At 46.7% G+C, this 71071-nt stretch overlaps 3 protein-coding genes across 4 annotated transcripts in view; 1 reads left to right on the forward strand and 2 right to left on the reverse strand.

The window, feature by feature from the left end:
* Positions 1 to 8356, reverse strand: part of LHX6 (LIM homeobox 6) — a 41321-nt gene extending 32965 nt beyond the window's left edge. Inside the window, exons 1-4 of the mRNA XM_032767614.2 lie at positions 8279 to 8356; positions 7320 to 7391; positions 6576 to 6767; positions 6308 to 6429 (exon numbers count right to left, since the gene is read on the reverse strand). Coding sequence (XP_032623505.2) covers positions 6308 to 6429; positions 6576 to 6767; positions 7320 to 7391; positions 8279 to 8356 — 464 coding nt within the window. The remainder of the gene's footprint in view (positions 1 to 6307; positions 6430 to 6575; positions 6768 to 7319; positions 7392 to 8278) is intronic.
* Positions 8357 to 16615: 8259 nt separating this feature from the next.
* On the reverse strand, positions 16616 to 34714 carry RBM18 (RNA binding motif protein 18). Its single transcript, XM_032767467.2, has 6 exons — positions 34647 to 34714; positions 34028 to 34146; positions 25909 to 26035; positions 24246 to 24332; positions 20822 to 20907; positions 16616 to 18785 (listed from the first exon to the last, which is right to left on the reverse strand). Exons 1-6 carry the CDS (start codon positions 34647 to 34649, stop codon positions 18626 to 18628), a joined length of 582 nt encoding a protein of 193 aa, XP_032623358.1. The 5' UTR covers positions 34650 to 34714; the 3' UTR covers positions 16616 to 18625.
* MRRF (mitochondrial ribosome recycling factor) lies at positions 34605 to 54777 on the forward strand. Of its 2 annotated transcripts, none has more exons than XM_032767466.2 (7): positions 34605 to 34768; positions 37065 to 37273; positions 38063 to 38218; positions 39485 to 39603; positions 43358 to 43449; positions 50100 to 50259; positions 52817 to 54777. In XM_032767466.2, the coding sequence occupies exons 2-7, from the start codon at positions 37090 to 37092 to the stop codon at positions 52892 to 52894; spliced, it is 789 nt and encodes a 262-aa protein (XP_032623357.1). In that variant the 5' UTR covers positions 34605 to 34768; positions 37065 to 37089; the 3' UTR covers positions 52895 to 54777. The 2 variants fall into 2 exon arrangements, with proteins under 2 accessions (XP_032623357.1, XP_032623356.1); XM_032767465.2 differs by having other exon boundaries at positions 34765 to 34894.
* The last annotated feature ends 16294 nt before the right edge of the window (positions 54778 to 71071 follow it).

The raw sequence follows: 71071 nt of genomic DNA on the forward strand, positions 1-71071 counted from the left end.
CATCCAGTGCGCGGTCCCCTGTGCCGCTCCTGCCACCCGGATCAAGGGACCTTCCCCTCCTCAGACCATCTCCCCGCAGCGGGATACCTGAGCTCGCCCGGTACATTCCGCCTGGAGGACGGATAATACCCGGTAATTCTCTAGCGCCCATCTCCTGCCAGCCAAGGATCCCAAAGCGCGCCACGCCCAGGGCAGGCTCGGGCGTTTGACAGCACCGAACTACACGCCCTGGCCGTCGGGGCAGAGCGCTGCACGCCGCATCCCGCGGCTGGGGGAATCGAGGCACAGGGGTTGCAGTTATGCTAGCCTTGTGGCCAGAAAGCGGCAGGCAGAATTCCTACCCCGGGCTGACTGCGAGGTCAAGGCCTGGGCTTTGCGGCTCCCCTGGCGGATGTCACACGCTCGCCGCTGGCCGGGGCAGGGACCTCGGCTGAGGTGGGGGGGGGAGAAGCCCGCCTGGAACGGGGGTGCGGGAGGTGCTGAGTGGTCCCAAGCAAGGACCTGGTCTGCACCCAGCGCGGGCCAAGGGGCGGACAGGCGCGGGAAAGGGGCTGTTTTGAAAGCAGGTGCCAATTGCTTTGTATGGCCTCGGAACCGGCTTCAAACCCGGCGAGGGTCCGAGCAGCTCCGCAAAGGCGGGGAGCAGAGTCACGCTCAGGCGAGTGGGACAGACTCTGAAAACGGGGGCGGGGGGCAGGCTGAGAGCCCTGCAGTGACTCTGGTTTCGGGGGAGCCGCGGCGCAACCTCCCCCGGGGCGCAGCTCGGTCCTGACTCCGGTCCAGAGGGATCCCGCAGCACTTTACACTCTTGAGCGGATATAAACGAACCCTGGGCAGGAGTCACTTTCTTCCCGGCTGGACCGCAGCTACCTCCGAGAGGGACGCAGCAGCTGCTTCCCAGCTGCACGGAAGGACACCCCCGTCCCGGGCAGGAAAGGGAGAGGACGCCCCAGCCCCGTGACACAGGGGGGATTTGGAGAGGTGAAACGTGAGTCTCAGAGCTGGGGCTTGGCCAGGACGCCACGGTTCATGCTCCCTGTTACCCAGCTACTCCCGGAGGGAGAGCGCAGCTCGGATGCAGCCATGAGCGGCGGTAAAACAAATTTCAGGGCACAGCCCGATAAACTCCTCCCAGACAGGTAACCTCCGCCAGAGATTTGCCTCTGGGGAGACAGGAGCCGGGCAGGCTCTGCAGTTGGATTGCACCGTCAGGGTGGGATTTCCCCACGTGCTCGCTGGTGACCCAATACTGAAGCCCAGGGACGCTTTGCCAGTGCCTGTCATGGGAGCGGAGTCAGCTTCGACAATCCCACTCGCCCTCCAAATGCTCCGGCAGACGCGGCCCAGAGCACCCTGGCGCTGGAACGATGTTTAAAGTAGGGTGGGGGGCTGAGAGCCATTGAACCAAACTGCATACAGGGTCTACAAGGGAAACCGCTTCAAGCCAGGGAGCTCCAATGCAGAGCACTAGGGCCTTTTCCCCACGCCCCCCAGTACAAGTTCAGAGTAAAGTTACTACTGTTAAATGCCTTTAGTTCTCAGCACCTCTCTCCTCCGGCAGAGCTGCGCGCACACACACACCCCGGAACAGAGACCCAGCGAAGGGTTTTTACCATGAACTCTCTGGAATGGTGTGTGTTCAACAAAGCGCATCTGCACATTAGTTCTTCAGAAACAGCGGAGCGGACCTTCCTCACCCTGCCCGGAACCATTCACTTGGGGCTGGGAGGAATTTCAGCCCAATTCCCGACGGGCAGCAGCGTCCTGACTAGAAAGGCTTGGGAGGGAAGGGACCTTCAGGATCAGCCCAGGGTAAAGCCACGAACACGTGATGCCGGGCACACGTTTACAGCGTGTCCAAACCAGCCTGTACACACGTGTTAGCTTCCTCCACTGAACTGCCAAACCAAGGAGCTGAAGGGAAAAAACACTCTAGTTGCAGTCAAGCCCTGAGCCACAACTATTGCTGCAGCAGCGCTAGGAGGCCGAATGAAACCAGACTCATCACAGACATGCACAAAATTAAAGTTTTGAAGATTCATAGTTAAAGCTCTCGCACAGGGTCCCACTCCTGCAGCTCCGACTCCCAGGAGTCATGCTGCCCCGAGAAAGGGGTTCCGGATCAGAGCCAATATTCCCAAGGGGCATAAAAACCACACCCTGCTGTGCCAGGCACTGCCGCTGCTGTCTCTGTTACGTGTGAGTCACACAAAGGGAGCAGGCGGCCAGAGCTGCCCAGCCAGCAGCGCTACCAGAATCCGAGAAACAATTCGCTACAGGTGACTCCAGACACACGGCGATGCCAACACTCCTCTATGGGCCATACAATCACGGGAGAGCAGGAAATGAAAAACACAATTGCCAGAATAACTTGTTTTCTACACACCATCCCCCCCCAGCCGCCTTTCAGAGGCGACCTGACAAACTGTGCGGCGGGGGGGCGGCGCTTGATTTGGACATTAAATAGCCCAGGAGGGCGCTCAGCACAAGAGAACTGGGGTGGCTGCGTTTGAGAGGCGCTGCGCGCATGTTGGTCCGTGATCCCACTGATTTCAGAGGAACGACTCACGCGAGTAAAGTTCTTCACACCCAGCACAGTTTGCGGGATCGGGGCCACAGTTTAGGACATTCGTTGCGACCGTTGGAATAAAAGGCACCGTCGGCATGTAAACTATCACCACGTTTCATGGTTTCCCCAGAGCCAGCCCTGTTACAAGGCCCTGGCCGCCAGCGGTGTCCTAGCCCAGCCCCTAGCTGCCAGCCCCTCTCCCAACACGCGAGGAAGCGGGACTATTTTGCGTGCGACTCTTGCACACGGTCATTCCCATTTCCTGCCTTGGGTTTCCCCGTCCTCCTGGGGGCAGACAGCAGTGGGCCGACCAAGCTGAGCTGGGGGGGATGCAGAGCGAGGTGCTTGCACCAAGCCTCCAAACCCAGCTGTGGTTCAGGACATGCTCATTGATGGAGGCCCCCCGTCCCCACTCGTTGAGTTCTTCAATCGCTGGGGCACTTCGATTCAATTCTAGTGTTAAAATCCCTCGCTCGCTGCCCGGGGTGGGTCTCACGCCTGGTAAGCCGAGGCTAGAGTGTTTTCCTGAAACAGGTCGGGCTTGAAGCCCAGCTCCGCCGGCTGTGGGCTTGGGTTGGGGGTTTTTAACGTACCATCAAAGATGTTGCAGGATGTCTGAGGGCTGGAACACAGAACTTAGGGATGCCTTAAAAACGGAGTCTACTTAGCTGTGGCAGTTACTAAACTCTGCAACTGACCTTCTTTTGCAAAAGCGGGGATGATAAATCCGGTCCTGTCACATTTCACCCCCCCCCCCCCAAAGGAGAAAGGAGGCGGCACTAATCGAACGAATTCTTTTAAGCATTTTTTTTAAATCTCGCCCTATGCAACTCCCAGTTCATACAACGAAAGAAACAGAAGCCGGGGGAAATTAGCCTGCGCAAATATCTGGGGCTGGGGGTGGTCTCTCCCTAGCTGTTTGCGACGCGTACAGCTGAGGAACCAGGCCAGCGGGCCTCTGGGGCCAGGATTATGCGCGAGAATTTCTTCCTAATTTAGCAGTTTGGGTTTCTGGTGATTTGCTGCTAGCAGGGCCCTGGACGCTAAACAAGTAGGAGGGAGAGAGAGAGAGAGACCCCCCGAGTGTCCCCCGGGGTGGGGAAGCCCCTTCCAGGGCGCCAGAAAAGGCTACAAAGACCCTCCAACCCCCGGCGGAGGAAGTGGGATGGAGTGAGCGCGGCGCGCAGATTACCAGGGGAGGGAGGCCCAGAGACGGGGACAGGTCTAGCAGGGACCCGCGATCCATGAGCCCCACCCGTCCCCACCACCAGTCAGTTGTAGGTTCAGGACCGCAGCGCCCGCCCTCGCCAGGAGCGCAGCGCAGCGCGCTTCCACGGAGCCGGCTCCCACGCCGGCTCTCCCCCGGGAGCATGTCCTGCCCCGCGCCAGAGGCTAAGGGAGGCTTGAATTTACCCCTTGTCTGCCCTGTAGCTGGGGTCACGGGCAGGTTAGTGCCGGTGCGGTTCCTCGCCACGTTACTGCGACCTCTAGGTCTGCCGGGAAGAGGCGGCGGCATGAACCCGTCGCTACACCCAGCCCGCAGGGAACGATCCCGGGGCAAGTCACAGGAATGACTAGTCGGGAGCCTCTGGCGTGACAGGACTCTGCCCCCACCTGGCCCCCTAAGGCGCCAGGTCCGACCTGGCCCTGCTCTTACACCGACAGAAAGCGGCGGATTCGTTTAAGCGACGTCGGAGGGGCCCGAAAAACGGGTTTTGCAGGATTTCCCCGTTTGCACTTGAGTGGAAATGGGAGGCTATTTCCAGCCGCCGGGGCCAGGGCTTACGGCTGGGGGGGGGGGGAGCTTCTTCCCTCGTGATCCTTAAGGAATAAACCGCCCTTGGGCCTCCCTCCCCAGCCTAGGAGCACTGCCCAGGGTCACCGGGGCCTGGGTCCCGTCCATGTCCAGCCACCCGGCAGAGTCCCGCGGTGCGCCAGGGGCCAGCGCCCGATTCCCTCGGCTCAGGCTGCTGGCTTCTGCTTTGGGGAAACCCTGCCTCCTCCGCCCCCAAGCCCCTGCGCAGGGCCAGGCTGGGCGTGCGGAGTTTGGGCAGCTGTGTGCGCTCCGCGGACACGCCGCTGGCGGTGCCCGAAGCCGGGCTAGGTCCCTGCTGCCCAGGGACTCTCCCGCTGGCTGCAGGGCGCGGGGCGACGTCCCCCAGACGCAGGAAGGCACCAGGCTTTGGAGAGGCTGGTTCTAACCCAGGGACGGTGCTTCTCCCCCCAGCGGAGAAGGGTTCCCTGAAGGGGGCAGATCCCGGCTACCGGCTGTGGCTAAGCTGCCCGCCCCGGTTCTGTGGGGGAGTCACCTCCCCGGGACACCCTGCTAGTTGTGGCGGCTGGTGGGTAACGCGCCTGACCTCCAGCTCTTCCACGGCACAGCGAGGCAGCGTTTACACAGGTCGACTGGTGGTGGTGGACGACCTGTCTCTGTACACCCGCCTCATCCATCCATTCCTGTGACACTTGGGAACAAGCCCCTGCCAGGCAGCTGGGCGCTTCGCGCTGCTTAACCCGCCGAGCCGCCCCGCGGGGACTTCAGGGGCCAGCCTGGGTGTAATGAACCCCCCACACCCGGGAGCCATTAGCTAAAGGAGCCGATGCCCTGGTCTCTTCCTTAGAAGACACTTGTGCAGCTACCTGAGGGGTTTACGGTAATGAGCGCAGGCCCCTCCTTGCTCCAGGAGAAAAATCCCCTTCCGGCCAAGGTCCGGAGCCTCACGGGAGTTCAGGCGAGGGGGCCACGGGGACACTCACGACCCAGCCCATCGTCTTAGTGAGCTGCAGGCTACCTCGGGCCCACTGGCTGCTCCTGCAGTTACAGGAGAACATGTCCCAGCAACACGCCCATGGGCCGGTCTGCAGCTGAAGCACTGAGCAGAGCAGCACTCCGGGCTCGTTCACACCAGGGGGAATCCGGAGTCACTGGAGCGACTTTAGCAGAGTCACTCCGGATTTACTCCGGAGGCACTGAGACCAGAATCTGCTGCTCCTCCCTCTGAAAACGAACAGTCCTGCGCTAGTGACAGTGGGGCCACAACCCTATAACTCCGGACTGAAGTGGGGCTTGTCCCAAGCAAGTCTTCATCCCCCCTTCCCCCCAGACCGGTCCCAGGAGCCTCCACCAGCGGGTGGCAGCCCACCAGCTACAGCTCCCTTTAAAACATGCAGCCATGGCAGATCAGAAAAAGTCACCTTTTAACCTGTATGGCTACACTTGAAACTTCAAAGCTCTCCCAACACTGCACTGTACTCCAGATCCTCTAGGGGTGTAGCTTGCAGGGCTGGGTGTCCTGCTCCCAGCGCTGCGGCACTGTTTACACTGAGGCTTTACTGAGCTGTATCTTGCAGCGCTCCAGGGGGGTGTTTTTTTCACACCCCGTCAGCGGGAAAGTTGCAGCGCTGTAAAGTGCCAGTGTAGCCATGGCCTAGCGTACCCGGGGAGTGCGCCCAGCAGGGACCAGCCCTGCGCCCGAGGGAGGGAGCCGAGCGCTGACCAGCCCGCCTTCCAGGAAACACACACACATCCTGGACCGGGCCCTTTGCTACTCTGGATAAGGACAAACCAGCCCTACGCACAAGGCCCCGTTTACACACAGCGAGTCTGCAAACCGAATCTGCCCTGTAACTGGCGCAAACTGCCGAAGGGAGCCAGATCCCTGGATTCAGAGCTGGACTCGGCCTGCCGCACCGGAGATCCCGGGCCAGCCGGGCTCGGCAGCAGAGCAGGTCTCCTACCTGAAATAATCCATTTTACAGAAGATCTCCTTGTTCTTGATGTAGCAGCTGTTCTGCTGGCGCAGGGAGGTCCGGCACACCGAGCACTCCAGGCAGCGCACATGCCAGATCAGGTTGTTCACCTGGGATAGAGAAGGGGCTTCTGTGAGCTGGGCTTGGGGCCAGGCATGGGCCCCCCTGCTCCTCCCCAGCAAGTCCCCTCGGCCACCCACCGAACTGGTCCCCGCTCCCCAAGGTGGGGCCCTATTCCGCCCTGCCCGGTGCTCACCTTCAGGAGGTACCTGTCCAGGATCTCCAGGCCGCAGCTGGAGCAGACGTTCTTGCCGGCTGAGGGGATGGAGGACGAGGAGGAGGAGGAGGAAGGCGGGGAGCAGACGGACGGGGTGGAAGGGGTGCTGGGAGCCGAGCGGACATCTTCCTTATCCAGGGTGCTGGGCAGCGTCTCTCCGTCCGACTGGGACTGCGGAGAAAGCACCCCGAAGCGGTCAGCCATTCCTCCCCCGCGCGGGGCTCCTGCCGGGATCGAGCAGGACCGAGCAATAGCACCCCAGAGCCACCCCCTGCCCTGTGATTCATTCCCCTACAGCACGGCTCTGGAAGAGGGAGCCGCCCCATCTCCCTGCAGGGCCAGTCCCATGGGGCCCGGGCCAAAGGAGTCGGAACAGCGCGCACCAGAGCCCGCTCCTCTGAAAGTCAGAGGCAAAGCTTCTGCGGGAGCCGGATGAAGCCCTACGCGCCACCGGGGAGCTGGGGGAACGCGGTGGCCGCTGCGCCCTGGCTGGCCGCTGCGCTCAGCCCTTGGCCAGGTCCCGGGGCGCGCAGGCGGTTCTGCGGAGCCTGGCGCAGATAGCTCGCTCTTCTTTGGAGAGTTGCCGTCTGGTGTCGGTGAAGCCCCAGCGCCCTAGGGACAAACTCCCCAGCTGCCCCATGACAGGGGTGGGTGCCTGAGCGCCCCAGCTATCCTGGCTCCCAGGAGCTCGCTACCTCCCACCCAGCGGCCCTGCAGCCTTACCATGATCTGGGGGTGCTTGCTGTCCAGGCAGCGGGAGCTTCCCTTGGAGAGGGGGCCGTCCTGGGCCATCACCTTGAAGGAGAGAGCGGGAGAGATTGGCTGGGGCTCTACCCGCCTGGGCTCTACCGCCTGGGCTTCATGGCACCCTATATAAACCAGCTCAAAACAATAAATAAGAACTTTCTAGTGGCCATTTAAATCCTTTGCAACAAAAGCTGCGTCTCTTTAATGAAGCAATTTGAATGTGGATTGAATTCTCTCCCTGCCTGCACTTAACCCGGGCCTCTTGAAGTAATCGCTCCGTTCCCATGCGAGCCAAGGCGCTGAAAAAACACAAACTACCTGCAATTAGAAATTGCCGTAAATGCCCAAGATAAGAGGTATCCAGAGTGTCAATTCCAGCTGTCAATCAGGGAATCCATCAGGCCACCCAAAGAATTGCAAATTTGATTTTTTTAATGGTAGTAATTAAAAATCGAAATTCTTCCCCCTGCGCTCTGAAACGCAGAATGCAGCAGAAAGCGCCTGGATTGAAAATCCTCCCCATTCAAGTGAGGGGGGAAAAAAACAAACCCACTTTCTGCTTCCAGGTCTGGGCTTCAAAAACAGCCCGGCTGCAGCTGATATTTAAAGCGCACAGAGGGCAGCAATTTTTGGATTCCTCGCCTCTCGTCTCCCCCCCAAGCCCGGCCCATTTGCGGTTATTAAGCCCCTATTCAGGCAGACAATGCCCAGCGCTTCCTCCTGATTTGCCTCTGTCTTTGCTAAATCACTTTTTTCGAAATTCCTGAGCCATTTGCATAAACGTGCGGGGCTCGGCGGGTCGGTGCGGGCTCAGTCTCCTCGCCCGGCGCTCACCTTCCAGCCCCCGGGCACGGAGCCGTTCGCAGCTCCTCCGAAGCAAACGAATGGAAGCCAGGCTCCGCACCCCGGGCCCCAGGCTCCCCTGCCCCGCTCACCTTCCCCGCTGGGCCGCCGGCGGCCAGGGGCTGGGTGCCCTGGCGGAGCGGGACCACCGGCTCATTCTTCCAGTACATGAACAGGGCGGCGCGGGCGGAGAGACGCGTCCCGCTCGCAGCAGGGGCTCGGCGGGTCCAGCACTCGGCTCTTCCTCCTCCCGCTGCGCTCGCCCCGGGAACTCAGGGGGGCCCGGGGCCCTGCCCCGCCGGGGAAGGCCGGAGGCGGCGGCGCTGGCTGGGCTGGAGCTGCCGGGAGAAGTTTCTCCAAATTCTTCCTTCCACTGTCCCCGGCGGGCAGGACGCGCGGCCGAGCAGGGGCAGGGTCCGCCCCGCGCCTCCTCCAGGGCAGCCCGGCGGGTGGGGAGCCGGAGGCCGCGGGCAGCGTTAGGCAGCCGGGGAGCCTTGACCCCCAGGGCCCGTTAGGTTCCCGCGGGCAGGCAGCGCTGCGAGCGGCTGGAGCTCCCGGCGGTCCGAGCCGGGCACTAGCCCCACCTTCGCCGCCCTCTGCGCCCTGGGCGGGGCAGCCACCTGCAGGGGCAGCGGGCCGGGCACAGACACGTGGCGCCTGCTCAGGCGCGGGGATTGGCCCTGGCAGGGGCAGGGGGCTCCTCGCTGAGCCCTGGTCCCGTAGGAGCTGCCGGGCTCCGGCCCGGGGCCCGCTCGCCAGCAGCCAGCCGGCGGGCACCGCCGCCCTTGGGAGACCGGAGAGGACTGCGCGCTCCCGCGCGTCTCCCCAGCATTATAGGAGACGAGGGCTGGAGGTGACGGGGAGGGGCCCGGCGGGTTCTGCTCCTCTCTCCTCCTAGCTCGTCGGGAGCCAGCGCAGAGGCGGGGCAGTGACCTTACCTCTGTTCCCAGGGCCTGGGGTCTGCCGCCGCCCCGTCCTGGGGCCTTGCGCAAGGCCCTGCGCTCCCCGCAGGGAGCTGCACCAGAGCGGAGCTTGGCTCCCAGTCCTGACCCCCCTGCAAAGCGGCGAGAGGCCCGCTAAGGAGAGAGGTGCCGTGTGGATACCTCGCCCAGGGGGGGAACAGCCCTGCAGGGAGTTGGACAAAGAGAAATTAACCCCTGCCCCGTAAGCGGTTCTATTTCAATAGGTTCCCAAACTGCCCCCGGGCGCGGGTTTTGAAAAGGCTCCCTAAGGAGCAGTGGCTGGTCCTGTAGGGGAGACAACGCCCTGTGCAGCCAGGGTCCCGTTTAAAGGGGCCTCTTGAACATCAACGGGCTCGATCATGATTAATGCTACTGCGGAAGCAGTCAGTCTGTTCATTACATGATGCTAAATGAGTGAGCAACAGCCTCTCACGCTCCTAATTAGACTGTGGTGTTAATTTACTGAAGCAACCGTAGCCTTTTCTATACACAAACATTGCACCAGTCTAACTACAACACTGATCTGTCGTTTGATTCAGTTTAACTAGTCCACAGCCCGTGTGAACGCGCCTAAATCAATTTACCAGATGCAACTAAACTAGTTTGCGGCACCTTCCGACCGAAGGAAGAGCATCTAAGCAAGGTGGTTGCATCAATGTAACGATGAATCCCCAGGCGCTTCTAATGACACTGGTAGAATTCTCCTGTGTAGACAAGGCCCCACGAGTTACTCATTTAACCCAATCTTGGGGGCTGGAGGGCTACGGTCAGACACCTGCAGCTTGGTTAGAGCCTGAGCTCCATGCCAGTGAACTGAAATGGGTTTGAAACCAATTTGGTTAAACAGGTGCTAGTCCCGTGTACACACTCATTTGGGGTTAAGTGGTTTACTGCCGCTTAATTTAAACCAATTCCCTTGTACAGTGATGTGAAACTGCAGTAAGTTTGGGTTCAATCACAAGAAGCGCGGGCACGCAGGGGCTTGCAGCAGTGTAATGACATTGGTTTAAAATCACACCTTTAGTTAACCTCCTGCAACTTTCTTATATAGACAATGCCTACAGGTCCCAGATAAGGGGCCTGGTTTTCAAAGGCACTGGAGTTTTCACTGAACTTTAAGAGACTTTTCTAATAATAGGCTTATAGCATCATGTCTCCATATCTGTTTCAATGGCAGCTCCCCCCCAGAACACATATGGGGGCATAGGCCCCACTCCTTCAAAACACATACTCCCATATCTATAACATTCAGGATTAAAGCAGCACCATTGACCCACTTTACTGCTTCTTGGAGAGGGTTTATTTTGTTACTTTACTATCTGCTTAGTTACCTAACTTCAGGCACCCCCGTTTGAAGACTGTGGATTTTGTTGATTTCTGCTAGGAGAACATTCAGGTTGGAAAGGAGACAGCCCCAGCTTGGCAGCACACCAGTTAGCTTATCCATTGCAGTTGTATCTAGCAATCTTGGTTTTAAAAGATTTCATTAGTAACCTGATAATTCTAGAGCAGAGAACCAGCAGCAGTTCCACCATGAAGTAATTCTAGGAAAGTAACATGAGATGATGAAAGCTAGAGATGGATACTCCTGGTTATTAATTTTGACAGCTAAATTGGTAAGCAAAGGGGAAATCAGATGAAAGTCATTTTAGAGTAAATACAAGATATTACATTTAAACATTTGGGTTGTGACAAAAACTGAGGGGAACCAAGCAAATTCAAATGTAAGATTAATAGTCCACCCTTCCCTCATCCCTTTGGGCCTCTCCACAGTGACCTGCCAGAAGGATAAAGTGGCAACAGGAGCAGAGACAAGTGCAAAGGAACCAATGCTGGAAAGAACAACGTAGGCCACTTCTCCATACTTACGGGTTCTGAATTAGCTGGGAATTCTTCAGAAAAGGAATAAGAAAATGTGGGGAAAATAAAGAAACTGCTCAGGACACAGCAATGAGACTTTGGGTTGTATTAAGGAGATAAAGAATAATGCAGTATTAGAATGGCCATAGCATAAAAACAATGGCTAACTGGAGTTTTTCTGTATTCGCTGTTGCTGTCTATGGAAATCAGGAGTGGATTCAGCGCAGAGATTGGAGCTCTCCAATTTAAGCCTGGTTCATACTACACAGTCAGGTCGATGTAAATCACCATGCATCAACCTAGTTATGGAGGTGTCTACACTCAACTATGCCTCCCATTGCCGTAATTGTGATAGTAACACTACCTCCTGGAACAGTGTTGAATCATAGTTAATATGCTGTGGTCAATACAGTGCAAGAGCAGATACTGCATGACCTATGTCAACCCCAACAGTCCTCCTGCAGCTGTCTCACAATGCCTGACAGCAGCTGCTCTGTGACAGTGACAATCGTGAACTCCACTGCTCAGGGGTCATGGAAACCAGGCACCACTCTCCTCCCCAGAAACTTTCCCATGTATTTTTGGGCTGCCTTTTCCTGATCGTTCACCTTGGTGAGCACACCTAACAGCTCTCCCGAATAGCGGGCTCCTGCCTGGAGTGGACATGAGATATTGGATCTCCTGGACCTGTTGAAAGAAGAGGCTGTGCAAGCCCAGCTACAGACCAGCTGTCGAAACATGGACATCTCTGAGCAGATTGCACAGGGCATGCAGGAGAAGGGGTATCACAGGGATCAGCAGCAGGGCTGCAGAAAAGCAAAGGAACTGAGACAGGCACACCATGAGGCCAGGAAGATCAACAGTGAGCTGGTGCTGAGCTGCAGACCTATCGCTTTCACAATGAGCTGCATGCCAGGCTTGGTGGAAACCCCACCAGCACCTTGCAGACCACCATGGATACCTCTGAGGTGCCTGAGAGACAGACCCTGCCCTGAGCAGCGAGAAGCAGAGGAGGATGAGGGACCTGTGACAAAAGGCTCTAGCTACGCAGTGAGCCAGGGTCTTCTGGAGATTCCAAACTAGCCAATCCCACCAGCCAAGCCTGGATGAAGAGGAAAGAATCTCGGGTAAGTGTGCGTGTGCAAGCTCTCTCACAGTGTTTAAATGGAACGATGACGCCTGGCTCTTTCCCAAGTTAGCAGGACACAGGTATCTGCTTGTCATTGCTTTAATTGTAGGAGAAGAGGTGGAGGTAGAACAAAAGGTAGTTACCTGCTTTTCATTCCCCTGTAGGGTTAGGCAGGGCATGTGAAGCAGAGCGTTTACATACATAGAGATGTCCCTTGTATCCTCCTGAGAGGTCTTGATGAAACTTTCCTAGAGATACTCTGCAGTCCTCTCCCAAATGTTTCTAGGGATGGCTGCCGTATTTCTTTTTCCACAGTAAGATGCTTTCCCGTGCCACTCCGTGATTACTTTAGCAGGCACCACTGCAGGAAACAGTCTAGTGGAAAATGGTTAGAGGCTGCGCTGGGGCACCAGCACAGTTCTTTGTGCCTCTGGAGTGAGGTAGTAGCTAAAATCACCACTGTCATGGATCCACTGGATCAGTGTTATGGAACAGGCTCTCGGAGGAACACATTCAGTGTGCCAGCCCCATTAGGGGTCTCACTCTTCCTCCAGGATGAGCCACTGGACCTTTGGCCCTTCAGCACCCCAGCTTCACACCATGAGATCCATTCAACACATCCAATTGAAACAGACCAGAGGGAGATTTGTACAATCGAAGGGAGTAATGCGCCTCCTCCGTCACCTCTGCAGTGACACTCAGCCAGAGTGGTCAAATAGAAGAGTTTATGAGTCCACTGGAACACAGCACAGGAAGTCCTTGGTTAGCACAGAGTAAAGAAAGTTATAGCATAGTCCATCCTGGTTGGCACAGAGCCCAAAGCCCTGTCCCTCTGATCTCTCTTTTCCCAATACAGGTGTACCCCCAGAAGCCGTCAGCAGCCAACCCTTACCCACCATGTCCTCAGGCCTTTGTTCCCCAGCTGGACAAACACTGCTGGGCTTCCTGCTTAGAGGTGGGCCATCCATGGTCAGTGGTAGCTAAGTATCAGAGTCATGGTGATTGGATTTGTTACCGTCTTCTCAGATGCTCCATTGATACGAGATCTAAGTTCCAGACAGCTAGGAGCCGTTCACACCTGTGTCTCTGAGCCTCTGCACAGGGCAGATGAACCTTTCTATTTCTTAGCTAACCCTGGAACACATTGGGGAAATTGAGGCACAATGGATTCATTAAAAAAAATTGCAGAAAATCCCACTTCATCACAACCACTCCCTGTGGCAAATAGTGACAATGCTCAGAACCATTGCCCTGTTCTTGGACCCATGGAAATAGGGGCTGGATTTTATTGTTTTATACAACCAAACAATTATGGCCTAATTTCCCTGTTCCTCGCCCTCTTGGCAGGCCATACTGACCACAGCAGTGGCAGTAAAGTGATGCTGTGCAGAGGTGGTTCAAAGTTGAAATGGCAATAAGCACGTCTTATTTAAAACTCTAATGAGCCTAAGGGTAGGGAGTTCTGAAAATTATCTTTTGCCTTCCATTATGACTGTAAATCCAATGATAAATCTGTGTTATCCATAGGTGTTGCCATTGCAACCTTGCGGGGTGACCCCTCTACACCGATGGAATGCCTGACCCTGACGTGGAGGAGAAAGCAGCAAACTAGGGAGGACATGCTCTTAGAGACCCTGCAAGCCAGTGCTGCATCAGCCCAGAGGGTGTGGAAAGTAGATATACCAGACAGCCTGGAGAGGGGGAGAGTGGACAGGAGAAAGGCCCAGGTTCTCAGCAGAAAAAGAACAAGGAGATGCACCAGGAGAAAAAGGGGCTTCTCAGGAGCAAACAGAGAAGCTGCAGACTCTTGCTGACCTACAGGTCCAACAGTCACAGGCTGGCCTCTCTTTGCAGTCAATGGAGAACTCCACGTCAGCACCTGCCTATACCACTCCCACATATTTCACAGACAACGCGCTCCACCATCTGCAGCTCGTCTGTGCCAACCACCACCTTGAATTTTTTTTCACTATGTCCCTTAGCAATCTATCCTCAAAGAAATCATATCTCCCAGGTTTGCAGTACTTCCTGCGGCCCTGCGGCTCTGCAGACACCAGAAGGCCATTTGGTCTGTGTTTTTAATATTCATGACAACAGTGCAGAGCTGCACAGACTCCCTGCTTCTGTCAGAGATGGCAGACAGTGACAAGTGCTGCACATATTTGAGAGATTTTTAAAAACATGGAAGTTATGGAATAGGGGAAAATGGCACAATGGGAACTTAACCCCTCGGTCCCAGCCCCCACTGTGCAACTTGTGCATGCCCCAAAACATCGTGAAAATTCCCCAAAAGGTATCATGCCAGAGGGTAGCATGTTGCAGTGGAATACCTACCCATGATGCACCACACTTTGTGTCGATAAAAGCACTCCTGGTGAGTACACAAAGACCGACACAAGCAATATACTAACCCCGGTGGCTTTACACTGGCTAACTTGTATCGACCAACATTTGTAGCATAGACATGGCCCAAATCTCTGTCACGACCTTAATCTGTGGCCTTAGGACCAAACCTTCAATCCTTGGACACTCAAATTCCAGCTGTTGCTTAATCAAATTCAACCCAGGATCAGGGAGTGGATCTCCTCTGAAGTTTGAGTTACACACGTGTACCAAAAAGTGGCACTATTTACCTATGGCTGGTGAGGAATAATAAATATCTGCCCAGTGCTTTAGGAATGCAAAACACTAATTGTCAAATATTAGTAACTTTACTTCCTTTCTTCTCTCCTCAAGAAAATCGAAGTTGGATTAGTTGTGATGGTGGTAAGGGCTGATTGTATCACTCAGCATAGTAGCTAATATTGTGTGAGATTTCTAGAGTAACAAGGAGGTGAGATAATATCCTTTACTGGACCAACACCTGTTGGTAAGAGAGACAAGCTTCTGAGCCACACAGAGCTCTTCTTCAGGTCTGGGAAAGGAACTCCCAGCACCACAGCAAAATGCAAGGTGGAGCAGATTGTTTAACTGAAGTAAGGTGTCTGGTGCAGTCTCGTGGATTCTCTTCCACAAAAGGATAGCGGCTCATGAGTATTATATATGTAACTAACCTTTCACACAAGTATGCAGAGTCATGGGTAGGTACTCTTACTTGGAAATATACCAACAAATACAAATTCTGAAAGTTGAAAGACAACAAAAGTTAAATCCCAGTCCCTTTGCATATGGCATTCATTCTTGGTCACTCCATCTCTCAAAGGGCAACCCAGAAGCAGTATATTGATGCAAGATGAGATCCCTGAAGAGGCAAGATTACAGAGCTCTAGAAATGGAAAAAAAAATAAAAATGGACACTAGCTTCACTGATTTCAGAACAAAGTGCAAAAGCCAGTCCTTTTCTTCACAATACCATCAGTGCCATGGATTCAACCCTCCAAGCCTCTAAGGTTATGTCTGCGGTGTACAAAATGGTTATTTTATTTTATTTTTACATCCAATAGCTAACATAAAATCTTAGTGGAGACAACAGGTTGATCTCACCACCAAAAGGATTATCTTCAGTATAAAGTGTGCTTATGACAGTATATGATCCATAAAGTTCTGTAGTGCTCACTTCTATAGAGAAGATTTACCTGACATTTTCTATCACCCTACCATCCAAAGCCACTAGGATATTAGCAATCCCTTGTCTGAAAAAAACCCAAAATATTAATTTGAAATAGTTTAAGTCTGAGGTACAAAAACTCAAACTTACATTATTTTTGCTTTTGTAGAGTTTATAAACTCCTCGATTCTATTCCAAACGGCAGGCGAGGGCCATGACCTCAGTATTAGAAATCCACTAAAATAATTGTAATGGAAGCACACAGACACACTTACCAGTATATTCTTCTATCAGCTTTGAATTGTGGCAGAGAATAAAAATATCCACAGGCACTGTGAAAGGCGTCATGTTTATCATTTAAAAATAAACGTTAGTTGGAGATTTGTTAGTCTGAAAGCAACTATATTCGTTTGATTAACTGTTGAATCGTAAATCTATAAATGCTGAGAGCCAACTTCCATTCAGCTTGTAGGGGAAGGGATTTGCTGCAAACAAAGCACTCAAGCCTGTCAAGATGCACTACCAGGAGTCCTACTGAAGTCTATTGAGGCCACTCCTGGTAGTCAGCCCTATTCCAAGTATGTGTTTGCAGGATTGTTCCTTAAAAAGCTAGTTAGAAGTAACAAGAATGAGACACACAAGGTAATTTCTCCCCCTTATCCCATCATCTGGAGTTGGGTCGTCATATTAGCATCCACCATCTTCATCTGTGGAGCAAAACTAAGGTCCCCCTGCTTACCAAGGGTACGGTAAGGTAAGAGCTCTGGCATACTGACGGGTGTCAATCGATAACTGAATTATCATACAAAGCTTTTTTCTACCAACAGTGCAAACAGTTCCATTTACAACATCAGCACAGCCCACCAACTGAAAGGTCCATTTACTCCATCATTCACCATCCTAAGTTACTGGTTCTAGTAAAGAACAAATACATAATTTAGACGTCTATTTATTCACAAAGAGCTGCAAGAACCTCAGCAAATGATCGTATTTTAAATACAAATAAATATTACAGTAGCTTTCGAAAGGAAACACAACAGCATGCCTGATTCAAATGTAGCTATTTCTAAATTCATATTAAAAATAGAATTGACCAACTTGTTTTAAATAATGAGCCTAAATCCTCTGAGGACTGCAAATGTGAGACCATATCACAAGTGTAAAAACCCAAAACAAAGACCCAGTCAGCAAAATTTTTTAGCAGACAGAATTGTCATTCATAGGGGTGCTACACCTAGAAGGAGGCTCACTTTGTTCAGATACCTAGGTAACAAGTTAGAAATCAAACAATCGCTAAAGACCTACTTCTACACAATGAACCATTTCAGGCTTTGAAAACAGTGCATCTCTCATACAAGTGAGAAACTATGGTCTAGATAGATAGTTTAGAGGCTTTAAGGACATTTTATGCAGAACTGTAATTATAAATTGCATTGTAAAATAGGTGAAGTTTTAAGCATACAAACCTTAGTTTGCCATAAAAATGAGAAACATTTGGTCTAGAAACCCAGGCAGTTTAGAGATAATTATCTCTTGTTTGGAAATGTACTGGTTATCAGTCTGTGTAAACCATTCAGGCCTGACTGGCAAGGCAGAAAACTATATTATAGTTATAAGAACTTGCAGGGAGAGATTGGACACCGTGGCAAAATAGAAGTACATCTACTGTACCAGTGCATGAAGCTGTCTCCATCACAACTCCCACTTGTCACGTATATCCAACACTATATTGTGCACATAAAGGAATTAAACGTTTCAGTTTTAGGGATCTTTTCTCAGATCTTTCAGCGTTGCAGAGAATGTTTAGGGAACAGGATGCGCCGTGTGCTGTTTTAAGTGAAATGCCAATTCATTAGAGATAAATTAAACCCTTTCTAAAGCAAAGATAATCCCTACAATACAGTAGCACTGCTACGCCACAGATCCCTGTCACTCACATTTTCCTAACAGTCATAACCAAGCGTCTTTGCTAACCAATCAAAAAAGGAATTAGCCTAGTTTGGGTGGATTTCTGAGGTAGTGTTTCTGACAGATCTCTGGGGCAGCAACGTTACAGTGTCACACTGTCACATCTGGTTTATGGAGAATAACTTCTTAGGGGGATTACATTTATGCATGCTAGATATGCTACTGTAAAAACTTTAAACAGCATTTTCACACCATAAAATTTTACTATTTTGCACATGAGATTTCCAGATACATATTTTAAGTGTTGCTATTTTAGAAGCACAGAGTAAAATTCAATTATGTATAATAAATTAATAATTCCAATGCACTGAGACACACACTTGGATTTCTACAACTGTTCTGAAATATTAACATTTAAAATCCTTTTGCTGTTCCATGGTTAGATCTGGCTTTAATTTAACAAATCGAGGTGCAAAACAGATTTGCTGCCTTGTGTAAAAATATTGCATGTATATTTGCTAAAGACACTGAAAAACCCATTTAAAGTTAATTGTATGGAAGATGAAAAGGACTTTTTATGGTAACTAGTGAATGTTTATCAAAACTCAGTGTTTTCCCTCTACTTAAAAAATATTTAAACCAAGCGGAACACTTCCTATGTTTGAAGGAAAATAAAAGGTACTTACTTAAATTTAACACTCAGAATTAAAATGGAACATTCTTTTGTTTTGCTTTTCTATCTGCCAACTGGCTAATGTTTCTGGTCTTACTAATGAAACCAGACTAGCAACATGGATTGTCTAAATGTTAGTCACAAGTTTTGGATGGAATCTTATTTTTTCTGGACAGCATTCAATTCTGTGCATACACTGAGTTATCAGAAAATTTAAAATGTTATAAAACACTGTAGCATATACAGTGAGATTGGGAAGGACAGTGCCAGCTGAGCACAATCTACAAAGTACAAAAGCACTGGAGGATTTCAGAGGTGTATAAAACAGTCTTTCTTGGTACCATTATCCATTCATAATCATCATCTTCTAAATTTCCAGGCAGTTCTGGAGTAAGGAGTAGTCCTTTTTTTATCAGGTGGTTTGAAGTAGGAATAAGCTGGTGGTGCTGGATATTCCGCATCTGGATTCTCTGCCATCATTTTCAGCTTGGCTTCAATGGCTTTTATTTTTGCACTGACACTAGAAAGGAGAAAATAAAGTGGAAGAGATAAAGTCTAGTTTGTCTTTTACCAAAGACTGAACAATGTTTTCAAATAATTCAGTATCTCTTGCATCAGAATATTCAGATGTGTCAGGAGTAATTAGAAGGTAGCTAATGTTACCTTCAGAAAGGGGGTAAAGGTGGTAACCAAGAATCTACCAACATAAGGACTGATGTACAATTGCATTTTGAATGCTTTGCATGTTTTTGCTGGTGGGAGATCTAACCTGCACTACTGCAAACAAAATAAGGATCATCCCCCCTAGCAAATAGAAGTTCTCATTTGCTTTGAACCAGGAAAGCATGCCTAAAGTCTTCTCACTACACGCAAGTAATGCTACTTTACAACTGGTCTGAGCAAGTTGTGATACCACCCTGGAGTCAGCCTCATATAAAGCCACTGGAAGCTGCAGGGAAAAATGCAAGCCAGGCACTTACTTCAACCTCAGAGTCAATGGAATTTTCCAGTCCTGGGTTCCAGCACAACTGTGCTGCCATTAACATGGAGAGACTGTTTTTCCAGAGCTCCTTGCAAAGGAAGAAACAACTCCTCTGCCCCATCTCAAATTCCCAGAGCCCTCTATCACCAGCACCCTCCTAGTAGGTAGGGTGAGGACAGTACCCCCTTCTTCAGCTCACATCAATGCAGCTCCTCAATCAGAGCACTGGGTGTTTACTACAACTCCTATGTTCAGCCAGTGAAAACAGTCCCAAGCGACAGTAACCAGCAGAAAATGGCTAGTACTAGTGCGAATTTCTATAAAGTTCAGCCTAGTTTTCTTTATTTACTGGCAATTCAGTTATACCAGTCCTAATCCCCATGTAATGCTTCATTTATAGAGTGCAGAATAATTATACACATTTATATAAAACATTTAATTCAAGGGTCACAAAGTGCTTTAAAAATTCTAAATCTCACAGCTTCCCTGTGTAACAGGTAAACAGTAGTTTCAATTATATGGTTTCTCTTAGTGGACTATAGAGTGACCTCTTTTCTCACTTCTTTATATGGAGTCTTTCCTCTTGAATCTGCTCTTTTAGATCCAATCTTTTGCAACCATCATTCAGAACTGTTATCTGATGAACAGAGCATAAAGTTATCTGCTAGTTTATTCCTTTGGAGATGTTTAACTTGTAAATCATCAAGGAAACATCTTAAGAGATCAGGCTAAATCAAAATTAAGTAAGGGAGCATCTAGGAGTATAGTTTTCCCACTGGTGTAACAAAGGGAAGTTCAATGGGATTAACTCTTTTTCCTGACTCTCATCACAAAAAACATGCACAAGTCTAAAAGGACAAGCTCTATACTGAGAAAGAAATGGAGACAGGTGGGGAGTTCAAAGATCCATAACAGCCCCTCCCAATACTTTCTGGCACTGAATGTGATGTGCAGTCCTCTACTCCTGCAGGTCTCTCTCACTGGATTTCTCTTCAAGACCAGGGCTCTATCATAACGAGAAGTGTTCAGTATTTTTCTAATCCAGAATTTTTACTTTCATTTTGGAGATGACAGGGAAACTGGAACATGTTTTTCTCATCTAGAATGTTCTTCTAGAGCCATAAGTGAGAGAGGCTGGAACAGTTTCTAGGGCAGCTGAAATTGCAGTATTCAGAATATTGCATGGTGCACACTCTGATCAAACAGTGTTCCTACTGTGGCTACCAGGAACTGACAGAGACAAATGGCTATTACTGAAATACATGTGAAAAAAGTGGGCATTGTTAGCCAGGTGTGGTCATGTGACTGTGATGCATTACTTTTTTTTTTTAAGTGCATCAGAGGTTTCATGTATCAATACAGAGAAAAGTTAAGTGTCAAAATTGCTCTGCATCAGATCAGTTATTTTGCAGCCTGACCCACATTCAATAAGATACAGTAGTTATAGTAACTGTTTTAGTTAGGATCCAGAAAACAAAAACAGAAAAACAAAAAAACCCAATTATAGGCCCATTTCTGGGAGTTTTGCCCCTGGTTGACTGATTTGGCCATATTTTAATTATGGAGGTTCCTACCTTAGGTTAGACTGGGTTGGCTCAGTGCTGGAAGACGGTTCAAGACTGATTGGAAGAATTTTGTCATTTTTATTATGATCATATCTCTGTGGGTGAGAAAAGAGACTTTTAGTAATGATATTGCTAAGTGAACTTGAATTGAAGACAAAGGCTCAGAAACACCAGGTTTGCCAATGGACACACCTCCAGTCTGGATTAATCTCACTTTATATTCTGCTGGCAAGCAAGAGTCTGTACAATTTTTACCAAAAAGCCTTTAGGTTAAGCCACACAGTAAAATGTAATGGTCCTAATGAATGTATTTGTTTTATTTGAAAATGCTTCTGTTTGGTGTTCACATATAGCTAGGATGGCTGGGCATGGGCACTTGATTTTGGATCATTAAGGCTTATCCTACCACCATGTAACATGCTTAGAGTTGCTTCTTATGAGCACGGTGTGTGATGGTGGGGAAATATTCGAAGTACGGCATGTAACAAATAGAGCCATTGGCCCAAAGCAGGGGTTCCCAAACTTGGTTTGTGGCTTGTTCAGGGTAAGCCCCTGGCGGGCTGCGAAATCCTTTGTTTACCTGAGCATCTGCAGGTACAGCTGTTTGCAGCTCCCAGTGGCCATGGTTCACTGTTCCCAGCCAACGGGAGCTGTGGGAAGTGGCGCAGACCAGGCCACCGCTTCCTGGAGCTCCCATTGGCCAAGAACGGTGAACTGCAGCCCTGGGAGCTGCGAGCGGCCGTACCTGCGGACACTCAGGTAAACAAAGAGTCTTGCAGCCCGCCAGGGGCTTAGCCTGAACCAATTTTGGGAACCCCTGGTCCAAGGTAAGCCCACCATAGGGTACTAATAGATATGACCTTTGTAGAAGCACAGCGTAGAACCAGAAGGGAACACAGAGTACTTGTTTCCTGTACAAATGCAGTCATATGGAATTCCGCTGCAGAAAAGTAACACATTCAACAACAGTTCAGAACCAGCCCCCTTCAGCAAGAAGGCAGTTTGTGAGCCTCTCTTTTCTGACAGCAACGGGCCTCCTGAAATATTTTCAGTGTGTTCTCCTTCCGTGTTTCGCTTGGCACAAATTCAGGTTTGTTTTTCTGTAGAACTGCTCAAAACAACAGCATCTAGTAAGGTTTTTTTCTTTTTAAAGCCTTGGCTGTTCATCTTAAAACTATGTAGCGTGGTGCTGGTATTGCCTAAAATAAACACTTGTCACAATAGGTAAAAGCCTCCTGCAGTTAAATCTTTTCATTCAGAGAATTGCAAATGCTGTTGCAAACTGAACTAAGGTATTTTACACATTATTTGTGATACTCCCACACTGCTTGTGCACTAGGTTTTTCTGCAGAATTCCTCTCCAAGCAAACATTTGCTGTACTGACAAATTCCTTTTATGGTCTGACCATTTTTCATGTCTTCTGACAGCGGCCAATGCCAGGTGCTTCAGAGGGAATGAACAGAACATGGAAATTATTGAGAGATCCATCCCTTGTCATCCACTCCCAGCTTCTGGCAGTCAGAGGCTAGGCCATGGTTCTCATTCTGCGGGCCACTTGCGGCCCAATCAGTCCAGAGCTGCGGCCCATGTGACATCCTCAGGACCATAAAGGTAGTATTGGATCTGGTAAATAGGTTGAGAACTACTGGGCTAGAGACACCCAAAACATGGGGTTACATCCCTGGCCATCTTGGCTAATAGCCATTGATGGACCTATCCTTCATGAACTTATCTAATTCATTTTTGAACTCAGTTATGCTTTTGGCCTTCACAACATCCCCTAACAAAGAGTTCCACAGGTTGGTTGCGCGTTATGTGAAGTACTTCCTTCGGTTTGTTTTAACCAGTATTAATTTAATTGAGTAACCCCTGGTTCTGGTGTTATGTGAAGGGGTAAATAACACTTCTTGATTCACTTTCCCCAGACCACTCGTGATTTTAATAGACATCTATCATATCCCCCTTTAGTCATCTCTTTTCCAAGCTGAAAAGTCCCAGTCTTTTTAATCTCTCCTCATACCCTTCATCATTTTTGTTGTCCTTTTCTGTACCCTTTCCAATTCTAAATACATCTTTTTTTGAGATGGAGCAACCAGAACTGCATCCAGTATTCAAGGTGTGGGCATACCATGGATTTATATAGTGGCATTTACCATCTTCTTGTACAGAGGCGCTGACTTCCCCAATTCCTGGGGGATGCTTGACCCCCATTCTGCCCCAGGCCCTCCCCCAAATTCCCACTTGCTCTCTGCCCTGTTCTGCCCCTCCTCCCATCTCTTTCTGCCACTTCTCCCCCTCTACCCAGTGCTTTCTGAATGCTGCTGAACAGCTGATCAGTGGCAGGCAGGAGGTGCTGGGAGGGAGGGAGAGGAGCTGATCAGCGGGGCCGCCAGCAGGAGGGCTGGTGGGGGGAGGAGTTGATCTGCAGGGTGGCTGGTGGGTGCTGAGCACCCACTATTTTTTTTCCAGGGGTGCTCCAGCCCTGGAGCATCCACAGAATGGTTCCTAACATGGTTAGCTTTTTTGACTGCTGCTGCACATTGAGCAGATGTTTTCAGAGATCAGCTATGACTCCAAGATCTCTTTCTTGAGTGAGCTCCTTCAAGATCGCTTGCTAGTTTAGATCCCATCATTTTGTACATATAGTAGGGATTACATTTTCCAGTGTGCATTACTTTGCATTTATCAGCACAGATCAAACTTTGCTGCAAAACCAACATGTGTCAAAATGAAAGATAAAGGTGATTTGTTTTTAATAAGAAATGTGTCGCTTTATAAATCAGAAGTAAAAGAATCTATCACCTGCAGTGCTTTAGGAAGCAGAACAGAAAAACTAGGAAATGCAGAATCAATAACATACCCTGTACAAAAAACAGTACTGGAGGAAGAAGTGACCTATATTCTCAGCTTCAGGACATAAAACCACCACTAGCTGATCTCTTCTGGGTAAGTTATTATGGAGATTCTAAGACCTTCTTCTAAAGTACCTGGTCAGAATTGTAGACAGGACGCTGGCTTTGATGGATCACTGGCGTATTCCTGAGTGCCAGTTCCCATGTTCCTAAATTTGACTGGGATTATATCAATACAATTGATAAAAATCTGATCCTTAATATTTAGCAGGTACAACTGATTATGACAAAAGACAAGCAGTCTGCAGAGAAAATTCAGTACACAATTTCTAAAGGGTCAAAATATTTAAGGAATAAGATGGGCAGCAACATTTGTATACCAGGTTATGAACAAAGTAAAAGCTGAAAATAAGATCACACAAGAAGCTTACACAAGTTCTGAATGCTGAAGTGAAAAGTTAGAGTACAGAGAAGGACAATTATGCAACTCTCCCTGTTTTTGATCTAGCACAGAGAGAAGATTTTTGTTTCAAATTATGCATCCTCATAAGGCTGTTGAGGTCTGCAGTCAAAAGCTTACCTTTACTTGTGCGTGTGCCCATCGCACCACAAGCTTCTTGGAGAGGGCCAGCTTACCATTGAGACACTGGATTGCTTGTTCTGCTTCCTGCACCAGAAGACAGTTCAGAAAAGTAAGTTGGTTTATTTATTATCAAAGTCTGTCCAAGGACCCTTTCTTCCATGTACAAGACTGATTTACAGAGATGGCTGACTAACACCATACAAACAATCTATGCTACTGTTCAGTTAGTGTTTCTGGGAATCCCAAACACCCATGCAAGCTACAATGCCCTCATAAACCATTTCAGAGATTACTCACAAGGAAAACTTCTTTATTCAAATCAAAATAAAAGCATCACAGAAACGTCCAATGAACCTGATGTAAGGAACATTGGAACAGTGTTTCAAGGAGGTTTAAAATTGCTCTGTTTCCTATGGGAAACACCTGCAATTCACTATTTGTATTTCTCTCAGTATTGCTTGCCAAAACTATTGACTTTATACCTGGACTCTGTTCAATAACCAGTATTAGAAAGATCTGAGAATGAGACAAAGAGATAGAATATGAAGGTCAGCCACAGACCACACAATACAATCACAGATTTCCTGAATCCTTAATATTAACTGGCTGATCCAGACCAGGCCCTACTGGATCTTGCTATTTCTTCCAATCCAGCTTATTTGTCTGTAGCTGCCTCTGAAAAATGAGCTTCAAAAAGTTCAATTAAAGTAGGGGGGAAGACGATAGTCATTAGCATGTTATTTACTTTAACTTTGAGTTAATTTCTTGCTCATTACTTTAAAAAGCATGAAAGTTAGAATTACAACAGCATCTTTCACTTATTCTGCTGCCCCAAAGTGCTTCTATGCAGTGATCCCGCTACTGTTAGCAACCTTCACTGCAGTATTATTTTCCTCAGTTCCTCCCTTCCATGCATCAGTGCTCCAATGTTACTTCCTGAGCCACAAGGGAGTGATATTGAGCTGTATGTTGTGGCTTTACCCCACCTCCTTATTGGCAATACAGCAACAAAGGGAGAAGGCTGCACCAAACAGACTTTACTTGTGCACCTCCTCACAGCTACACCCAACGTTTGTGACTATGATATTACAGGTAACCCAAATTTCAACCCATGCTTTATAATGTAAGATAAACCGCACAGGGATCAGAAGGGAGTATTTCTTCCTCTACTCCCAAGAGATGCACAGCATTACACAGGTGGAGAATTGTACGAGGGCGGGGGTTTGGGTCTTCCTGAAGCATCACGGGCTGGAAGAGTAAAATATAGGGAGGAAACAGCAGCAGTAGTCCTAGGTTTAGTATGCTACACAATCTGAAACTAAGAATTTATATGGGTTCTCAACAAGCGCCTTAGTATCCTATTAGACGGCCATCCAGCAAATCTAATGGCTTGCCCCCCATTAGCGTCAGTGTCAAAAATCTTTAACAAAACAGCCCCAGGGAGGCGGTGGGGGAACCATCACTGTTACTTCTAAGGACTGCACCATATGGGTGGGGTGGGTATGCAGAGGAGTTTATGTATCGCAAGGCACTTGGAAGACAATAATGAAGGGAAAAAGGAGGTGTCCATCTCATCTTTCAGTCAGTGTAGTTAATTTAGGCAGTAAAGGAAATCAGCCAGTCACAAGGATCAAATGTTAAGAGAAAAAAGCCAACATACCTGCTTGGTTTCAAAATTCACAAAACAGTATCCTCTGGGCTGCCCCTCCAATGCACCTGACTTATGGAACAGAAAGTCAAATTGCTTTACTTTGCCAAATTTCTGAAGGAGTTTGAGGAGATGGTATCTGAAAAGAACACACACAACAGACATTTATAGGCAACCTTGCACAGGAGGTTACAACAAGGAAATTTAAAAAGCGTGAAGAAGTCACCACATATAATTCAGTGACTTAAATCCTGTCTCATGTGTTCTCTTAAGAGCATGCACCCATTCCATATATTTGCCAATCAGTCCAGTATACAACATCCCTCTGATATTCACATCTCAGAAGTACCCAATGTCATCGGTGGCTGTTTTGTCAACTCACGGCACAAAAGCCTTAGAACTTAATCCACCCACAGCAGTGCCATCTGAAGGATTTGCAACCTGGACTAAGTTGTGAGTCAGTCACATTTGCATGACACCAAAATCAGAGAATCAGCAACATACTGGAGGACAAAACTCCATAAAGTGACTAAGAAGTGACAGAAGACCAGATAGAAGGTGGTCAAATTTCGCTTTTATGTCAGCCCAGTAAGACCTAGTGATATGCTTCTGGTTGAGGCATATAATCACTGACATGCGCTAACCGTTTAATTTCAACTATGGACATGAAGGTTACAGGCATGTTGAATTAACATTATCTTGTACTATTGTGTGTTTTGTTAAGCAAAGTATAAAAACCAGCCACACAACTGCACATACGGCTAAGATTTTGCACTTGATTTGTTTGCTTTGCAGGCTAGTGCACTAGACACAAAATAAGGACTAATATTGTTGGTTGAGTTAAAGCTGTTTCTACAAGTTCTCTGAACTTTTGTTGTTTCCTTCCACCACAGTCTCTGGATGATGGCAGCTGATTTGAGAAGAAAATAACTGGACCACACTTCACCTGGCTAGACTTCTTCCTCCATAACAGGAAATATTACCTAAGAGTTATAGCAGGGAACTGAATCAGGCCTCTTGGGAGCCAATGACAGGTCTAACAGTGACTTGCTGTACAGGATTAGCAAGTCACCTGACCTCTCTGTGCCTATTTCCCACTATGTTAAATGGGTAGAATAGTTGTCTCTCTACCTCACACTTAATGTTTGCAAAACACTTTGAGATTCTTGAACGTAAGTAAAAAATAAAAAAAATAAAAACCAGCATATGACCAAACTCAAATTCAGTGGTTGACCCACAACTGGCAGCGTGTCGAGGAGCTTCAGCAAGACACATGAATTGCAAGAGCGCACAGAGATTTCCCCTAATTATAGTCCGTTTCAAACATCTTTTCAGACTACAGGTAAGAAAGTTCCAGGAATCTGAGTAAGCTTCCAGGACTGGCCAAAGTGGACATGCAGGATGTGTGGTGTTAGAGCAGGGGTTCTCAAACTGAGGTTGTGACCCCTTGGGGGTCACAAAGTTATTACCTGGGGGGTTGCAAGCGGTCAGCCTCCACCCCCAAGCCCCACTTTGCCTCCAGCATTTATAATAGTGTTAAATACAAAAAAAAACATGTTTTTAATTTATAAGGGGGTGTCGCACTTCTAGGTTTGCTGTGTGAAAGGGGTCACCAGTAAAAAGTTTGACAAACACTGTTAGAGGGTGAAGGTGCAGCAAATCTTCAGGCCAGTGGTGGATGTGGAAGTTGTTTCAGACTGGATTAAGCAGATTTTAATTGATTGCGCAGATGAAATACTGATGTGATATTCCCACACTATGTTCTTCCAAAAGACCTGTAAACGTTCAATCACGGCTTAGGAGAATATGAATAAAGCAGACATCAGAAAATATACTGAAAATGTCTAAGCAAAATTGGAGGAATTAACAAGATGCTGGCAAACTTCACCGCTCCCTCCCTTCCTGCTGCATCCAAGGCTATCCAACCAACAAATCCAGATATAATTTAACATCTATTTCTAGGATGTGGACTCCTGAAGTGCTAAATTCCTCAAGATATGGAGACCATTCCTTGTTGAGTCCTCCAGACCCAGGAAACATTTTGAAATTCCAGGGCCTTTTGAAAGCCATTTTCAGGTAATTAAGTAATGTTTTATTAGCTATTTTTAGGAGTATGAAAATAGAGCCCTGACCAAACTGTTCTTTCCCCAAATATTGTTTCAAAGTAGAAGGAAACAATGTTTCTGAGCATATTTTGTTCAGAAACAAAAACACCCCTAACTTATATAGCTACCTTGCCAAAGGGAACAGAGTTTGTTTTTCTTGTGAGAACCCACACATCCAAATAGTGACTATTTATTTTTACTTTCTTGGCAGCAGAGTGGTAGTTTGTAACTGTCCTAAAAATACAATAATCTGGAAGATATCTCCAGCAGATTATATTTAGGTCACATTTGACACAAACACCCTTTATCATCAAGCCACAATTAGCCAAATTTCTACACATGCTGGCTAAATCTATTCTGGATGAACTAACCAGAATTGCAGTCTTGTATGAGTAAAAAATGGCAGGCTCTGTAGATGCCTCTTAGCTATTGATACTTCTAGATCATTAATAATAATCAAAAGTTTAACCAATGGGGTTTACAAGTAAAATGAAATTTAGAAGTGAAGGAAGACCTGCCAAGGAAGTATGGAGTCTGAAAAAAAGTGGTCTGTTGTAAAAACTCCATGCCTGAAAACTTTCTTAGACCAACCACTTGGGCTACAAGGAGCTTTGAGATAGTCACACAGATGTGGCCCCTAAGATTGCTGCAGCCAACCTCAATTTCCACTTCCTGTCATCTGATGTAAATGTGAGACAAACCAGCAGCTCTCCCATTTCCTTTTCCTTTGGCCTTCCTCCTGGCACCCTGAGCGCTATTCAAACACACTCAAGGCTTCCTCTGAACAATGCTATCCCAAGGATACTGAAAAGGTACCGGGCCACATGCTAAATCTATTATTACTGGGAATTTTCCCCCATAGGGAGCCAGTAAATGTCTGTAACAACAACTTACGTACACATTGTTTTCTAGGTAAAACTCATCAGGTTGGAATCTTAGACAAGTAGCTGCACAGTGGAGGAAGGAGAAAAACATACTCTAGAAGCTTATACACAGAGCCATTCAATGGCCACTAAGAAAATGGAAGTCATACGTGTGTAAGTGTGTAACAAAGTGTAACACTGTAAATACAGTATTTTCCTTTCCAAAATATTCTTCAAGTAATAACCTCAGAATGCTTTGCAGACAATAAGCCTCAACTGCTGTGAGGAAGGCAACTGTTACACCCATTTTACTGATGAGTAAACTAAAGCACAGCAAGATTAAGTATCACATCACAGCAGGTTAGTGGTAGAGAGCAGAATCCAGATGTCTGAACACCCAGGACTTCACTCTAACTCCTAGAATAAAAGTTCCCAAACTGTGGTCTGTTAACAATGGCTGGTCTCCAGAGGACTTGCTGATAGTCACAGACAGATGTCTGGTCACGTGACAGGGTGGAGAGGAGAAAAAAAGAAGAGGATTTTTAATAAAATAAGATTTGTTTTAAATTAAATACATTTTTCTTTTAAAAATAAACTAATTTAAAATTAATGTTGAAGTTATGACAGCCTGTATTAAAGGCCTACATTTACTATAATCTATTAAAATCGTTTAAAAAAAATAATGTTCAAGCAGTACATTTGTTGCCAAAGTTTAAAGAAAGTCAACTCACTGAACTGTTGGAAGTCACTGGCTAAGCACCTACAACCAGAGCTTGTTGAAGTGCTAAACTTTCTTTTGACAGCAGTATACTCTTCTGCAGATGCAGAATATTTGTTTAATTTCAGTTTATTTTACTAGTTCACTTCAATGACTAGGCCATTTAAAGTTGAGAAACTGATCGTGAGCTGAAAAAGCAGGAAAGCTGGTTTTCGTCTTCCATTCTATGAATAAAAATAAGGTGAGAGGATGAGAGCTACTAGTTCTAATGTCTAGACTTGGTGACTAGAAACAATCAGTTCAGTTCATTAATTACAGATACTTCCTTTGCTTAATAAATCCATGAGTTTTTAAAACAAAACATGTCTTGATGAATTTTTTCTTATGTATGCACCAAACTGAGATAGTTTTAACTAAAAAATAATTTAAAATGCTCTTTTTGTTCATTTGAACTGAATTCCAATTTTCGTCCAAATATAGCTTGATACAAATCATAAGTAAACAAATCATACTCTAGTAAATAAAAAAATGTCATTCTCCATTTTTAACAAAAGTTGTGGAGAATTCAGAATCTGAATAAATGCACGTGAAAATATATAACTGCTTAAATAAATGTGGATAGTTACAGTGTATCCTCCTGGTTAGCAAACAGAATAATCAAATTTGGCATAAAGACTACATTTAACTGCAAGTCAACATGATTTAATGGTTACCAACCAGTGAGAATCAACCTCTCTTTAGGAACACTCAACCCACTCTACCACATGATGCTGGTTTACCCTCTTTCCAGCTGCTATGCTGCATTGGACACTTTCCTAATACTATTTTTCCATGTAAACAATTACTGTAGTTGCCACTGAGATATTATGAAGGAGAGGTTGTGCAAGCATGACTGGGAGAGGATATGTCCATGGGAATCTCACAATTAAGATGCAGTACAGACCATGAAAAAAAGAGAAATTCTGTGCGAGTCTCCTAATAGAATTATGGCCATGGTATCTGCCATGCGCTTCATTTTTGCATGGGCAATAGTTTCCTGATCTCCACATACTGGTGATTAGCAATCTGTGGGAAGCAACACTCCCTATGATTAATTTACAACTTTTTAATATTCATAATTGTACTGAGATTTGTGCTCAAACGTGCACATTTTCTACTGTCTTTACAGCACCCAATTTGTGGCTATGGGTTGCTCTTTAAAGGGCTTCATGATTGTAAGAACTCAGTGTTGGAACCTCCATTTAAATAAATAAATTTAAACGCAGTTCTTGAAGGAATAACACCAGCTATTGGCATCAAGATGGTTTTACTCAATTATAAAAAGATGCAACATACAAATTCCAGTAGGCAATTCCCAGAAAAAATAGGGATCAGCTGCAAACAAGGACTGACATTTAGTTTTGACATGTACTTGTCCTCCTGATTAGTAAGCACAACTAGAATCCTATGAAGGGCAAGTAAAAGCACAAGTCAGACTCTGAAGTGATCAAGAAAAGGCAGGAGCCAAGAGATCTTTTCTTATATGTAAACTTTTACAGAAGTGACATGAAAGATTCAGCTTCTTTACTCAGCACTGATAGTTCAAAGTGAAAAGGGTGCTGCAGAGAAGTAAACAAAGTTTGTTTAAGCCCTGTAACTGTAAATGACTTTGTCCTCTGCTGAAATGATTTTTAACTGTACAGTATTACTCAGCAAAAGACTAGCATTCCCTGTGTTTCCTACTGCAACAGTACCCTGGTTACAGGAGGAACTACAGTACTTTTCTTCTTTCACTGTTAGTAAAAATAGAATACTCCCAAAAAACTGTGACTCAGACCTTTGTTATGCTAACACTAGAATACCCATAGCTCTTAAACCAGAATTACAAAAAACTTTAAATAAACACAATTCATTTAAAAACAGATACTGCCAATAATGTGCGATTTTTTTTAGTGACTATTTTAGTGCTGAGAAAAAACTCAGCACAGGTACAGAATGAGAAGCAGCTGTGCAAGAATCACCCACAACTACTCACCAATATGTTTCAATTCTGTTACAGAAGGACTGCCTCTGAGGGTGAAAGTGGAATTCAGCCCTCTGTCTCAGCTGAGACTACCAACAAGTGGACCAATTAATGCAAAAGTAACAGTGCTTTTTTTTTTTTTTTTTAAATGAACATCTGATCACCAGAAGGAAGTGGTCTGACACACACTGAACTAATTTCACACAGGTCATCTAAGAACTGCCAGAGGTAACAATGTTCAGCCATTATTGATCTGGGCTGGATCTGAAGTGATGATCTACAGTAAGAGGCTCTAACAAAAAGGTCTTAAAACTAGATGTAAGAACATCGCAGGAAGGAATGCCAGAGGAAGTTATACAGCCAATCTATTTAACAAGCATATTATACTCCTTCCCTCACACTGACCCTGCATCCCCCAAGGACTTCACAAGCAAATATTTCCAAGGGGCCGCATTTCTAATCATGTCATCTTGTGCAATTATTGAATGCAGACAAAACAAAGAAATACAAATGTGGGGCAAAAAATGGTAAATAATGCAAAAGAGGTGGCAGTAGCCCAGAGCTGAATGACTGAAGAGGACATTACATTAATGATGGACTCCACTTAGAGACAAGATTAGAACACTGCTCCCTTAAAAGGAACTGCACTTAGAAGAAAAATGTAGCACTTGCAAAAACATAAGGAGCAGAACAAATATTGGTTCCATGACTGAGACACACAAAATAGTCTAGGAAAAAAACCCTATTTTCCTGAAGTGTTTAAACCCTCGATTGTTCTATAAAAACTCCTAAAAGATTTTTAGTGTACCAGGCAACTAGCGTCTAATATTTTTACAGCAATCCACCTACCTCCCTGAGATTTTAACTGTACACTTCAAATGTTCAGATTTGTTACCACAACATTTAATTTGCATTTAATCATTCCAAGGCCAGAGAAATGTGATGCTTACACATTTATTATAGACAGAAAATCTTAAGAGATTAGAGTCATGTTATATTCTGTAAAGCAGCTGTTCAGTTACTACGTTAGTTAATTCCCTGTTTAGTCCACATACTGCTGAGAAGGACAAGATAGCAAAATAACCACATGGATCCTCCTGCAAAGTGTCCCAACAAGTCTAAAGTTCCTGAACACATTTTTAGAAAAATGAAAAGAATCCTTTTCATCTCCAGATTTCCCATCTTGAAGTGGCTCTGGGAAACTTCACATCAAATGCACTAGCAGTGTAGCTACATGAATTCTCACAACACAACTGTGCAGCAGGAGCTGTACTCTATATCTGCTCTCCATCTCTGGTGTCCTTTTTTACTATTTCACACCTCTCTCTAGGAGGTACTGAATCACGGTGGTACCCAAGTACTATCCTGGCATCCAGTGCGATCCAAATGAAAACAAGTCAGCAATTCAGGCTACGCACATTGTTGCTCTAACTCAATGGTTTTCAACCTGGGGTCTGCAGATCATGTCTATGATTTCCAAAGGGGGACCACATCTTCACTTGAAACTTTTTAGGGGTCTGCAAATAAAAAAGGTTGAAAACCATTGCTTTAATTCATTAATATTATCTTCTAGATCACTTATGTTATCAAATCATAAGACAGAAAAGGGGGCTATTACACTATTTAAGATACCATCTTGATGGGATGTCAAATGTCAACTCTTTAGTATCCTCCTCTCTCATAAAAGGGCCAGGATGACTCATCCACTGTACATTTGTAAATCTTCAATGTTGTTTTCAGATATCACAGTTACTTATTTCAATGTCACTTGGGACTAATTTTAACACTTCAGTATACGGTGGGTAGTGCTGGGTAAAAACAATTGGGAGTCAGATCAATACCAGGCAGCCCTTTCACTGGATGGTCTGTCTCTGATTTGCATTAGTCACTAGATACTACCCAGCACTCTTGGTTTACCGCATCCCAAGGGAAGCAAAATGAGCACTTGTTTGGAGGCAATTAAATTAGGACTGGGCAAAGTATAAAAAACTGCCAAACTCTGATGGCAAGAAAAGTCTGATTTCATATGTTAGGTGCTTTAGAGCTGTTTTTTAAAGTATCCTTAAGCAAGTCTGCAGGAGCAGCAGCAGCTGGAAACTTCTAATCTAACTTTTACCAATACGGTGGGAATAGAGGAAAGAATCAAGAGTCAGGAAACAGGCAATGTTTTAAGCACAGTATATTAACCTCTTTATCCACAACTCTTTGCCAAGGTACCACACAAGGCTCTTAAGGATTAACAGCTCCTAAATATTCCAGATATCTCCAGAAATAATTAATCTGCCATACATTACTGAATGCTGCTGATTTTAATGAATAGCAGAGGAACAGGTGCTGAGGAGGAGCAGCAGTCAGGGCCAAGAACTCCAAAAGTCAACACATTAAGACTTGAAATGCCCCCAGGTTATCAGGGCTGTGATTTGTGGAAGTAGCTCAGACTTACTCCGTTATCTTCGGATCCAAGTTCCCAATCCACAGCCGATGGCCCTCCTGCAGAGAGCCCTCAGAGAGGATGGACGCGTTCTCCAAAGGCAGGGTTTTGATTTCCGCCGCCATCAATCTCTGCACATGAGAAATGAGATACTGAAACATTCAGCGGCTGCTGAGAGACAGCCTGGGGGGCAGAGCCGCCGCTTCCCTCCGACCGTCCCCTGGGCCAGGGGAGGGGGGTCAGTGACACAGGACACGTGGCGGGGACTGTTTACTGAAGGGGAAGTACAGAAACCGGGGGGGAGGGGTCTGGCGAGAAAGGGGCCCTGGGCAGGGGACAGTGACAACCCCAGGACCAGAGACAGACCCGGACTCGTACAGGGACGCGGGGGGAGGGTACAGAGCAAGGCTAGGCTGGGGGCGGCAGCAGGGGGCAGGCGAGGCGAGGCCGGGGGTGACACAGGCAGGAGAGGTCGGGCCGGGGTCACGGGGAAGGGGCGGGGCTGAGAGGAGGGGCCGGGCCGGGGTCACGGGGGAGGGGCGGGGCTGAGAGGAGAGGCCGGGTCGGGCCGGGCCGGGGTCACGGGGGAGGGGCGGGGCTGAGAGGAGAGGCTGGGTCGGGCCGCACTTACCATGGGTCCGACACTCCGGACCGGCGCAGCCAGTGGCGGCGGCCTCCACTCCTGTAGGCCCCGCCCCCTTCCCTAGTGTAGTGACACGCCACGCAAACGTCTGACGCAAGGACGTGTCGCAGGTGGGTGACGTTCGCGCAGCGTGCGGGGCGCCCCTTCGCGGGGCTGAGCGGCGAGCGGGAGCGCGGGGCAACTACGGGAACCGGGAGACCGAGCAACGGCAACCAGAGCAGTGGGCGGGGCTTAAGGTCTGGGGCGGGGCCGAGCGATCTTGGGGACGGGACTGTGTTGGCAGCGTGAGCGCAGGGCACCTGGGGGCGGGGCTCTGGAGCAGTGGGTGGAGCTCCGGGGCAGAGCTCCGGAGTAGAGGGTGGGGCTAGGGGCGGGGCTCGCATCATGGGGCAGAGCTCTAGTGGGAGGGGCGGGGCTTGGGGCAGAGGAGGTCCCTGTGGCCTGGTGCCCTCTTGGTCTAGGTTTCTGACATAGGGCTTCATAAGGGCGTGTGAGGGTCATGGAGGTGGGGGAGTCTGTGCTTGAGGTGCCTAGGGTGATGATTGTAAAACCCAGCCCCTGGCAGCCTGTAGCTGGTAAAGACCCATGGCGTCGATATCACTGTGTGAACTCCTCCCCAGAGCCCAAAACAGGACACTATCTTCTGGCTCCCTAATCTCCTATGGCTGTTTTTACCTGGGTGTGGTATTCCTGACTTCCTGTCCCAAACTGCAGGGCAGCGCTGCTGGGTCGTTACCAACCTCCCAGCACATTCTACTCTGTCTTTCCGTCTTCAATGTTGCCAGTTCTCACAATTTGTTCGGTCTTGCAATAGCTGTTATTTTTACATAAGTCTCAGCTGCTGGATTCATGTGAATACAGGAGAATCCCAACTGTCACTTAATTTTTTGTAAAATCTTCATGGCCCTCCTGGTTGCAGACAAATGCTTGAAAATGTGACCTATCTGTACCCTAGAGGTTCAAAAGCAAGGCAGCAAATAAGAACCCCCCGACATTTATTATTTATTTAAAAAATTAACTTAATCTCATAATATTCAAATCCATGGAGTTGGCAGTAGTGTATTATTATTCACTTGTTTTGTGGGAGCATTTTGGAAGCTCAGACAAATGATTCCTGTTGTATTGTGTGCTATAAAGACAAGACAACAAGTAACAGAGAAAACAGTCCTGCTCCCAGAGAACTTAGAATCCAAATGTCACAAAGAATGCAGAAGTTGGACAAAACAGACAAAAGAAACATAAAAACAGCCATAGTGGGTCAGACCAATGGTCCAGGTAGCCCAGTATCCTGTCTCTGACAGTGGCCAGTGCCAGAGCTTCAGGGAGAGTATACAGAACAGGGCAATTATAGAGTGATCCACTCCCAGTTTCCAGCAGTCAGAGGTTTAGTGTTGCCCTGAGCATGGCTTTGTGTCACTGACCAGCGTGGGTAATAGCCATTGATGGACCTACCCTCCATGATTTATCTAATTCTCTTTTAAACGCTGTTATAGTCCTAGCCTTCACAACCTCCTCAGGTAAGGAGTTCCACAAGTTGGCTGTGTGTTATGTGAAGAAGTACTTCCTTTTGTTTGTTTTAAACCTGCCTAATATAAGGGGTGTGGGTGAGTGGGAGGATGAGGTAACAAAAGCAGTTTAATGCTTGCCATTTGGCTTAAGCAGTGCCAGATGGTCATGATCTGTACACTTCACAGCAGAGGTAGGGTTTAATTAAGGATTTTTAAAAGGCTAAGGAGGCAGCTTATAAGGCCTATGTTATCTGAGCATCTCAGAGGCGGTTGCATTTCAGTGGTGGGTGAAATGATTCCTGTGTGTAGCAATGGGGTGAATAAGATACCACTGCCTGTCATGTTGAACAATATTGTTTCTTTGCTCCACCATCTGTCTATATCCACCTGTTGTCTGGTCTTATATTTAGATTGTAAACTCTTTGGGGCAGGGTCTTGTTCTCTTTAGACAGTGCCTAGCACAATAGGGTCCTGGCCTAAGTGCTACTGCCATACAAATCATAAATAGTCATTATTTTAAAAACAGGAAGGAGACTGAGGGATTCTAGTCTCAAATTTTGTGCCCCTGAATTTTGTGATTAAATCTGTATTAAACTGACATATAAATAGAGCATCTTGTCAAAAATGTGGTTTCATACCTGTGTTTAGAGTTTCCTTCTTAATGCAGCCTCCACACCTCCCTGGCAGATGTCAGTATTAATGCTATCCGAGTATATTGGATCCAGTCATCCTGCCATGGAAATCAGCAGCAAAACCGACTTGATTTATTAGGACCAAAGCAGGCCTGTTGTCCTCTGATCTTTATCGTGGACTGACAGTTTGATACTAAACTTGAAACCATTTGCACATGATGATTGTAGAAGATTGTTCTTGTATCACCTATTTTTCCCTTTGCCAGGTGAATGAAAGAGTAGTTGTGTGCCATGGCCATGGCATTAAGGTATCTCCGTCAGCTACCTCCCCTGCTTCATAATTCTTCCTCGGGACTAGTAAGGCCACCCCTACAAGTACCTTTGAGGCATACAGCCCTGATGCTAAATGGCTGCAGGCAGTGTGTGGTCCACCAGACAATGCTGACCAGACATCTAGCTACCAAGAAAGCCAAAGGTAAGAAAGAAGCCTCTTCACTAGAATTTGCAACTTCTAATTATGTATCCTCTTCCACCTCTTTTTCTCTGGGAAGTACCTTTATTTTGGTGACCAGAACATTTTATTTTCTTCAAAACTCTGTAATATTTTTAGTCCTTGCGCAGCTGAAATTTAATTTTAAAATGGTCACTTAGCACTCTTGTTGCTGGCAAGGGGACTATTTGCATAAGTAAGGCCATTAATCCCTGATCCTGAGAGGAATCCTGCAAGAGTTCACACCTGTAGAGATCTTTGCAGGATCAGGTAATTAATTAGCAATCTTTATGTTCCACATTGGAATTAGTGGTACAAAACACATGAAGCATGATGTGCAAATACATTTTGGATCACAGGCTCATCATTTACCATCTTAAAAATATATTTCAATTTATGCTAAACACCAGTTACTAATCTGAAAGTAGTTGCAATGGCACCTTTTTCTTTTCTAATGTGAAAGCAGCAAAGAGTCTTGTGGCATCTTATAGACTAACAGACATATTGGAACATGAGCTTTTGTGGGTGAATACCCACTTTGTCAGATGCATGTAGTGGAAATCAACTATATGCATCCCACGAAGTGGGTATTCACCCACGAAAGCTCATGCTCCAATACGTCTGTTAGTCTATAAGGTGCCACAGGTCTCTTTGCTGCTTTTACAGATCCATACTAACACGGCTACTGCTCTGATATTTTTCTAATGTGATTACTCAGTAAAAGACCATGGTATTGTCAGTGGTACAGAAATTAATTGTGTGTTCAATTTTCAGCTAAGGGGAAAGTGCAGCCCCAAGCCAGAGTGAATATCAATGCTGCCGTAGTTGAAGATATTATCAGTCTAGGGGAGGTAAATGGCGAAATGCAGGCAGTGGTGGAAGCCCTTAAGGAAGAATTTGGGAAAAATCTCACTATAAGAACCTCACCAGGTCAGTAACTTGCTTGTATAATTCTTAACTGTCTATAAATAAATCCGCTGAGCCTTTCCAGCCCAGACCTGTGTCTTTCATTTTCTGCAAATTGATTTTCTTTTTATTGAGTTACTCACTGGGCACCCAATTACTGCAACCTTGAGATCCCCAACTAAAGTCTTTTTTCACCCTGAGCTTGACCAGGAAGAATCCATTTTTGTTAATAACTTCCTGAAAATGGCTTTTGTAAGTGGGCGATGTCAAAAATGTCTAACTGAACTGTTTGCAGATGTGATGAAGAAGCAAGTTGTCAGCTAATGGTGCAGTAGGGCAGGAAAAATCCAATTGCCATTAAATTAGCCTTTTGGAAATTGCCATCAGGCTGGTGTCTGGCATATGCAGACTTCTTCTGCAATGCATATTTGTGGTTAGTGACCATTACAAACCCTATTCACTTAGTGAATTTTGTGTTCATAAAGAAACGTGAATATATTTGACCAAGCTACAGTTACTCTAGCACACTGAATACACACATTTGTAACATGTATCCAGTTTCAGGGAGAAAACTTAACATTAAACAATGGCCAAATATGGATCATTAACTACCCCTAACTCAGTCTCTAATGGAGTTAGAACGTGCAGCTCAATTGCTTAACTATTTATTTTAACCTCAGGTTTTGTTTTTTGTTTTAAATCATACTGATAAAGTGCCCTGTCTCCCTTGTGCTTTCTGGCCTGTTAACATTTTGCAGCAGAAATTACAAAGCAGATTAAGGGGATCTTAGAGTGAAATAAAATACTTTTAAATTAGACAGTGAACTGCACCTCCTGTGGGGACTTAGTAAAGAATCTGGGGGCATAGAGGAACACCACCAGCTTAAAAATCATATAAATCTCCATGTGTTATAAGAGCTTAGATCATTTATATTGCAAGAATTTTAAATACATAATTTCCACTTTACTATTTATGTTCATTGTTTACCTTTTTCATTCTGGCAATGAAAATGAACTAGTGAGTTTCACTTTCTGGTTTTCATGCACTAGCGTAATCCAATGAAGTTTGGATTGCAAGGATGTATAAATACAAATAGGACTGCTTGTTCTGCAAGGGAAGAACAGACCTATTTTAAAAATATATTGTCTTTTCTTCTAATGTCTGTGTGCATAATACACAGAAGTAGGAGTATGAATGCATATTGTAATTGCAGTGCTGTTCAGTTTTTTTTAAACATAAAAGTGCTGTGTAATATTGACATGCTATTGTTATTTTGGTTTATTTTTAAGGCGCTCTTGATCATATAACTGTGACAACAAAAGATGGAAAGTTTCCATTAAACCAGCTTGGACAAATCTCGCTGAAATCTCCTCAGCTCATTATAGTAAATATGGCTAGTTTTCCAGAGGTACGTGGACATGACTGAAGAGATATGAAGATCCAAATGGAAGGAAAAGGGGACTGAGCAGCTCAGAGGCATAAGCTTTTTATCTCCTTTCAAAATCAAAAGGAGTATAATTACTGTAGGAATAATAGGATGAAACTGAGCAAAGGAAAATTTCGACTGAATGGGGCAAATTCCACCCCAGTAGAATTAGCACAATTCTTATTGACTTCATTCTGCATCAGCGTCACTTCCTTATCTGACAGTAACTGAACTAAATGTTTCACTACTGAATGTATGTGTTGACTTTCCTGTGCTGTCCTGTGTTTAGAGTACCTCACCTTTGAAGCAGCAATGGAATGTTGTCATTGCTACATGATGCTTAGATTGAATTTGGCACAGTATCAGGGGAAAAAATCCTGAGAGCTCTATTTTAGCCTTGTGGAATAGTCTCCTATCACCTGAGTCATTTAAAACTGGCCTGAATAAAGCTAGAGATAATATAATATAGAGGAAAATTCTGCTTTGCCATTGCCTAAAAGGTCTTTCCCTCTCCAGTATCTGTTTCACATACAGCACTCTTTGCACACATACAAACCTCCCATTGACTGAGGAATTATGCATACAGGAAGAATACTAGATCTGTCCTGCTATTTATGCCAGCCAGCTCCTGCTGAAGGCTAGTCTATATCATGAAACCATTACATGGTGGTAGAGGACTGAAACACCCATGAAAGTTATTTGTCTTTCACTTGTGTCGATGGCAGCCTCTGAAAGTCTGTGGCAAAAGTAGCATATCCACTTCTGAATAGATTGTGCCACTCTCATAGTGGAGCAAAGTTTGGCATTTAATTTCCACCATTATCAGTCCCACAGAGAGGGCTTTTGCTCAGAAAAGTGACTGTAAAGTGTCTCATTGGGCTCTATAGATCCTAGTTAGTATGAGCGGGCACAGGGTCAGCCATTGCCCCAGCTTTAGAACTGGATGTTTGCCAACATTTATCCATCTTTATTTTTCAAAGTTTCTCCCAATTAATTAAGCCAGCAACGTCTCCAAGGAGGTCGTTACAAGGCACTTGATGCCACAGGGCTTCTTAAAACATATCCAATGCATGATCACTTTCAAGTACTATGGGTCCAATCTTGTGAGCTGTTCAGATCTAGGTCCCAACTAGAGCTGAACTCCTAAAGTTTACAGGTGGGAAAGTTTGAATAAGTCATTGTGGGACTCAGCCCTTCTGCAGCAAGGAAGTGAGAATGGCTTTGAACCAAATGCCTAGAAATGGAATATTGTTCTCTGTATTATCCCCCCAAATCTAGTTATTCCCCAAACCAGGTACCACTTAACTCTTGAACGCCAGCTATACACTTCTCTAGCTGAGGTTGTTATGTTATCTGTTTGATGGAAATAACCTGGGGCTACTGCTTCGATGTAGGAGGATGGGGTAATGCCTAGATAATTTCATGCACGTATTGACCTGGATGTGTTGTTTACAGCATCTGTCTGGAGCTTGCATTGTATCAAACAAAAAATAAACATTATGTCAAAAGAGCATGTGAGAGAAAAGCACAGTGGAAATGGACCCCCTGGGCCAAACCCCGTTTGCCTTAGTCATGTGCAAGGTTTAGAAAAAACAGATGTTTTGTGAGTTTTTTTTGTTTTTCTAACAGGAATAGTTCATTTGCTGGAACGGGGTGGGAGTAATGTATTTTTCCCTTTCCTCTGTCTCAGCCAATGTATATGTTAAACAATATTGCTTTAACTGAGCATTTCCTTCCCATAGCCCAGACACTGGTTTATAACATCACATGTTTATGGCTTTAAAATGCTGAGCTAATCTACTAGAGGTTTTCTCTGTTCTCAACATCTTTAGCATTTCTTAACTTTTAAATCCACTTAAATGCTAGCAGTTGTGTTTTACCCCAAGTTGACATGATGCTCGTTTGCTTGCAAATGCAGCACAGTTTCAGGGAGCGCTTTAACTGATAAATGGTGCATACTGTAACTACAATCTAGTGGTGTAGCCTGCAGCTAAAGTTAACAATAGGAGAAGAGGAACAGTAAGAAAATTTAATACTGTTAGAAAAAAAACCAAGGCTTCTGTTATTGCCCATGTTAAAGAATGAAATAAATTGACAGGGCATGATGGAAGTTTGCTACCCAAGTGTCTGATAAAATGACATTTTAGCTATAACATGACCATGGTGTTTGATTTTATGATCAGAAATCGCTGAACAATGGAACCCAACAAAAGTCCAGTTTGGGATTGATCGGGTTGCTTTCAAATGGGACAGTTAATGCTTGCTGTTTCTGAATATGATCCACACTCTTGCAACCTTCCTCGATAACATCAGATCTCCAAATGCTGTACTAAAAAAGAACTGATTATGTGCTTTCCACACCACACCACATCTCATGGGATAGAGAGGGTTGTAACCAAGCCTTGCATTTGAAGGGGATATTTTTTGTTAAAGAGGCCATTTGTCTTTCATGGATCATACAGAGAGAAAATGAAGCAAAAGATGTGTGCATTTGAGAATAACTTGTGTAGACAGGGATCTGTGCTCTGATGAGGCCAGGCAGCTCCCTTTAACATTATAGTGGGTCCCTCAAGAAGTTCTCTTGCAGGTGAATTTTAATGTGGGAGATGGCTATTACATATAGTGTCTAAAGCCCTGATGCAGCAGAGCATTTAAGCACATGCTTAGCTTCAAGCACCTGAGTGCTTGGGTCCATTCTCAGTGTTTTTCTCTCATGCTCTTTTGACTTGACTTTATTTTGCATTTGAGACAATACAAATACCAAACAGATGCTGTAAAACACCACAAACAGGTCAGTGAGTCCATAACACTTAAATGCTGAAGTACTCTGCTGAATCAGGGTCTAAATGGATGGTTAAGCCCTGTGTGCCAAATTCAGCTCTGGTGTTGAACCGTTGAAGACAACTGGATTCATCCCCATCAGCCCCAGTTTCTTTAGGTAACATATTAACCCTGTTTGTCTTTACTCCAATAATATGTGATGTGGAAGCTGTTGGGTAGGTTTGGATCACTTTGCTGTTTACCAAGCATACCTGTTATATTGGGCCAAGCGACTTTCCAGCGCTGTCCTGTGTACAGGCACCTTGCTGTACTGGAATGTTGGCATTCCAGAGCAGTACTGGAATGTTGGCATTGCCACATGATGCTGGCACACAGCAGCTACCAGAGAAAGAGTTATAATAAGTAAATAATAAATTATGAGACACTTAAATAAATACAACTGAGCCTTGTTGTAAAAGCACTGGTTGCATTCCTCAGCCACAGACTAATGTCTGGATTTAACCCAACTTGATTGTAGTGCCGCACGAGTTAAATTAGTAACTTTTCTAAATTGGCACTATGCAATTTCTAGTGTAAAACATTCAACTGGAATTTTTAAAGGCAGAGAATCTTTCATCTCTCTTTTCCCCAGTCCAGGCTCTCCTATGGGGATTTATTGTGGTTTTGATCTGCATTGCCTCAAACCATTCAAATAGTTTCAAAGAAGCAAAACTGTTTTCTTTTGTTGTTGCTTTCTCCCCCTCCCCGCCCCCTAATACCCTGGTACCAAGAATGGGCATAGTTTGCAATTCCATTTGATCAAAGCACTCTGCACCAATGTAACTTCCTGATCGTAGTGGTAACAGAACTAAATGTTTCCATGTTCTGGTGAGATGGATTGCCAGCTATCGACAGAGTTCTGGCATCTGGTAATAATTATTTACTAATTCCTTTTACCTTTTGATCTGGTTTACAGAATACAGCTGCAGCTATCAAGGCTATAAGGGAGAGTGGAATGAACCTGAACCCGGAAGTAGATGGGATAATAATTCGGGTGCCAGTTCCTAAGTAAGTAATTATAATGACTGTCTGTCTAAATTCATGGTTATGTGAGATGATGTAATGGGCTGCAGTGGATTTCATTTGTGATCCTGGTGCATATACTCCGGAGGATACGAATGCATGGTTACTGTAAGGTCTTGACACAGTCGCTTTCCATATTGCTACATCTGGGGTTTAAAAAAACCCAAACCTTTAAGAAATATCTGATGGAACCTCTTCCAAGTGTCAAGCCAGAGGTTTCTGCGAATTCTCCAGCATTCCAGTATCCATTCTTTTGATACATGGGGCTCCGCCTTGCTGTTTTCCAGTTCCCCCTGCGCAGAAGGGAGCTAGGCAGTGGGTGGCCGTTGCATTTAGGAAGGCATCAGAGGCAGTGGTCAGGCACCTTAAAGTCTAACTTTCTTAAGAGAGCTGAATTGAGTACCCAGGTCATGGCCTGATTCACCACTGCCTTACTGTAAGTAACTGGAGTTATGCCAGCATATAACCACATTGATGTAGTGATGAATCAGTAACATGGAGATAAACCATCATCCAGCTGCCGAAGGAGAGGCAGGAGGGAGTGATGGCCAAGAAGGCAGGGAGGGAACTTGTAATTGTCTGCTTCTTTCACTGTTTCCATTAAATTGCTATGCACTATTGCTGTGCAGCTGTTAAAACAGCCATCAAGTTCTACCCCAGAGGCAGCTGCATTACAGTGGTGGCTGAAACAGTTCCTGTATTTATAGCAGTATGAGTCCAGAGTAAGACCATTAACTTCTGGATACAAACCAATGTACTGGAGTGTGAACATAAGAACGGCCGTACTGGGTCAGATCAAAGATCCATCTAGCCCAGTATCCTGTCTGCCAGCAGTGACCAATGCCAGGTGACCCAGAGGGAATGAACAGAACAGGTAATCATCAAGTGATCCATCCCCGTCGCCCATTCCCAGCTTCTGACAAAACATCTGTCATTGTTATAGGCAGATATCCGTTGTGTACCTGAGATGAATTAGGGTCTGATCCATTTCCCATTGATTCCAGTCACAGAAGAGCTGATGCTGGGAGGGGCGGACATCAGTGTATGTTACGGCCTCAGCCTGTCAGGATGCTCTGAAGATCAGTGATGTATCTTCGTTTTACTGGGGATTTAATTATGCAGATTACATGACAAAAAACCCAACAGGCCAATCAGAGCATGGCTTTATTTTTATTCATTCTGACTTCCATAAAATGCTTCTCCACAGATCTAGAGACGTGATTAGGTCACTAATCTAGTACTTGGGAGACCTGGGTTCAAATTTCTGCTCCATCACAAACTTCATGGGACCTTGGGCAAGTCCCTTAGCCTCCTTGTGTCCTCGTCTGTACAATGGGGATAACAGCCCTGCCTTAAAGAGTGCAGTCAGGATTGCAAATTAGAGATTGTGAGGCACCACTGTCCTATGGACTGGGGGCCAGATAGGTACGTAAGATAGATCTAAATGTTGCAAAAATACAGACAATTGGCGTTCCAAGCCCAGTGAATTAGGGCCCACATCTCAGAGAATGGTCTGGAACAACTTGCATAAGAGCCCCTGATGGAATCCTACTGTATATTATGTGTATTTCCAAGTAGGTGACTTTGGATAAGGATAGACAAACTAAAGTTTGCTCGCATTACAGATCTGCTTAAAGAAATTACACTGCGTTTCAAGTATTTCAATCAGAGAAGTCTCTAATTGCTGCTGTCTGTTGCTTTGAGGGAAGCCGACTGGAATTTTCATTCCATTTGCTGGTTCTTTTTTTTTTTTTTTTTTCATATGCTCTCTCCCCTTCCCCCTTTCCTAAGGAGTGGCAGGACGGAAGAGGAGGGCACTATTATCTTCATAATTGCCTAGGATCTTGGGTTGCCACACAGTAATTTGATTTTTAATGGGCACTCAGGTCACCCTTGAGTATGAATTACAGGGGAGGAGAAATCCAGAAATCAGTAAATACTTTTTTTTTTTTTTTTAAAGGGTTGTCAAACAAGTGTATATGTTCTGTCATTTTCTTTTGTGGTGCTGCCTGCCTACCCACCCATAGGGTCAGCACTAGAAAATGTGTCCTGCTTATTTCATCGTCCCCTCTGGGGTATCACTGCTGTCATTCTTAGTTTCATTTTTCCTGGGTATTTGGCAGGTCAGGGAGTCCCAACTTAACAGAACACAGTCTCTCTCTCTCTCTCAGTCCTAACTGAGGACAGATGACCAGCAGGTCACCACGTTAGTTCAGATTCAACACCGTTTCCCACCTGTTCTCTTGTGACAAGACTAAATATTAGCAGGTTCAACTAGCTTTTAAAAATGGACAGCATTAACTTGATTAGTTTCAAAACGGTTACTTTTTTAAAAAATCCAGTTTTTGATGAAGGTACCTTTTTAAAATAAATTTTTGGATTTTTTAAAATTCTTTCAGTTTTTGTAATTTTTTTTCTGCTTCTTGATATTTACAAAGGAAAAACTCACTGACTAGTCTAGAGAAACAGCAGCAAAATTGACTTTGCAAAAGTGATGTCAAATGTGCATAGTAAAAAACCCGAGATATTTTCCTTTTATCTTTCTTCAGAAAGAGCAATTTTAGGTGTTGTTTGTAGCTATAGTAAATACACCACTTTCCACACAGAAATGTGATTGATCATGTTTGACAGTGTCCCTTTAAAGTGATGTTATTAGGCTATGAATCATTTTTAATAAAAATCCAACTACTCTGCAATGTCAGGTGGTGTTGATAACACACCACGGTAATTTCAGTCCTGATCCAGCAACCAGATACATATGGGTCAAACTTTGCATCCACATCGATCCAGTTGCAAGATCACGGCCTGCAGTTATTATAACAGAGAAAAGTAAATTAGATTGTGAAACAGTTCCATGTATTCTATTTGTTTTGTTTTTGTATTTCTCTCAGCTTGGACAATAAATAGAGACTAGTCAGCTTTATTTTTGTCTACTTTCACTTTCATGTCAATTTCCGTTTAGGGCCTCTGGCACAAACCGGCTTCAGTGTTTGTGTTGCAAAGTCTGCATGGGCAATGTTTATTTGTATTAAAAAAAGTTTCTGTTCAAGTTTAAAAAAAAAAAACATGAGAAAATTTCTATCAGTTTGATTTCTCAGCCAAATCTGACCTGACATTGTGCCATTTGTGGTATTGCCTCATGGCTAGGGCCATCTCTTTTTAGATCTATTTTGAGAGACTGGACGTTGTTTACAAATGAGTAATATTTTTACACACACTTGACTGAAAGTCCAGTGAGTCATTTGAAAGTTCAGTGACTCTGCTTTAATTCTTTTCTTTAAGAAGTAGCCACAGTCCCCAGTATGGGGCAAACGGGCTCATGAAATGTCATTTAAAAAAACAAAGTGTTTTGAAACCTTGTACTCCAATTCTTTCATCATAACAAGAGTATGTCATTCTCACCTAGTCCTGGGTAATTCATCTTGCACGTTAACTTTCAGCATGTATCTCAAATCATACAAGCAGAGTATCCAGTTGCGCCTATGTACCTCTAGCTGATCCCTCTCGCTCACAGGAAATTCCTAGCATTTATGATACAAAACCATTCTTACCAATGTAAATGTCTTTCAGTGGAGATCAGAAGTGACCTGCATTGTTTTCCCTCTGTGTTTGTGCATGTGCCTCACGTTCATAAGAGAGTATTGAAATGCAGCCACGTTTGGATAACTGGCTGCTGACGGAAAGAGACACAGAGGAGACATCACTAGGAATCTGAGCCCTGTGCACTTGAAAAAATATTAGGTTTAAATAACCAGGTTTCGGTCCTGGTTATCTGCTCGCAGCTCCATGTTAGTGGTGATGTGAAGCGGCACCATCCTAGCAGGAGCCTCCTGGAATTCTAAGGGTGGGGAGTGTCTACACCCCAACACAGAGCCGGTTCTGTGGGCTGGTGTGAAAGGGAAATGGAGAAGGCATAAGACCTTGACCCTTTTCCCCACTTCTGATTAGATACCTCAGGCTTCCCCTGCAGCACTTTGCTTTAAAGAGGAGACAGGGACAACAGTTTCTACATCCAACACGAAGTGTGCCCAGATCAGTTGTGACGTTAGCAGAGCTGGTGCCAGAATCGCAATGTTCAAGGGGATGGATGGCCTTTAAACCAGCAGCCTCACATTGATGGATTCCTTAGCAGGAGCAGTGGCTGCCTGAAAGAAATAGACTTTTTGTAGCATTATTGGTGGTAGGAGCTCAGAGTCTACATATAATCTCAGTGGAATGTAAAACCCACAAAGAAAACCCTATGTCACTACGCATTGATAAACAGAAATGGCCATTAATAAAGACAGATAAGGAGGTGTGTGACCTTGTGCCAAGAAGCATAGGAAATCTGGCAGCACTGCGTAAACAAACATTTCCTTAAAGGTTGAGCAGCCCAGCGATACCCTCAGCACATCCACAAAACATTCACACATGTGAGGAGATGAGCAGCAAATAGCAAGCTCTACCACACATGGGGAGCTCTAGCCACAGACCAACACACACTCTGCCTAGCAGGGAAGTAAGTGAAAAGAGTCATGTAGAGATTTTCAGTGCCCAGAGATGCTCCCCTACAAACGCTGTCTGGGAACCTGATCTCATTTACCCCTATTTCTGAACAGTATCACTAGATAAATTCATGGAGGAGAGCTCCATCAAAGGCTATTAGCCAAGATGGTCAGGGATGCAACCCCAGACTCTGGGTGTCCCTAAACCTCCAACGGTAAGAAGCTGGGACTGGACAACAGAGGATGGATCACTTGTCTGAAGCAGCTGGCATTGGCCACTGTTGGAAGGCACAATCCTGGCTAGATGGACCACTGATTGGACCCGTATGGCCGTTCTTACGAACAGACTGTGCTGTTCTGGTATGTGGCTGTTTTCACAGGCCACAAGACTTCTGGTTCATAATTTTCAGAAGAGAAGCCCTAAAAGGATTGGTGTTCTGATTCATAGTTTCTCAGTCCTAGGTCAATGGCTCAAATGCAGGCTCAGGTCTAAGATGACAGATGTTTGCCTGTGTGAAATAAACTGGGTCACCATCCAGGCATCTCCATCACCCTTCCCGTGGACACAGCTCAGCAGAGGAGACAAAGGGCTATGGAGACAAAACGCCTGTCTCCAGACCACAGCTGCAGCACATTAACAGAGCAATGCGGTCATGACGCTAGCACTGCCACTGTCTGCACTGGATCTGTCCTGGACTTACGGTCTCTGGGTCTGTCAAATCCTGCACTTTTTACAGACACTAAATTCATTCCTAATAATAATTTAATAATCAGCTCTGGAAAGTCCTTATTCCCTCCTGCCAACCTGGGGTAGAAATAAATGAATGAGCCTGTGATTGGTCAGGGCCTCTGCAAACATCTGCCTTGAGCAACTCAGCTGCTGAGCGAAGAAATCAAAGGGAATGTGACTTGTCAGCCTGGGAGCAAGCTAGGAAAGGGTTCAGAAAGTGCTAGGTAATGAAAGACTCTTTGTAATTAATACCCACAAAGAGGCAGAGCTAACATTGCTGTGGGAACCCTAACTCCCTATTTCCTGATTTCCGTGCAGGAAGAACCTTGTCTTTAATGTTGCAGTGACCTAGCCTGTTGCAGTCAATTTCTTAATACTCCTGTGAAATGTTTATTCTGCAATATCTCCCCCTAGCAGACAGGCATTCTCTTGCTAATGATATGTAGCGCTTGCAACAGGCTTTTAATCTTCAAGGCACTTGGAAAACATTAGCTAAATAATTAATCCTCACAGTAGGTGCTGTCAGAGCCCCGTTTTCCACACCGGGAGAGTGAGGATCGAGAGATTAAATGACTTGACCAGGGCCTCTGAGGGTGGCAGTGTCTTTGCAGCTCCAATGCCCTATTCTTATGCTCAGGAGCCTAGATGCCTCTCCTTTCTGATCTAGAAAGTGAAGCTACCGGGCAATCATGGGATTTTCCCTGTGTTTGACTGCAGAGCCTGACCCACTGTGAGGAGCTGAGTGTCTGAATTACAAGCCTGGTTTGTAATCTCAGTCTGCTAGAGTTGGATACAAATAAATTGAAATCATTATTTTAGAAAATTTTGCAGTATTGGTCTCTTCTCAAACAGCATGTTAAATACAGTGGAAATACCAGGCTAGTTCCTGCATGCTAGTGATGACTGGAAAATGAGAGAATAAAGAGATTCACCCTGTAAGCTGTATAGCTCCCAGATCTGTTTTTCAGACTATTGCAGTTGCAAGGAGAGGAGAAGTTTCCTCCTGCCCCTTCACAGCTTTACAGCAGGATTACACTTTTCAGCTCAGTGTCTCAAGTTTTGAGGTTGATATTCCCTCTTCACTCTTGCAGATGGCTTGGCAGCACAAAAAAGAAAAGCCTAAACATTTCAGCATGGCTTTCAGGCACTGCACAGAAAACCATAAATGTAATAAGATCTGATCCAAATCCCTGAGCTACTGCCATGCTTGTTGCCTTCCACTCCAGCCCTGAGACTTACGTGACTTACTTTGAAAGGTGGCGGTCCCAGACCCAGGACGAACTGTTTGAAAGAGGCCAGCGTGGACAGGATCAGTGGATTGTACTTCCTCAGCCTGCCAGTTTATCCTGCACACACACAACATCACAATGAATAGATCAGGTCCATGCTACCCCTAACGCCCTTTACTTCTCCCTGATTAGGGTAACAAGGGAACACCGTGAAAGCCTGGCCAAACTCGCCAGACAGCTTACGAACAAGGCTAAGGACTCCTTGCGAAAGGTCCGGAGTAACGCCGTGAACCAAGTGAAGAAGGCCAAGAGCACAGTGTCTGAAGACACCATTAAACTGGTAGAAAAGCAGGTATTTTCTATCCCCAGGAGTGCGTTAGGTGTGTTTCCTGACCTCCTCGATGGCCCTGTCCCATGGGAAAGATCCAGCTGTGCCAGGCTTTGGTAACAAAAACGCAGATTTCAGGAAACCCTTGTTAAGAGCCGGGTTTGAGGGGAGCCTGGGGCTGGGGTGGGCATGGCCCTTTTTTTGTGTTCGTTTTTTTAACAAGTCATAACTGCTGCTTCCTCTGCCTTCCATGGAACGATCTTGGATTTGTTCAAACCTGAAACTCAGAGTCAACTTTGGGCATGAACCCATGCAAACTGAAGGAGTCCGGGGAGGGAGGTAGTAAAGGTTCCCACAAACCTTCAGTAGCCTGACAAGCCTATTGCAGCAGCATGTGCCAAATACCCAGCCCAGCAAGATGGCCAGAGTCCCACCCTGCTGCTTGAATCTTCAGCAGCAGTTTTATCATCATCGTTTATGCAATGCCGGAAGTGCACATGGACTTTGCAAAGCACATAGAGCCAGATCCTCAGCTGGTGGGAGTCAACATTACTTCATTGACTACAATGAAATGACACTAATCAAACGTTCGTAACCGTGAACTCTGCTATGGCTTTCTGGCTAGATTCACCAAGATACTACAGCACATGCCTAACTTCAAGCATATGGGCAATCTCACTGAAGTCAGTTACTCATGCTTAAGATTAGGCACATGCCTGAGTACCCTGCTGAATTAAGGCTTTGTTTGTTAGCAGTAAGCTCTAGGAATATAGCAGAGAGCGCTCCTTTGCTTGCTTGCTGCTAGTAGACGTTAACTTTAGCTACGTCTACATTATGAGCGAGGGGTGTGATTTCCCTGCTTGGGCTAGTATGAGACCAAACAGCAGTGCCGTCGTGGGAACACAGGCCGTGGTGCTGGAAGCACGGCTAAGCCATGGGGAATTGTACTTGACAGGGCTCCACTGTGCTACTGCATTTACTCTGCTATCTCTACTCGCACGGTTCCATGAGAGCTAGTGAGAGCATGTGCACAAGAGCAAGGAAATCCCATCCCTAGTTCCTGGGGTAGACAAAGCCATAGTAGCATTAGCTCTTGCACTGGAGGGGATGCTTTGATGTTAAACAGGAATTATCTTTTGAATGTATCCATGTGCCCAAAAGCTGGTGCTGTGGGCACCTTTGATAAACACTTCCTGGCATAAAAGTTTGTGCAAGCAAAAAGAGGCGGCATGTTGTAAACAAACCCCAGTTCTTCCAGAGCAGTCAGGTGGCTTCTAGGATTTGTGGGGTTAGTGTCTCAGCTCAGATTTTGCTTGTGCCAGGGATTTTCAGCATAAGGCAAGTTCACCTCCCATGTACCTGGGATCCTAAAAAACTGTGGACCAAATTGATACTGGATCCTTCTAAATAGGCCCTGTAAGACTGGAGCGTGCAGACCTTAAATCTGCACACAAATAGCGATGGTATGTGCCCAGCAATCACTTCTACCTGTATTGCACATGCAGATTCCCATTGCACTCTGATACATGGCTGTTGCACCAAATAGGTGCATGCACAACTCTGGCCAGCACAATTTAGGAGGTTCCTTTGAAATTTTGGCCTGTCTCCGGCCTTATTACCATGATCCTGGAGCACCAGGCTGGGCTTTTGGAATAGTGCTGCGTTCTCCATGGCAGATGGGAGTAAATCTGTCTGGTACTTGATCTGCAAATAAAAGCAAAAGCTTCCACTAGCAGACTGCGCAATTCATTACAACAGCAGGAAGGCTACGGCAAGTAAGGAGACGAGTCCTTTACATTCTGGCTCTGACATCAGGTGACCTCCAGTTTCACCTCAGTCTATCCCACATTAGGTCAATTAAATAAGGACTTGGCAGAGCAACTGGTCAGTCTCAGCCAAGAGCTTTTCACCAGGAGCCTTTCAGAGACCAGAATGAATTGTACGGAGAGTAGGTTAAATGCTGTGTGTGGGGGCGTGTGGGTGATTCAGCCACTGATGGGATCTGGCTAAGGGAGAACTGGATGCTGATGGAGGAGTCACACAGGTCACTGGACGTACCATGTGGTAATGTTCAAACCCATATCAGCAACCCTGGGCACTCCTGTGGTGAGTTCCATTTCAGTGCCCTTTACCAAACATTCATCACAACGCGCCTGTGCTTGAATAGGTACTGTCATTTTACAGCTGGGGAAATGGAGGCACAGAGAAGTGACTTGCCCAAGGCTGCAGCAGGAAATAGTGTCAGAGCTAGGATTTGAAATCAGGAGATCCTGTTTGTGAGACATGCATGCTCAGACCATTCCTCATGTACCTTTTACTGTGTTGGTGGGAACATGCATCTCTCAGGGTTTTTGACAGCTTGTGAAATGTATTTCTGATCTTCCACAAACAGTCAGTTGGCTTCCCATCTCAGTTACTCCAAGAACAAGAACATTCCACTGACTTCAGAGGAGTGACTGGATTTACACTGGGAACAGGATTTTGCCTGCGGGGTTGCTTTGGAGCTGGGACTTTGCTTTAGGAATTGCCTGTGTCCCATCTTTACAAGGATCTAACTCAAGGCCATATTATGTTGCTACAGATCCAGCAAATGGCAGACGACACTGCAGCAGAGATGGACAAGATCCTGGCAGGGAAGACCAAGGAGCTCCTTGGCTGAGTGCAGCTTGGACAGACATACAGTCAGCAGTGACTATGGACTGCAGAGAACCATGAACCAAATGTTCCATGCTCAGTCATAGCAACTTAGTGTGACTGTCAGGGCAGACTGGGTCATACCTCGTGAGTAGAGTTATGCTGTGATTACTCAAGGGATTGGCCCGTGATCATTGTTGGGGTGGGGGAATCTAGTCTGTATTTTATTGATTCAAGCAATGACAATTGAATTTTGATAAAATAAGGTTAAGAGGAACTGAGGAATGGCTCTTAGTTGTCAACCTTCCCCATGGCAGCAGCCTCTTTCTGCCACTGGCATTAAAGCACTGAGTGGTGGGGTGCTCAGATTAGAGAATGTTTGTCCCCTTTGCAGATCTCTTTCTTACACTTCCTGCCATGATATTCCCACTTAGGGCCTGTCTACACTAGCTAGGGTCAGTTTCTGTGGTGTAACTATATCAGTGTTGCTAACCAGATATAGACAGGGCCTTAAAGTCAATAGCAGCAAGCAGAGCCACCCAGCCATAAAGCCTGCCCTTCTGCAGGTGTCTCCCCCAGGCGGCTTGGCTGAAACTCATGCATTGGACAAAGGCACTGCATAGATTTGTCCCAGTGGAACAAGAGTGCTCAAAAAACAGGGGTTTCACTAGCTAGAGTCCAGCCACACTGAGCAGAAGGTTGGTCTCACAGGATCTGCCTTTCAGAGAAGGCCCCATGTACCTCTCAATTCTGAAGTCTCTGCCTAGAGCCTTCCCAGGCTCCTTTGGGTTCCAGATATCCCTAACCATAATGCTAGGGGAAGAAAGGGAAGCGATCAAGGGCAACTCACATGTTCATTGGCCTGCTGTGAACCAGGTCATTTGTTTTCAGCTAAAATAAAATCAAACGGAGATGTTAAAAAACAGACCAGGCAGTTCCCTGTTACTCCATCCCCTTCCCTTTGCAGGAGAGTTTACGTACCGCTCGCCTGCAGCCTGGCCCCTGTTCACGCAAAGGCTCCCAGCACAGTGTGTCGGACAGGTTGCAGCACACCTGGCAGAGCACCCCAAATTTCCTAGTGGCTGAATGAGGCTGCAGTTACATCTAGCAAAACCACAAAGCTCAATCGCTTGCGTGACGCATGTTGATGGGCTCAGGCCAACCCGCAGTGGACCAGTGTGCACATCAGGTGCAGGTTGTGGTGAGCCTCATGTTCGTTGGCACCCTTAGCAGAGAGGCCAAGGAGACTGGATGACTCTGTACCCATTCAGGCATAGAGAGAGGCACGCTGGGAGGGGTGGGGCAGGGAGGATGGTATTTCTGTTGCCCAGGCTGGAGCAGTTTCATGGATACAGAGAAGATTTGAAACTCCCGAGCTGTCAATCCAACAGCTTTGGCCAGCACTAAACTCACCTATCGAGAACTCAGAAGCACAGCGCTAGACGCCTCCTGAAAGCTACATTCTGGCCCCCACCCTGACTGCAGGGTCTCAGTTTCCAATGGGAATCATCTGCATGGTTCAGGGCACCGGGGGAGCAGAACTTGCTCTAAGTGCTGGATGCTTTGTAGCAGCTTCCTGCCTCTCATTATCGGCAGGTACATCCCAAGAACACAGTTTATCTTCATAAACAGAGGAAATGATGAATTGGGGAGTAACCCTGCTCCAAAGGCTGTTTGGTTCTGAGCAGCGTGGAGTTCTCTGTAGTCTTTAAATAAACAACCAAAAAAAAAAAAAAAAAGTTATTTTGTGCACAGACCAGGGGGCGGGGGCGGGAATGAAAGATTTTCTATACTTGGGCCCCACATGTCAACAATTTCTCTGCTTTGTGTATTTTGGCCGAAAGCGTCTATCATGATAGATGAATAAAGGAAAATGGTAAGCCCAAGGCGGTTACACAGCTCAGCAAATTGCTTTCAGCTGATTACTTTATTTCTTTTGACATTTATCAAATAGTTTTTTGGTTTGTTTTTTTTTGCCCGTTGTCAAGACTCCTGGGCTGCACCAACAGAAGAGCTCCCCTCGTACCTGCATAGAGGTGACTGGGGGCAACCATGCCCGCGCTCTTAGACCCATCTGTATGTGGAGCAGACATGAGAGTTCAGAAGCACTTGCACTAATTGCAGCACGATCGAACCTGGCCTGACATTCGAACGACTCTCACCTACTCCAGGGCTGGCTGTGCATGCCTCATCTACTGTCATGCCTAGAGGAAACCTGTGGGGAGAAAAAGGCATTGTGGGGTCGGTCACAGGCTCCTGCTGCTGCCACCACATACCTCCTAAGGCCGTTGATGGAGCTCCAGACCCTGCCTGTTGTTTCTGAGAGCCATTAGGTGGAGAAATTCCCTGGAACATATACAGCTGTACCAGCCCCATTACTATAGCATCTGGCTCCACCTCATTAACTAAACTCATGACACCAAACACTACCAGACAGGCTGAGCATGGTTCGTGCAATGGCCAGTGCATCTTGAGCCACTTGTGTGAATCGCTGAACCTGTGCACCTTACAGTGGGTCTTGAAGGCTGCCGGCCTCTGGCCAAAAATAGAGGAAATTGGTTCCATCAGCAAGGACACAGACATGCCCAATTCCGCTGGATGGATTCTCTTCCATCAAACTGGACGTTTAGGCAGAGTTAGTCAGCTAATGAATTTACTAAGCCACAGGCAGTTATTTTCAGATCATGGCAAAGCAGGGTGGTGCCAGAGATTGGGTGGGGGTGCGAAGGGAGGGGAAAGCAGACGTGGAGGCCGATCTTTAACAACAGGAAAAAAAGAGCAATGGCTTTGCAAGTTAGGGTAACCAGCCCTTCGTAAAATAATGGCACCAGTAGTAAGAAGAAATAGATACATCTGAGAACTAAAATCTGCTTGAATTCTCCCCATGTAACTCCCTTGTGGTCACTGCAATTAGTGCCCAGCAGAATGGTAACAGCAAGACAAGTGTAAACAACACGCACCTATAAGGAACACATCATGCCAGGCACCATTCACACAGTTAGCCAACGAGGAACACCAATTGGTGTTACCCCTTTGGACTGCAGGAAAGCCTCTGACGCAGCACTTCGCAAGCAGCCCTGGAAACCTGGATTCGCACAGGCACCTGTGTGGAGAACTGACTGAAGGGGTAAACAAGTGGAAATGATCAGAGGTCGACTTGTGAAGAGAAGGCCTTGGAGGTGCAACAGAAATCACTGTTCTGGCTGGTTTTCAGAACCATATTAATCACGTGGCAGAGGCAATATAGAGCAAGTTAATTACACGTGCTGCAATACGGAATTTGGGCAACGTGAGGGCCTCAGTTGGGCTGAATCTGCTTTCCCCTTTCTGGGGTGTAAATCTGGAGTAACTCCAAGGGAGAATGGAGAGTACAGTCAGATCCTCCATGGCCCTGCAGGTTACGTGGTCATTTGCATTAGTGCAAAGTGAACGTGAGACGCTACCCTTGTAGTGTGGCAGCATTTTGTGCCCATTTCTATGGGAATGATGGCACAGGGCAATACCCAGTTTGGTGCCCAGCTTTTAATTCAGTTCCTCCTCAGGATTAGGCTCTTAGTGAGGTCTTCCAAGTAGCAGCAAAGACAGAAATAACAGAGGGTGTTGGAAAGACAGGGGGGAATCCTGGCCCCGTTAACGTTAATGGGAAATCTCCCATTGACTTCCCTGGAGCCAGAATTTCACCCCCAGTCAGGCAACAACAAAAGGCAACTGAGCACATGCAAATGCCAGCAGATAAACGTTGGGAAAAGATCATCCCAGCCACGCTAGGAGTACTGGGAAATCAGCAGTGGCATGAGAGTCATAGGGCCAAACAGACTGAGTGCAAGAGAACGACGCCGTTGACTGCACTGGGCTGCCACAGCTGTCCCCAGGGTCTGATTTGTCATTTAGTCGCAAATGACATTGGGCAGCCAGCTAGCTATGAGATCGCAGTAGAAAATAGCATGTAAAAGGGGAAAGGAGCTGCCTCTTTATCTTAGCAAACCCAACAGCCCAAGATTGCACTATTCAAACCCTATTGTGTGGTGTTCCCATCCTGGCAACGTATGTGTCTGATCCCTTTCCCTTACCTGCCTGTCTGACGTTTAGGGTGTAAATTCGGAGGCAAGGTCTGTGCCTTCCTTTCTGCTTGGAAAGCACCTATATTAGGCTCCACTAGAAACAGCTCCAAGATCACTCGAATGCCATTGTGCAGAGGCTGCTGCGTGTGCTCCACAGCACTGCGAGATGATACTTGCTCCAGTTTTGCTTGGCTGTGGAAAGGAAAGCTGGGGCACTGATTTTAAATAACCTGAGAATGACCTTTCCCATTCGAGTTAATAAAAAAAAAGACAAGGCAAAATTCACCCCTCTGCAGAGGGCCAGCATGAGGCCTAGGGGTTTGCGTAGCTCAGCGATGGGTGCAATACAAGGCCCTCACTAGACCAGGACAGAAATGCCTCCAGAACCTCAGAAGAGATTGAGGACTGAGGTGGGACAGACGAGTGATGCAGAGGCCTCATGTTGTGTCTGTGCATGAGGGGTTTTCACCCCACTGAGGGACATCTGCGGTCTTGCTTACTGAGAATCCCTGGTTAGGTCTGTGCTATTGAATTCGTAATTGTGGCAGGGTGGTGGCCATGGGTTTTGGAGCGAGGACCAGGGGAAATTCCAACCCCCTTTGAAAAGAAAAACCCACTGTGGAGACAAAATGCAAACTGGAAATGAAAGGAAGGAAAAACTCTGAGGAATCTGCAAGCTCTCAACATAGTTAAAAACCAACACTGCTCTTCAAAATAGATGTGATTGCGCTCCTTATGAGTCATCGAGCAGAGCCACCAAGATTGCTTTGCACAGAGGACGAGCCTGGGCTCTGATTGTGTGCTTCCTGGATTTGTATAAAACAGAACATGGATGGCATGTCAGAGTTTACAACTTGCATACATTTTCGACAGTGAGCTTTGCAAAATGTGTCAGTGTAATCTCTGCCACCTATATTCAGTGTTGATTAGACACGATTTCTAGCTGGATTTTCAGAAAGCTCAAGTGCTTTTTTAATCACTACAGAAGCTCATTACTGCTTTCCAGTGACTCTTATGTCCTTCAGTTCTCCTTTCCGATTAGAGTCTATAGTCAGATGAATATTGGATGATTTCATTACATACAAATGCAATCAACAGTTTTGCATAAATTTCTCCTCTTTTCTTGAGTTTCAATTGACCTCAGCACCCGTGGAGGCCGGTGCAATACACATGTAAATGAGCTGGAGTTGCTGCAAAGCCCGAGATGCAGAGAAACAAAATCAACTGTGGGATAATATTTGAGCTTTTAAGAAAGACCAGAATACTTCCTATTTGTCTAGCCCAGCAAAATGGTACCTTTAGCTGACCGGGAGTTAGGGTCTGCTGGGTTTGGTTTCTGGCTATGGACGAAGGTCCAGGAGAGGGAAATACCCAGCTCCTGGTGCTAAAGGCTTAAGTAGGACGAGTGCAACTAAAAGACAGTTTGGGTTAATAGGTGTAATGTGGGTGGGAGGTTAGTTTAATACGAAAACCACATTTCATAACTACAATGGCATGTAAGTAGGGGGTCAGCAGACGTAGAGCTGAGCAATGGAAGCAAAATAACGTCAGAGTTTTTCTAGGGAGCAGGCTGATACCTGGTTGCTTTATGGAATTCCTACCGAACACTAGGGTAGGTTCTTACTCTTCTGGAAGGTGATTCAGTCCTGCTACCTGTCTAGTGTGCTGCAGGCATGGTGCTCTTGGAAATGCCCATTTCACTAGGCATTGGGGCCAAGAAAGGGAAGGAATGTCTAAAACCTGCACTTTTATAAAGAGAGGGAGCAATAAAAATTCAGGTGCATGAACTAGCAACATGCTCTCGTTCCCGTCACCCCTCCCGGGACTCACAGCTGGGCGTGTGGCTGAGCACACTGATCTCTGCTGGAGAAAACGAGGCCGGCTTTAGGGCTGCCATGGATCTGTCGCAATATCACCCTTTAACGGCTGAGGCCTGGAAAGGAAGTGTCACTCCTTTTCCTCCTGACCACTCCAGCACTGCAGCCCCCTGGGCAGGAGGCTGGTGTTTGGAGCAATGTTTCTCACGCTGCAGGTACACCAGGTGGGCTGCTGACACTGCTGCAGGGGTGGATTGTAGGCAGGGACTCTCTTTTTGTTACAAGCATGGGCAGTGCCTAGCACAGTGAGGCTGGCCGGGGCGTCTACATGCTACCATGACACAAGTCATCAATAAGCCTAATATGTGCACAGTGGGGTTACCACCCAGCTGGTATTTGACTGGCCTGGCCTGTTTTTTTATGGATTTTCCACTTGCTGGAAAAATAATGTAACCTGCAGGGTTTTTTTAACCTAGGTCTAAAGATTTGCATTATGCTCACACTACACTGGGATGTTACAAGTTTCTGTGCCCAGCTAAAGATGCTGCAGCGTTCCCACTTCTGCAGTTCAAGCAACAACAGATCAAAACCGTTGAAAATACATCAGCTGTCCACCCACCAACACGCAAGCGCACCGTGCGGATGTGAAAGAGGGCTTGAGTCACGCGAGAGGGAGGAGACACGTGCGATCAGGGCAACAGTGCCAGTGATCCTACTACACCTCCAGGAAAAAAAGCTTGCATCAGAAACTTCACATTCAAGGATAACTGGCAAAAGGAAACAGACTACAAAGACTGGCTGGCAAAATGTGCTGATAAAACAAACACCGGTTCGTTATCAATCTTTTCTATAAATGTTCTTTCTCTAGATACTAGAAGTGGCTGATGGGGGGGCGGGGAGATCGGGGTTGTGTCCAAGTTGCCTTGTGGGGTGGGTGGTTTTTTTCCATTTCAAAGGTGGTAACCTAGTGCACAGATGCTTACAGAATCCTCCCTGCCAGGGAAGGCAGGCTCTCAGCTCCCTTAAAGCCACAACTGGTGCCTAGAGAAAACATGGCTTCCCTTTGGATAGCATTGTTCATTCTTCCACTTCAGCAGTCTCCCAAAACGCTCCATGGAGCACAAATCAGAGAGATTAGTAGTGAGAGAGAGAGAGGCCTGTGACACTGGGAAAACAGTGAAGGATGGCGCAGTCTGGAGAGAGACGCAAAGGAAATTATCACTTGTAATTTAGGAGGCAGGAACAGAATGTGGGGGGCAGGGGATTGAAACATGAAGCCCTGGCAGGTTTGACAGTGGGGCTGGCTAGGGTAGGGGAATGGGCAGGAAATATTTGCAGTTCTTTCTCCTCTAGTGTTTTTTTTTATGCAGTTCCCAGTGCATGCCCAGCCAGCAGGATCCAGCTACGTTCATGGTCAAACTCGGATGCTGGTCCCGTGGTTCAAAGAGATATATTCCTCCTGGAGAAGGAAACTGTCAACATTGCACTTCTGTAAGCTTGCGACTTTGCACTGGGGAGAGAGGCTGGATTGCTTGGGAAGTGTCACTCTTCGGGGGCGGGTGGCTGATTTCAAGCAGAACTCTTGGGCTGTCTCCAGACGTCAGTGATGTCAGTTCCATTTGGGAAGAGCCCTCCGGCCATACTGTTCCCAGAAATGCAAGTCTGTTATTCCCACAGATCAGCAGAAGGATCAGATTCACACAAACCATCACTCTTCTTTGGCACAGATCCTCATTATTGCTTGGGACAACGGGCCTACAATAAATCTGAGCCACCAGGGAAAAGTGAAAACACCTCTTCCAGGGAGAACCACAAATGAACTTCCTCCACTGGAGCATCCTAGAGCCCTGTAGAGGTTGGTCTGGCTGCCCTGCTCTGACTGGGGACCCCAGTTAATTTCCCAGAAGCCCTCACTTCCTCCTGGACAGCAAAGCAGTTTTGAAGGGCTGAGTTCTTCACTGATGTGGATTATATAACCCAAGCCAACTCTTCTGTTGTATTACACAACTCAGATCCCATTGACCCTGCTCAAATTGAGGACAAAAATCCTTCCCCATGCGTTGAGTCCTTACCCAACTTCGGAAAGTGAGCTGTTTGCAGAAGATCAGGGTGAAAAATTCCTCCGCTAACCTGAACTTCCCATGGGAACTTTACCCTTGGGCTCAGCTGAGCAGTTTTGCAGTTGGCCCTGATGGAGCTCGTGTCTGTTGGTTGTGGTGGCGACCAAAGTGGGCAGAAAAAGTCAATTATTTTTTCTGGGAAATTTTGAAAACTTTACCTCCCTCCCCTTCCCCCTTTTTATCAAAATCACCTGCCAATTTTTTTAAAAATTAAAAACTTATTTTTCCATTTTTTAAAAAAAGAACAGAAACTGACTTGATGAAAACATTTCCTCCAGCTCTGCTAGCTCCACGGTTGAAATCCAGCTCTGAAATGAACAGTCAGCCAATAAGCACTGGAGCAAAGTAACAAACACATTGTTGACCTTTCAGGGGGTCAACAAGTATGTGGACCAAGGGGAATCCAGTGGATATAGTGTACTTAGATTTTCAGAAAGCCTTTGACAAGGTCCCTCACCAAAGGTTCTTAAGCAAAGTAAGCTGGCACAGGATAAGAGGGAAGATGCTCTCATGGATTGGTAACCGGGGTTAAAAGATAGGAAACAAGGGTAGGTATAAACGGTCAGGTTTCAGAATGGAGAGAGGTAAATAGTGGTATTCCCCAGGGGTCTGTACCGGGACCAGTCCTATTCAACATAGTCATAAATGATCTGGAAAAGGGGGTAAACAGTGAGCTGGCAAAATTTGCAGATGATACAAAATTACTAAAGATAGTTAAGACCCAGGCAGACTGCGAAAAGCTACAAAAGGATCTCTCAGAATTGGGTGACTGGGCAACAAGATGAAATTTAATGTTGATAAATGCAAAGTAATGCACATTGGAAAATGTAATCCCAACTATACATATAAAATGATGGGGTCCAAATTAGCTTTTACCACTCAAGAAAGAGATATTGGAGTCACTGTGGATAGTTCTCTGAAAACATCCACTCAATGTGCAGCGGCAGTCAAAAAAGCAAACAGAATGCAGGGAATAATTAAGAAAGGAATAGATAATAGAACAGAAAATATTATATTGCCTATCTATAAATCCATGGTGCATCCCACATCTTGAATACTGTGTGCAAATGTGGTCGCCCCATCTCAAAAAAGATATATTGGGCTTGGAAAAGGTTCAGAAAAGGGCAACAAAAGTCATTAGGGATATGGAACGGCTTCCATATGAGGAGAGATTAGTAAGACTGGGACTTTTCAGCTTGGAAAAGAGATGACTAAGGGGAGATATGATTGAGGTCCATAAAATCATGACTGGTGGAGAGAAAGTAGATAAGGAAGTGTTTACTACTTCTCATAACACACGAACTAGGGGTCACCAAATGAAATTAATAGGCAGCAGGCTTAAAACAAATAAAAGGAAGTATTCACACAACGCACAGTCAACCCGTGGAACTCCTTGCCAGAGGATGTTGTGAAGGCCAGGACTATAACAAGGTTCCAAAAAGAACTAGATAAGTTCATGGAGGATTGGTCCATCAATGGCTATTAGCTGGGATGGTGTCCCTAGCCTCTGTTTGCCAGAAGCTGAGAATGAGAGATAGGGAATGGATCATTTGTTGATCAACTGTTCTGTTCATTCTCTCTGGGGCACCTGGCACTGGCCACTGTCGGAAGACAGGCTAATGGGCTAGATGGACCTTTGGTCTGACCCAGTAAGGCCATTCTAAATGTTCTTATGTAGTTACAGTGCACTAAAGGAGCATGTGCCATTAGTCCCCCCCCACACAGGATATCAGGTTGGTACAGCCATAGCTACGCAGCCTGGCTCTTTAGCTCACGCTGTAGCAGCTCACACTTTTAGATCTGGAGGGCCCTGGTTCCTTCCCCAATGTGTCAGCCATCATGCAGTGATCTGCGACATGAAAGACGTCTGCCAGAACGTCAGAGTAACCATTGCTTTGTCCTGGGAGGGAATCACTGAGGGGCTGCAGCCAATTCACAATCACTATTGCACAGAATTTGTGCTGAGAGAAAGGCACCCGAGCAGCAGGCTCGTCTTGGCCTCCCAACAGGGGTACAGCACCGGCTTTCCCCACACTGCCCTGCCTCTGCCAGGGCTCAGAGAACAGTTCAGGCTCTGGCTCGTTCATGCCTAGCCTCTGCCGTTACTCCCAGCTGTGGTGGGTTTTCAGCCAGACTGAAGCCACCCAGCGTTCACTACACAGGCCGCAGATATTGTGTGTATTACCATAGGGCCCAGGAGCTGCAATCTAGGTACAAGGCAAGGGAATCCAAGCAAACAACAAGTATCCTGGCAGATACCGGGCTCAGCCCACTGGCATCCTGCCTGACCATTGTCAAGTAGGCCTCATGGCATAGGCGGCAGTAATGACTTTTGGATGCTCCTCACGGCGGCTGGTTCTGAACCGGCGACTGAGTGGGGAAAGGCCCCACGTGGCCCACCAAGCCTCTCAAACCGTCCAGCCCCAAACACAGAATGAAACAACCACAGGAGGAAGCACCTTTACGAAGGCCACAGAGCCTGTTTGGGATAGTAACATTCCTCCCCTTCAGCTCAGGGGAGGCACATGGGAACAAGACAGCTAAAATGTATTTTAAGCTGACACTCCAAAGTAACAATTAGGGCTAATTTAAACAAACTATAATTAAACTCAAAGGACCTATTGGTAGGGGCATGTGGGACTTGTCAGCACGTTCGCAGTGGGTAGTTACTTTGGCTATAAAGCCTTTACCTTTAGTGGAATAATCTCAGTAATAATGCATGTGAGTTGGCATGCCTACGCTCATGCTTGGGGGTGGGGGCAGGAAGGGAAAGAAATTCTTGGATTTCTTTTGATGCCTTTACACGCTAATCGTCTTAACAGATTTTTAATTAATGGGAATGGAGCACTTTGCCTCGGTGAACTATATTGGTATAATTGACTGGTGGATTAGTTCCATTATACACACAAATCACTTGTCTCCAGGCTGCCTGGCCCCCCTCCACCCCCCGGGAGCTCCCCTCACTGGACATGCCAAGCAGCCCCATTCTGAAGCAATTTTTATAAAATAAACTCTCTAATCAGGTAAATAATTCCATAAGGTAAATTGCTCCCTTCCCACAGCTCCCCTCCCCCGCCGAGAACCTGTCTAATTTCAGGGGAATGAAACGTGCCTCCAATTACAGGCAAATCTCAGACTTGAAAACCAGTTTGGGAGAAGCCTGCAGCACAGAGGACCCCTTGAAACGCAGCATCGCAAGAATTAAAGCATTTAAGCTGTCAGTCGGAATATGGGAGAACCCCTGATTACCTGGGGTGGAAATACAGTGTATTTAGGTTTGTGTCTGTTGCAATTTCCCGGCCCCCAGCATTGATCCTGAATGACTTGTGCTTATGTCAGGTTTCTGCACAGGATCCCTCAGACACGTGGGCTGTGGTCTCATGGATACTGACCTTTGGGCCATTAAGGATGTCCAGAGTGTAATGAACCTGGAGAAGTGGAAATGTGCAGTTGCCTGGGGTAGGTGACTCTCAACTGCTAAGCACGTATGTTCTGGTCCAGCACAGCATTCACTGATGTTTTAAGAAGATGGGATCGTTGTCTTGTGGTTAAAGCAGAGGGCTGTGCACCAGGACTCCTGGGTTCCATTCCTGACTCTGTCACTGACTCACTCTGGGAACCTGAGCACGTCACATGTTAAGCTCTGCTGGGCCTCAGTTTTCCCATTTATGGACCCTTATTCAGGTAATGGCCTTCTGACTCTGGCCCATGTCCTGTGACTGGGGCAACAAGGTCTCTTACCAGTGCTCCTGTGCGTTATGCTTGTTATAGACTCCCTCACTGGGCCCAGGATACTGCCTGCAGTGACAGAAGGCCCCTCAGAGCCAGGGGCATGCATCAGGGTCAGTGCAGGCTACCTGCAAGCCTTGCTCTGCCAGAAGTACATGGGGCTGATCCCTCTGGAGCACCAGAGATCCCCCAGCGGCAGGAATTACTTAAATTAGGGGGGAAGGGGTGAATGCCATCTCCAGTGCAGGTGCCCCCATGGGCGCATGGTAGTCCTCCTATATTTCCCCCCATGCTCACAGGATGGCTCGAACCCAGAACATGCAAAGCTGCGAGAAATCTCACTGGTTTTGCTTGCAGTAGGTATGGAGATAGTCCAGGGGTAGGCAACCTATGGCACATGCCGAAGGTGGCACTTGAGTTTATTTTCAGTGGCACTCACACTGCCTGGGTCCTGGCCACCAGTCTGGGGGACTCTGCATTTTAATTTAATTTTAAATGAAGCTTCTTAAATATTTAAAAAACCTTATTTACTTTACATAGAACAATAGTTTAGTTATATATTATAGAAAAGAGACCTTCTAAAAAGTTAACATTTATTACTGGCATGCGAAACTTTAAATCAGAGTGAATAAATGAAGACTCAGCATAGCACTTCTGAAAGGTTGCCGACCCCTGAGATAGTCCATGCATGGACTACAGATCTCCAGGGACTGAACTAGGCCCTACCTTTACATAGGCCTTGCATGGCACACGCGAGCGCCAACCACAATTGCAGCCCTGGTGCCTGTGGGGAGCACTGGGGATCCATCCAAGGGGCTTTTCCGTGGGCCAACTGCACAGATGGGCAAGGTGGGGGAAAAGGGCAGGGAAAGTCCTGGCTTTACTGTGCTCACCTGCTGCCCACCAGAGTTGGCCATGCTGGGGGCTGGGGGGGAGGATATACTGCACCCTTAGGAGCAGCACAGTTAATTATTCCAAGGGCTCCAGCGCTCTTGGTGCTCCATGTTCAAAGCATGATCTAGCCAAGCCGTGTTATAAGTTTCAGTGCATCAGCATCCATAACAGAGCAGCAATCTGCTATCTCAACAAAGTCTGCTCTGCCATTGTGCATGCTGCCAAACTGCTCACAGCCAGGAAAAACAGCAAGGAGATGAACCACATGTTGCCCATGGGAGCCAGTACTCAAACACAAATCACACTGCCACTAGGGTAGAATAATTCCTAATGGGCTGTCCTGGGAGTATGAGGATCACAGAAAGGTTTACAGATAGCCTCCCACACGCCCCACTGGATTATAAATGGCTCAGCATTCATCACTGCAAGAGGTTCCAGATCTGCTCAAACAGGCCAAGCTGAGTTTGTCACATGCAAGAAGCCTGCTCATACTTTCTAATCATCTTCTCGAACAAACCCCACTCTGTATATTGGAGTCATTCATAATGCTTCTGCTCAGAGAGATCTTAGGAGCAGAGCCAGAGCTGTTATTAGCCTCATGAGCACTCTTGTCTAGCAGACAAGATTTCCCATCACATCTTTGCACTGTGCCTCAAACCCACCCCCAGGGGTCAGTGCAGCCTGTTCCACTCTCCTGCCCTCTTCTCCGTCCCCTGCAAATGGAGGTTGGACACTCCACGTAGCGACAAGTGTCCCAAAGACCTCCAGAAGAGTGCACACTGGGAATTCACCCAGCTGCAGCCGCAAGTGGACACACCATTGCAGTTGGGCCACATGCACAGCTGAGTGCATTACATATATCTCAAAGATGTTTTCTGAGGCCCTTTAACAATGTGACGTGTATATGGAACAGTGTTTGCCAATGCTTAGGTCAATTAATACCATCCCAAAGGTGACTGGGGAGTAGTGAGAACAACTTATGTTTCTATTGCACGTACTCCCAGGGGCGAGGAAGTACATGCTTCATCCACAGACAACTGAATATAAACACCGATCCGACCCTGCAGGCAATTCCTCCTGCTCTCGCTAAATGTCAGTATGCACAGAGTAAAAACCCATGTGGCAGGGAGCCTTTGTCAATTCAGGCTCTACAACAATTAGAAACATGCTCACTCAGAGCAATTCCTATGGCTGAAAGCCCAGCACATGTAACACAATGCCACTTTTTGCCTGGTTATTATAAAAATTGAACAGAAATGTTTTTTTAGAAAGGCAGGAGAGCTGAAATTACTGTAAGGTGGGTGCACAACTGATTGCAATACAGTACTCAAAGAGTAATTCTCAGTAGTTCACTGTCAAACTGGGGGGGCATAGCTAGTGGGGATCTCACAGGGGTCAGTCCTGGGTCCGATACTATTCCATGTTTTCGCTGATGACTTGACTAACGGAGTGGAGAGTATGCTTACAAAATAGGCAGATGACACCAAGTTGGGAGGGGTTGCAGGCACTCTGGAGGACAGGATTAGAATGGAAAACGACCTTGACAAATTGGAGAATTGGTCTGAGATCAACAAGATGAAATTCAATAAAGACAAGTGCAAAGTACTTCAATTAGGAAGGAAAATTCAAATGCACAGTTACAAATGGGGAATAACTGGTTAGGCGGTCGTACTGCTGAAAAGAATCTGGGGTTATAGTGGGACACAGACTGAATATGGTCAATAATCTGATGCAGCTGCGAAAAGGCTGATATTCTGGGGTATATTAACAGAAGAGTCATATGTAAGACATGGGAGGTAACTGTCCTCTTTTACTCAGCACTGGTGAGGCCTCAGCTGAAGGGCTGTGTCCAGTTCCAGGCACCACACGCACTATAGGGAAGATGTGGACAAATTGGAGAGAGTCTACAGGAGAGCAACACAAATTATCAAAGGTTTAGAAACCTGACCTATGAGGAAAGAGTAAAAAAATTGGGCATGTTTAGCCTTAAACAAAGAAGAGTGAGGGGGGACCTGATAAGTCTTCAGATATGTTGAGGGCTGTTACAGCGAGGAGTTCTCCATGTCCACTGAGGGTAGAACAAGAAGTAGTGGGTTTAATCCGCAGCAAGAGAGATTAGGTTTGATATTAGGAAAAACTTTCTAACTCTAAGGCTAGTTAAGCTTTGGAATAGGCTTCCAGGTGAAGCTGTGGAATCCCCATCGCCAGAGGCTTTTAAGACCAGGCTGGATAAACACCTGTCAGAGGTGATCTAGGTTTACTTGGTCTTGCCTCAGCACAGGGGGCTGAACTACCTGACTTCTTGAGGTTCCCATCCAGTTCCACAGTTCTAGGAGTCTGTGCTGTTCCCTAGGGGACAGGGCTGCACCTCGCTGATTTCACCTGGGACATACACGGACACCAAGAACCACCCAGAGATCAGAGATGGACCCACAGGGACAGACTGCAAAGGGCCAGCCCCTCAGTGGTGCTCATTGGTATTGACTTCAGTGGCAAGGCCGGCTCCAGGCACCAGCAAAGGAAGCAGGTACTTGGGGCGGCCAATGGAAAGGGACGGCAATTTGGCGGCAGGTCCCTCACTCCCTCATGGAGGGAAGGACCTGCCGCCGAATTTCCACCAAAGAATGAAGCAGTGTGGTAGAGCTGCCGCCGAAGTACTGCCAATCGCAGCTTTATCTTTTGTGGTTTTGGCTCTGCCGCTTGGGGCAGCAAAAAAGCTGGAGCCGGCCCTGTTCAGTGGAGCTGTGGGGATTGACACTGAAGTGCAGTTTTTATTTTCATCCAGCACAATTAGCAATAACGCCTATCCTGGATTTAACAAAAACCCTGTTCTACAACGCTCCCATGTCCCTGTGCACAGTGCAAGCGCAGGAAGGGAGCAGCCCTGCCTCTTCCATGCAGCAACAACTCACCCACCTAGGCCAATATTAGCGCGGGGATTGACCACCCTGCCACACTGTGGTTCTAGCTCTCTGGCTTTAGACTCAAAGGCCCAGATCCCCTGTAGTTATTGATCCGAGAGGAGCTGGATAGCACGTCAGACACTAAAATGTGCCAGGGTGCACATTGTACATGTTCGCGTGTTACAGTGGCAATGGGCATCATGAGAACTATGTCCTTGGGTAAGGTGCTGTGCACCCTGCCCTGCCATTGACTTCAGTGGGAATTCAGGGCGCTCAGTGCCAGGCAGAATCAGACCAGGATGGAGGCGCTCTCTTTCTCTCTCCCCCACCCCTGCAGTGTCATAACTTCCTCCAAAAATAAACAGTCACCCTTTGCTTCAAGCTCAACTCTTCAGGGTATTTGTACAGGTGGAGACATGTAAGGAACCCCCTCCTCCCCTTGGGCTTGGACTGAGCATGGAAAGTTTTTACCAAGGTTTGAGAGGTCCAGAGAATTCTGGAACATGAGAATCTGGGTTCCTGAATCCCAGCTTCCTGGCACTGGTGGGTTCGCTAAGTGGGCGAACGACACTGCTAACAATTCCAGCTAATAGCATCATTCCCCTCCCTGATCCCTCTCTCCACCCCGTCTGCTCTCCCTCTCCAGCAGACAGGGAAAGGAGCCCAAGCATTGGTTAGGACCATGGGGTATTTGTAGGTAGCCATACAGAAAAAAACAGCCATGGTGGCGGAGGTCAGGTTCAGTTCAGATAAGCACCCAGAACTTCAGTGGCTTCTCCAGACCATATCTGAATCTCTTGGGCTGCTGCTCTACCCCGGCAGGATGTTTTCTGGGAGATTGCCAGGGCTGACTTCCCAGCTTGCAGGAGTTCAAGGTGGAAGAGATCCAGTAGGTCTGCCATGGTGTAACAGATCTCACCAGCAGCAGGACAGTCACCTCAAAACGTTCCTCTTTCTTACTTTCACCGCATGAGTCTGTATGGTGCTCCTGGCACTGACTCTTCCCACCCCAGCCAGAAACCCCAGGAGAACCACCTCTCCATGTGTGCAGTGCTATTTCCAAAGAGGACTAGAGAATAAATATGAAGGCCGGGTCAGATCAGCTGTGCCGAGGCAGCTGCAACAAAGACCAGTGTGGAGCGAAGCGGTTGAGCAATGGCCCCTGAGCTCTGCCATGGCAGAGACCTCGCCATATCCTGTTTGTTACCGTGCTGTCCTTGGCAACAACAAGCCGGGGGAATCCTACACCCCGGGAGTAATTGACATCAGATGCTTCTTTGACCTACAATATCTACCAGAGAACCTGGAAGCATTTATTTGTCTGCAAATATAAATATATCTCCCTCTGTAGGAAGCTTGGAGCTGGGCTCCATGAGGCTAATGAGTCTGAGCTGCAAGCCCGTGATGGATATGATTGCTGAAAGCATTTTCCTGAGTTCTTCTTTCCTGGGTATCGAGTTACAAGTTACCAGACTTCCTGTCCAGCCCATGCTTTTCATTTCTTATTTGTAGCCTTCTAAACACTGTCTGTCAACTCCCAGCGTCAGCGGAAATGGCTCCATCCCTTCCCTACCCACCACAATAGGAGAGCCGGAGAACCCCAGCCCAGCAGCTGTTACCAGCTCCAGGCTGGGGTGGGGTTGGAGATTATAACTCGGCCACCTACCAAGGCTACAGACTGAAACTGGGCCAAGAAGCCCCAGAGGGATTTGGTTTTATCTTTAGCACATTTCAGTCATTTCCACCATGTAGGAGTTGGGCAAGTTCTGCTTTACTGGTGCTTCCAGACTGGCAGGTTGCTTTCCCAGCAAGTGCAAAAGTATTTAAATACAGAGCCACCAAGTAATCTGCAGGCTCTGGTGGAAGGACAGTGGGCCAGGGACGCAGGAGACCTGGTGTCTGCTCCTGCTCCTCCCGGATAACTCTGGGCCAGTCATTTCCCCTCCCTGCAGCTCTGTCTTCCCCATCTGTAAATGAGCCACTTTGTGAAGTGCTTTGAGATCCATGGATGAAAAGCGCCCACAGTATGAGAGCAAGGTATTAAGGTCCCAAACGCCAGCTGAGCCCAACCAGGGTCTTGTTTCAAGCCGCCTTGCCTAGGGTACTTGCTCCTACAATCCACAGGTTTGCCAGCGGTCAGCATGAAGTGTTTCTAGTCTGGTCTGGCCAGGGCCGCCCACTGGGGCTCCCTCCTTTACCTGCTCTTCCCATACCGACTCTTTTCTTTGGTCTGATTCTCCCCCTCAGTGGCTTTTATCCACCCCTACTCACTTGGGCATCTAGCAGAGCATTCCTCTTCCTTCCTGCCTCTCGGGTCACACCTTCCCCCAGACAGACACTGGCTCAGCAGAAGTCAGTCCCCATACCCACAGCTCCTCCAAATGGATCCGGCAGCAGGTAATCACTGTCCGAGTCAGAGATGTTACACCCTTTGATGAGGCGTCTAAAGCATTGTGCAAAGGCAGATGCACCGAACGGACTAAAGGTGCCCAAGGAGAATTAAGCCCCCCCTAGAGCTGTCCACCCCAGACAAGGACTAAGGCTTGTGAATGCTACACAGGGGAAGCAGGGAAGGAGATTGGATGTTATCCTCCCTCATCCATTTCCGACAGGGAAACTGAGCCGCAGGGTGGGTAAGTGACTCAACTGCGGAGCTGGGAATAGACTCCAGCTCCCTG

Source organism: Chelonoidis abingdonii, chromosome 24 (assembly GCF_003597395.2).
Source record: "Chelonoidis abingdonii isolate Lonesome George chromosome 24, CheloAbing_2.0, whole genome shotgun sequence".
Taxonomy (NCBI): domain Eukaryota; kingdom Metazoa; phylum Chordata; order Testudines; family Testudinidae; genus Chelonoidis; species Chelonoidis abingdonii.

Excerpts from the sequence above, each read along its gene's own strand:
- RBM18 (XM_032767467.2), bottom strand. Across the intron at positions 26,036-34,027 it reads TTGGATCCGAAGATAACGGA|ATACCATCTCCTCAAACTCC; the intron begins GTAAGTCTGAGC and ends TGTTCTTTTCAG. Across the intron at positions 18,786-20,821 it reads CCAACCCAGTCTAACCTAAG|TGTCAGTGCAAAAATAAAAG; the intron begins GTAGGAACCTCC and ends TCTCCTTTCTAG.
- MRRF (XM_032767466.2), top strand. The coding sequence starts at position 37,090 with ATGGCCATGGCATTAAGGTATCTCCGTCAGCTACCTCCCCTGCTTCAT. Across the intron at positions 38,219-39,484 it reads CACTATAAGAACCTCACCAG|GCGCTCTTGATCATATAACT; the intron begins GTCAGTAACTTG and ends TTTATTTTTAAG. Across the intron at positions 50,260-52,816 it reads TTAAACTGGTAGAAAAGCAG|ATCCAGCAAATGGCAGACGA; the intron begins GTATTTTCTATC and ends ATGTTGCTACAG.